The 72,089-nt window shown below is 37.0% G+C and overlaps 1 long non-coding RNA gene across 1 annotated transcript; it reads right to left on the reverse strand.

Moving 5' to 3' along the window:
* Positions 1 to 33,323: 33,323 nt before the first annotated feature.
* LOC129416897 (uncharacterized) lies at positions 33,324 to 36,504 on the reverse strand. Its single transcript, XR_012371199.1, has 4 exons — positions 36,433 to 36,504; positions 34,426 to 34,500; positions 34,012 to 34,161; positions 33,324 to 33,478 (listed from the first exon to the last, which is right to left on the reverse strand). It is a non-coding gene; the product is annotated as an uncharacterized lncRNA (long non-coding RNA).
* Between the last annotated feature and the right edge of the window lie 35,585 nt (positions 36,505 to 72,089).

Consider the following 72,089-nt stretch of genomic DNA (forward strand, 5'->3'; position numbering starts at 1 on the left):
TATTTTTAATTTATGATTTTTTGTAATTTAAAGTGATAAAATAAATGGCATTTTTGTGACAAACAGTGTCTTCATTTTACAGTACACAAAATAAATGCAGTAATCCCTATTACAGTAGTAGTTATGAAATACAGTACTGTGATTATTACTTTAAAAGAGTTTACAGTAATTTTAATTTTACTGCAATTACATTTACAGTAAGAATACTGTGAAATGAAATACAGCAACTTACTAGCTAATTGCTGCCAGCAAGTTACTGTATTTTTCACAGGATTCTTTTTACAGTGAAACTAAAAAGTGAAAGAAGACGCATCTTTGCTTTATATGGATTTGGGACGGTACACCTCACAGAAAACGTGCAGATAAAGAAAACTGCACGTGCAAAAAAACGTGCATTTTAGATGTTTAATTACCATTTAAAGCATTGGATTAGACGAGAGCTTAATGTTCTTATTTTTATGAAGCTCCGACTCATCTAGACAGCGCCAGTCACTTGCTGCGTCTCAATTCATCCAGCTGTGGGTCAAACAGAAATTGCCTGTTGCCTTAATCGCGCGTTAATAAAATTAGTGCCGTTAAAATGAATTTGCGTTAACGCGTTATTAACGCGTTTATTTTGACAGCCCTAGTTAAATTACAACCCAATGGTTTGGGTTTGTCCCTTTTTGACCCAATGCTGTGTTAAAATTGACCCATCATTTTATAAGGTTTAAAGGTGGAAAATGCAAAGTTTACCAGTCTTTATTGACCTCAAATACAAAAAAATGGATGGATAGATTGTCTATCCAAGTCCTTATCACAATAAACTGTACACCCAACAGGAAGACAAGACCCTGTCAGGGATCAATCTAAAAATGCTGGGTTATTTTTAATTTCATTTTTATCTTCAGCGTGGAGTCAAAAAAAAGGACGAACCCAGTCGTTGGGTTAAATTAAAGGTACAATTTGTAGAATCTACCGCTAGAGGGCGCACAATCAAAACAATAACAATCAACACATCTCAGAATTAAGTGTTCAGACAAACACAACAAAGTTACAATCTACAATGATTTTTCATTTAATTCAAATGCGTTATGTTACTTTGCAATACAATAATTACCTCTTGAACGTACACTCACCTAAAGGCTTATTAGGAACACCTGTTCAATTTCTCATGAATGCAATTATCTAATCAACCAATCACATGGCAGTTGCTTCAATGCATTTAGGGGTGTGGTCCTGGTCAAGACAATCTCCTGAACTCCAAACTGAATCTGAGAATGGGAAAGAAATGTGATTTAAAGGAGCGGTGAATCAAAAACTCAATTTTAACTTGATATTTTGTTATATAAGAGGTCATAATACTTAAATGAACATCCTGCAAGTTTCAGAACTGAAAACGTCCGTGCTACTGAAATATAACTGTCTTTGGCACCAAGCCAGCTAAACACTCCAGTCTAAAATTCGGAAATCTATGACGTCAAAGTAGAATTGAAACACCTCCCCATAACCAAAAGGACAAGTCTACTTTTGTAGCCCCGCCCACAGCTTCGCGTGACACGTGTGTCTCAGTAAGTAAACATGTCTTTAAAGATTGACAAATTTAACCAAACTGACTTTTTAAATACATTTTTTTCTGAGAGACTTTTATTTTGACGCGGTGATCTGTTATGATACCATGGAAATGCATTTTCGGTTGTGGAAGAACCGCGTGGGAACAACACAGAAGCTAAATACTTCAATTCGGAGGCTTGGAACTTAACATTAGCAATATGCGTAGATAAAGTTTGCTTGTGAAGAAGTTCCAGCTCGTGTGGGGAGCGTTTGTTAACGTTGTGTACACGGATTCATTTGTAAAGAAGTCGATGCTGGATTTGCAGAGAGACTCAGTCAGAAGCACCACTTATATTGGATCTGACAACAATGACACAGCAGTATAATTCACAGTAAGACATTTTACTTTATTTAAGTTACTGCGTTTCACTATTGCTTTGTTAAAAGAGATTGCTTGATGTGTCCTGTTGTAACATCCGTGTCTAAATACGTTTGTTGACTGTTTTAATTTACTAAAAACATTAAACGATTAATAAAGGTACAACACTTAACAATACGACTGTAATTTAAAGGTAGAAATATACAAAGTTAGTTATAAGGAAGGATTTATCAACCGCAGTTTAGATTCTGATGCCCGTTTACTGTGTTGTATACGGTAATTTAGGCAAGTTGTAATTTAGGCAACTCAACAAAGCTTATTTTTTATCATATAACCGTGGTATTTAACATTACGTGAATGTAAAAGCAACCTCACAAGCACAATAGAAATATACAAAGTTATTGATAAGGATTTATTAGCCGCAGTTTAGATTCGGATGCACGCTTACTGTGTTGTATACGGTAATTTAGTCACGTCGAGTTTTGTTTCTACTTTAATATACGTATTGTCATTTATGTGTATCATGTTTAGCACCCAGAATCTTTTGTGTCTCAAACATATTTGTGTTCGGCTGCTATTTTTATCACATTAATGTTTTTAAAACATTTCCCTACATGTAATGACGGGGAATGAAGCTGTCCAATCATAGCAGTGGGTGTTTACGTTCAGGTCTTCAATGCGGCCCGCCCCTTCAAACGAACCATTTCTCAAGACAGCCAATAATCCATGTTACAAAATAGCGTATTACTTATTGCTTTTGATGTTTTTGAATGTAAAAACAACGTGAAATGCATAAGTAGACATCAATCAACGTCATAAAGCAATAAAATCGACCAATTCACGGCCCCTTTAAGCAATTTTGAGACTGGAAAAATGTTGCCTGGTCTGATGAGTCTCGATTTCTGTTAAAACATTCAGATGGTAAAGTCAAAATTTGGCATAAACAGAATGAGAACATGGATCCATCAGGCTGGTGGTGGTGGTGGTGTAATGGTTTGGGGGATGTTTTCTTGGCACACTTTAGGCCCCTTAGTGCCAGTTGGGCATTGTTTAAATGCCACGTCCTACCTGAGCATTGTTTCTGACCATGTCCATCTCTTTATGACCACCATGTACTCATCCTCTGATGGCTACTTCCAGCAGGATAATGCACCATGTCACAAAGCTCGAATCATTTCAAATTGGTTTCTTGAATATGACAATGAGTTCACTGTACTAAAATGGCCCCCAGAGTCACCAGATCTCAACCCAATAGAGCATATTTGGGATGTGGTGGAACGGGAGCTTCGTCCCCTGGATGTGCATCCCACAAATCTCCATCAACTGCAGGATGCTATCCTATCAATATAGGCTAACATTTCTAAAGAATGCTTTCTGCACCTTGTTGAATCAATGCCACTTAGAATTAAGGCAGTTCTGAAGGTGAAAGGGGGTTCAAACACTGTATTAGTATTGTGTTCCTAATAATCCTTTAGGTAAGTGTAAATTGTCCACAGTAAGACGCACTGTTTTTATTGTCCATATAACGTTAGAGTCTAATACAAACTCATCTAGTGATCGATATAATAGCACAACATTTTACAAATCAAAACAACTCACCTGTCGAGTAAAACACAAGCAAGATCGGCATCTCTGTCTAGTTGAAGGTTGTTTGTGAAGCTATCTCCATCCAGATAATGCGACACCGTTATTGATCCTCTATCTTAACAAAGGATAACATGGATATTAACATCATTGATGTGCGACTCTGTCACTGTTTAAAATGGCAATTTTCTCACGACTTAGTAATCAGCTGAACAAAATATATAGCACTGGCCTAGTGGTTTTTGGATATTTTACTGCAAATATCTTACAAATTGTATACCTTTAACCCAGATAATGTTTATATTTGTCCCAACAATGGGTTAAAACAATCCGGAGTGTTTATTGTGTGGAAACGACTGGCTGACATTATCACTTACTTGTCATATATAACAGGACATCTTTTTTCCAGTTGCATCATAAACATATTAATGATGATGAAATAATTGTAGTTATCATGTACAGTAAGATGTTTTGCACTGATGTGTAGTAAATGTCGTATGGATCATTAACAGAAATTATCTTTTGTTCCTGAATAAGCACTAATTTCTGTGTTCATTTTTCCATGAAGTGGTACTTGAGGGGGGAAGTCTTTAATTCGAAGTTTTGTGAAACACCTGATAGACCGCTAACATTATGGGTGAATGTTATAGGAAAAGCTGAGGCTGGTGTAACCGTACAGCTGTAAGAGACCAGAAGTGTTCTTCGGGGAGCTCTTCGCTTTGATGATCATACATTTCATCAAGACTTTTGAAGTCGGGCCTCCATACAGTTTTGCTTGGCTTGCAGCAATTTCACTTTTTTGGCCTCGGAGCTTCTGCAATTATAGAGATCATTACACAACATCACCTCACTGCCAAACAGATGGGATGAACTCTATAGCAGTGCTTTAGTTACATGCTGAGCATGACATTAATATTCTCAACCCATATTTCACCGGCTTCTTCAGAACTTACATTGACTTGTTTCAGAAGCTGAACCATTAATGTTGCGTTGTTTGCCAACAGAAGTAGGTTAGCAGTTTATTTAGTGACTGCATTGAGTTCAGAGCAAATCATTTAAAGGTTAACAGCCTGCAAATGTTTATATAGTGTATATCTTCCTAGTTTTAAAGGGGACTTTTTTAAGATGTCGAGTAAATCTTTGGTGTCCCCAGAGTACAGGGAAGTTTTAGCTCAAAATACCCCACAAATAATTTATTATAACATTTTAAAATTGCCACTTTGTAGGTGTGAGCAAAAATGTGCCGTTTTTTAAAATGCAAATGAGTTGATTTCTGCACTAAATGGCAGTTAGGGTTGGATAGTGCAGATTAAGAGGCGGTATTATCCCCTTCTGACATCATAAAATTTCAATGACCTATTTTTTCACGTTGCAGAGAATGGTTTAGCCAAAAGTTACTGTGTTGAACTTTTTCACATTCTAGGTTGATAGAAGCACGGGGGACCCAATTTTTGCACTTAAACATGGAAAAAGTCTGTTTTTTATTATATGTCCCTTTTAAAGCATCGTAAGGCTAAGTAGATCGTAAAAACGATCGTACGAATCATCTTAGAATTACGGGCCATTTCCCAAAAGTTTCGTAACTTACGTAGCACTTAAAAATCATTGTAGATCTACGAGTGGTCTGGAGTGCATTGTAAGACAACAGAGTTTACAAGGTCACCACCAGGACAACCAGCAAATTGCACTCATGCAATGACAATAATACAATGTTTTAAATGTATTTATTGGGTACTTCTTTGTTTATGTGTTTAAATTACTTTAATATAAATTTAAATAAGAAATCAAATTGAAAGGACTGAACATAAATTAATAAAGAAGGAAAAGGTTTTTGGTACAATTTTGGTAAAAGTTGGTACTAGGAAATTGATAAATGGTTCCTTATTGCTGCTATAATTTAGTAAAAAATTGTTTTTGAAGGGAAATGGCATCTGATTAAAGAAATCAAATAAATATTTATGGTACAATGCAATAATTCCTAATAATAAATAAACATAGATAATAAAACAAATAATAATAATAATCTAAACTATAATATAAAATGCAGAAGGCATTTCAGAGTGGGGCAAGTCCTACCTAAATACGGAAAATAATATTTCATTTTGCACAAATTATTAAAACATTTAAAAAGTCATTAAACAATAATGTAAAATATTATAAAAAAATATTAGTGCACATCGGTTAAGATCATTAGCCTAAACAAGCTTCTGCTACAAATTGTAGTCATTGTATTGGTGACATTTCAGCACTTGACAAACGGATAGCGACACGTAAGTAGCACTTAAAACCCAGCTGCGAGCGATCGTTTTACGTGCATCTTTGGGAAACGCACGCAAATAAACAACGAATGTTCGTTAAGTAGCTCGTAGAAAGCGCTTTTAAGTGCTAAGTTCAATCGTTATCAGGAAACCCAGCCCTGGTCAGTATTAAAAAGTAAATTCTTCATTTTACGCAAAATCCAATATCCGCCATGTTATTCTTTCATCTTTTTCAAAATGCGCTAAACGCCAATCTTCCTTCTCTGCAAAATGCAATAAATTCGCTCAACAAATCAAAGCGCACCATCCCACGCATTGTAAACAAAAAAGTTGACATGGATGACAGCAGCGATGAAAGTGTTCTTAATATGACAAAGTACATTTTTATAATAAATCTTTGAAAATCAAATTGTGGATTTTAATATTTAATGTTATTATAACCTAAAGATGCTATGTGAAAGTTTGTAACAGAAAATAATGGTTTTCATCTTGTCACTTTCTTGGTATGGAAAACACATTTTTACCCAAATTAGTCAAAATGGATTTATTGCGTTTTGGAACCAAACTCTTAAAATTATTTTAATAAACCATTTTTGGTAGGTTTAGAAGGATTGTATCAGTGACATAAAATATGTATTAAATGCTATATTGTTACTATTACTACTAAAATGTTCCTACATTTTTTTGCTCATTACATTGCAGAATTACATATTAACAGTGAGACCAGGGGTGCGTTTTCCAAACAACTGAACGACCATATTACGATGCATCGTTGGAGAAACGACCTAGCTACTCACGACTGTTTCCCGAAAGCATAGTAACTTTGTCGCACATTCGTCGTTTGAACCATGTTGGTTTAACAACATAGTTGATGATGTCACTTGGGATCTGTGCAAATCGATTTAATGTCAGATTATTGCTGTAAATAACATATACTGAATCGAAAGAATGATTTTGTTATTGTGATTTAGTTATCTGTTTTTTATTTTAAAGATATTTAATTCACGCGCAAGTTCCCTCTTACGTCACTCCTCCCAGGGATTTCCCAGGGTCTTAAAGCTCGTAGGACTGCGCACATGCGCAGTTTCAAATGCAGCGCTTTAATTCTGTTTACAAACCTTAAGACGTAAAATAACATTTTAATATATTTAGAATGATGGATATACATTGTACTACATGTTTTTTGCCTATTTTGTTCAAAAGCATGATCAACGTAAGTCTATATGATAATAATAAGGAACGATGCTTCTAACGACAGGTCAAGAGCTGTAGTTCCAACGACACAAGTTAGCGTTGCCGTGACTGATGGTTTTGGGAAACACCATAGTAACGATGGAACTTACGGTGTTCGTTGGCTAACGATGCTTTTGGGAAACACACCCCAGGCTGCTTTATGATACATTTAAAACATAATATTTGTTTTATAGTATGTGAAAATCAATAAAATAATGCCATTAACTCAACCTGCTGTTGTTCTAGAATTGCATTACGGTCTTAAATTGAACAAAAGATTTTTTAATATAAAATAAAAAAACTAGCTTTTAAACTCTAAAATACTAAATAAAAAGGTACAAAAAAGTTATTACTGGGAACGTAGGATACCTTTTAAAAAAGTACTTATATGCTGATATTTACAGATTAAAGAACCCTTAAGGTAAAAATATATACATTTTTGAAAGGGTACTGTCCCAGTGTCCCTTCTGTTCCTTTATTTTTGTATCTTCTATTGGAGCAAAGTGTATCCCTTTATTTATCCTTATGGGAAATCATCATATTTACCCATTTGCTCTTAAAACTCATTCATGCATTTTTAACATGTCAAGATTTTAAATGTCATTGGCAAATCTGAATATGCACACATTTAAAATCAGAGCTTCCAAATAAAGTCCTGGTTTTCTACTTGAGAAATGTTCCCTTTGCTTGTCTGCAGGCTGTTTCTGTGCAAACCCTCAAGGATAAACATCTGCTTATTTTTCTTTTCCGGGTGGAAAAAAGATATTTTCACTTCTGCTGTTCCAACATTCCAGTTCATCTGGTTTGTGTCTTCATTTCCCAAGCGGTATTCGTGTCAGGCACAGTGTCATTTTGTTTTGGGGGCTTGTAACAATTGCAGCTTCAGCATGTCCGTAAGAACTGCTCACTGGCTCCAGATCAGCAAACCCCTAAAGGACAACACACAACTAACTTGCAGTCATCTGTGGCAAGGCACAAAATAAAAGCGTTTACCTGCGGTCATCTTTTGTCAATGAAGAGTGAAGGTTACATATATCGCCCACTGAATACTGCATTGAATTTAATGTAGTCCAGACATACCATGCAAACAGGTCCTATCATTATATCAATCTTTTATCTTGAAATAGGAAAGACTGATGAGGTAGGGAAACAGTAACATACAGAACTCAAACATTATGCATTGAATGAAATGTTTTGAGAACGTAAACTAGAACTATAAGCAGAACTCAGGGACGATAAAAAAAAATAATGCATGCCATGTATGTCAAAATAAAACTGTTGAGCTGAAGTTTATTACATTTCATCTCTCATTCCCATGTGAAATGCATTGCAAGACATTATTTGGTGAAATGTTGAATAATCCTTGCGAATGCCAGCATAGATCTGAATGGCTTTTCAATCTGTGCTGTCTTTTCTCATATAATTGCTTTTGTGACTGAATGTATCTGTGCAGTGGGTTTTATGAGTCATTGTAATTAACCGGATGTATTTGTAGTCTGAGATCAGAGGACTGTCTGATCTACACAAAGCCCGGCTGTCTTACACACTTCATTTGTCTGCATGGCTTCAATACACTGAACACTTGTCAATACAAAGTGACGGCATCTAAAGCAGACCAGACATACTGACATGCACATAACCATGATCCGGTGAAATTTCCAATGCATCAGATTAAACAGCTTTGAATCATATGAAAGAATGATTACTTGAGCAAGTGTGCTGCATGGCCCTTACAAAATTACTACAGTAAAAACGTTTTTTGAATTAGTGTAAGATGTGGAAAATGTTCTGGGAAATGGGTTTGAAAAGTAACTTGCTTCATACATTTAAGCTTAAAAATGAAAAGGCTGTCTTAATTTTCTCATCTTCATGTTGTTCTAAACCTGTACTATTTTTTTATCTGATGAACACACACATTTTTTTTATAAATGTTGGTAGGCACACAACTGCTGTAACCATTGACTTCCATAGTAGGAAAACAAATATTATGGTAGTATTATGATAAATGATAAAGAAGATATTTTGATAAATGATGGTAAGCACACAGTTGACGGTACCTATTGAATTCCATCATATTTGTTTTTCCTATTATGGAAGTCAGTGGCTGCATCCAAAACCACATACGTCCATACTATAAAGAAGGCAAAAAGCAGTAGGCTAATGAATAATAAGTCCAAATCCTCAGGATATTTTTGGATTTTGGACTATTTCTTGCGAGATTGGGAGGTACATATATTTAAGTAGCGTCCTAAACCGCCTACACATCTACTCTGGCCCTGTCCCAAATGGCACACTATGGACTTATAGACTTCCTCAGAGTCCACACTTTGATGACATAATGTAGTGCACACTACATTGGAACCCAATCGGGTTCGGGTCTAAAAGTTTCATCTGTGCCTCGGACACAGTTCAGGTATAATATTAGCAGCATCCGGTCTTGGGTAATTAAAAATTAATGTGTTTTTGCCGAACGGACCCGAAAACCCGAACTCTCTCGCGTGTGCATGTCAATGTCCTTTTCAAACCTCTCCTCTGTTTGCCAAGAGCGCTTGGGACATTGTGTGGCTGGCGGTAGGTTAATTTTCATTGAGACAGACATGTCAGTCAATTTTAAATGTACATTTTAGTGGTTACCTGGGTGTCATCTTCAGATAACAAAGTAAAGCAAATGGAGCAGCTCGCCAAATTAGTTGTAAGACCAGCGGGGTTTCTTTCTTTCTAGTCTCAGCCCCAGACGTCACGCCCACAGACTGTTGGCTGAACGTCTGATGTTTTTCGTACACTTTTCTAGAAACCCTGTGAGAATGTCTAAAGTCGTCTTTTGATTGGTTGAAATAAACCGGATTTCCAGGAGACGCGAGTGTCGCGATTAGTTTCGGTCCCTGGAAAACAAAGCTCTGACGTTCCATTGAGGAAAAGTTCACGTGGATAATAATGACCAGTTATCATGATCAGCTAAACATTGGATTCTCAAAAATATGCAAAGTTCGCAGCATAGACTATCTAAAAGACGTCCAAGAGTTTTGTTGAGGAAGTTAATAGAGTCAAAAAGTTTGGTTCTCCTGAATTGCTTGTATGTGTTAAAAAGTGTAGAGATATGCTTCAAACAGATGTTTAACGGGAGCGTCTCATTTGTGTGGCTGTTGATAAAGTGCACAACGTTGTTCTATGGTGAGTAATGTTGTTTATTTAGATGCTCTTTGGTTGCGGCTGGTTATTTCAATAACTGACTTGTTTCCAGCCGGCTCGTTATTGTGGGGAGTCCGAAACGTGGCGCTAGACGAAACAAACTGTGATTGGTTGTTTGACATGTCGGTCAAACAGCTCGTGGGCGGGCTTTGTCCAGAAAAAGCAGCGAAAAACACCAGACCTTCTGTATTGACTACTTTCTGTCTGACTGATGCGTGCGGGGCTGCAGACTGCACACAGCTCGTTGCCGTTTACATTCAGGTCAAAAAATGCCACTGGTTTGGGTCGGACTCGGGTCTAATTTTCTCGGCTTTGTCTAAGGTTGGGTCTTTCTTCTAAAACAATTATTTATGCACCTTGGGTTTGGGTATAAAGTGATTCAGGTAATTCCGGATCGGGTACATTTCTTTGGCCCCGAGAAGACCTCTAGTGCAGACCCTTAGGGACCCTTGACAAGAGTCTAAGAGGGCGCCCCGTAGTCGTATTTTGGGACAGAGCGTCACGCCGGAAACAAGAAGAGAAGTTGTCCATCAGTGTGAAATCCTCCTTACTGTCGTCTGATTGGTCTGATTGCTTTTTCGCAAAGATTTCAGGGTTGATAAAGTGCGCGGTGCCTGCTGCAGTGCGGGCTTCACTGAAGACCACAATAAGGATGCAAAGGTGGCACTGATGAGCACACTTTGATGAACACAACACACATGCGCATTTTAAGGCTACGAGGCCGAAAGTCCACATGAAGTGCACCATTTGGGACAGGGCCTTTATAGTAGGAGAAAACAGTATGTGAACAGAGTAGTGTGTCCAAATTAGTATTCATAATATGAGTAGGCCAGAAATCCCCGGATGCCTTGGGAAAGCAAAGCAATCGTCATATTGACCGGAGACACCAACTCAAGTGATTTCAAATGCAAGTAGCTATAACAAACAAATAATGTGGTTCCTACATTTGTTGAACCTACTGAACAGTAAACTGTATAAAGGCGGTATCGTATACAGTATTTGTGATTTTGCTGTAAAACACATATTTATAGCTAACAGGGGAGCTCCCTTAAGCTCACATACTGCATGTCTCTAAAGTGGATTTACACACAGATTCAAAACCATATGCATGATTTTTAAAAAAGACTTTGGAAAAGGGTGCCGGGCAGAGTACCAAAATGCACCTTCAGAGATCATGCACCACCTTTATCATCTGTATTCTACAAAAAAATGTATTTAAATGTAAAGTTCTGGTTTATTTTAACTGTTGTAATATCTACTACAGCACTTTTCTGATTATTGATTTCTTGTGCAGATGCTTAGTCATGGTCTTCCTCATCCTCTTGATCAACCATGTGCCCATTAAGAAGAGCAAGATTGTGGGGTGATGAGGCAGATGGGTGCACTTACACAAGGATAGCCACCATCCATGAGGATTCGCTTGCCTGCAGGTGGCTACCAGCATACACAGGAATGTTCCTCAGCACCCTGACTTCATGCACAGACCCTGGATATCCCACAAAGTGCTTATGTGCATCATTATGTGCTGCAGAATTGCCACAGCTTTGTTGAGATGGCAGTAAATATGTAACGGTTTGTTAGAAAAATAAAGTTTTGTTTCATATGGTATTCACTTCTATATGTTTTCATTTATTGTGATGGTTTTATTCATTAATTGAATTATCTTTATTCATGGTTTCCTGTTGTATTCAGTAAATAAAAGGACATTGCATTAACTCACGCATTAATCATTGCTTAACTGAAAATGAATGTATTCACATCACCTGCATGTCTTTCAAGCACAGCTGTCATCTGACAATATACATTAAATTACAGTTTGCTTGTTTAACTCATTTTTCTCCACTAAGAAAATCTGTAATATAATTAAGTATTGGTCAGCAGTTGTCATTTTTATTGTGCATCACTGTTGAGGTGTGCTATATCTAAGTGGTATCTTAGAGATATCTTAATTATTAAAGGGGCCATGGCACAAGACTTTTTTTAAGATGTCAAATAAATCTTTGGTGTCCCCAGAGCAGATATGTGAAGTTTTAGCTCAAAATGCCATATAAATAATTTATTATAACATGTTAAAATTGCCACTTTGTAGGTGTGTGCAAAAATGTGCAGGTTTGGGTGTGTCCTTTAACATGCAAATTAACTGATGAAATTCAAACACTGATTGCAATGATGGTGGTTTGTTGCAATTGAAACTCAATTGTGATGTCAATTATTTTCTCTCTCTCTCTCTTTTTCTGCACTAAATGGCAGTGCTGTGGTTGGATAGTGCAGATTAAGGGGTGGTATTATTATAATAAGAGCTTCTTATGACATCATAAGGAGAGCTAAATTTCAACGACCTATTTTTTTAATGTGCTTGTAGAGAACAGTTTACCAAAATTAAGTTACTGTGTTGATCTTTTTCACATTTTCTAGGTTGATAGAAGCACTGGAACCCAATTATAGCACTTAAACATGGAAAAAGTCTGATTTTCATGCCATGACCCCTTTAAGTATATTTCAGAGTATAAAACCAACCTTTGGATCTCTCCAAAGATGAGATCTTCGAGCAGCTGACCGAACTCTCCTTTGTCAAGAGATTGCAACACTGACAGAGACCGGACAAAGTAGGATTGTCAAAGTTACTGATGCAAACAGGTGTTAGCGCACCTGTCTCTCATACAAACGCATACGTGTATATACCAGGCTTGTTTAAGTTCATGCAGGGCCACAATAACCAGCAGGCGGGTGACATCAAAGTACCACGGGAGCGCTTCCAGAGATCATATGGAGAAGTCTGATTTCAAATCGCAGTAGCCTATTATGATTTCGCAGCGCCGCATAAACGCGAACAAGCCTAATATGTCATATGGCGGATGTCGTCCATACTTATGCACTGTAAAAAATACTTTGCTGCCTTAAAATGTTTGTTGAATCAACTCGGATTTACAAGTCATTTCAACTTACTATTATTTATCTTGACTAGAGATGAGTCGTTATAACTACAGGTGAGTTGTTATAACTTATAAAATTAAGTTGACTTTTCTGAACTATATTTTATAAGTTGTGACAACTCATCACTGTTGACATGACTTGTAAATCTGAGTTAATTTAACAAAAAATTTTAAGGCAGCAAAGTCTTTTTTACAATGTGCGATCATGTGATAATGTATGTATTCTTTTAGCGCTCGTTAAGTAGGTACTCATTCAAATTAAGTGTTTTATCAAAAAATAAATGTATAAAGCAAATGATCTGATGAAATGTTAACACTGAACGCAATGATGACTTTAAATGAAACAGCCAACAAACTCTACAAGTAAGATGTAAAATGCAATTTACTTTTCAGGTGTTAAATTCAACTCAGAAATGTTTAACATTTAACTTTCCAATTTTTTGCTGTGCATCCCTTTAACATAGAAAATAAAAAACGATGGGACTTTATGACTCTGGAACAGTAAACCATACTGTACTGTCCTCCTGAAATCATAACTGTGAAAGGCATTTTCATGTATAAAGTAAATCAAAAGCCATGAAATCCTTGTCAGAACAGAGGACTGCCACAATGACAGGTGGGCATAAAATTGGTCTAGACTCAAGGGGCGGAAGGGAAGGAAAAGTCAAATGTGAACATTCCCACAGGGATTTGGCCGTTTCACCACACTTTTTCCTCAAGTAGATGTTTTTAACAGATGTCACACTGAAGAGTTCCTGTTGAATGATTCAGACCTGCTGGCCGTCACTGAGAAAAGCTCCTGGAATAGCACAAGATAAAACTGGATGCAGTTCTTGAAGTGGATTTTACATCATTTTTATGCCTTGATGAAAAGTCAATGTTAATAATGTAAAATCACATACTTAGAGACCTTTTTTAAATAGAGTTTACAGTTTTTAAGGTGTTATTAGAATTCGTATTTTTAAAGAAATCTGTGAGTACTCTGTAAAAAATAGCTGTAATTATAGTCGCCAGTAACTTAAAGACTGAAAATGTTTCATGTTCATTTAACTTTGAACAAACTGTTGCCACACTGATAAAAAATATTCATTCAATTTACTAAATTTTTTAAAGTAAGTGGTTGCAATCAATTTATTTAAGTTACATTTAAACAAGTTTTTTTATTTTATTTTACTTTTTTTTAAATTTAGCTTAAATAAATTGATTACAACCACTTACCTTAAAAAATTTAGTAAATTGAATGAATTATTTTTTTTTCAGTGCAGTAAATAACAAATGTAAAATCTACAGTAAGACACTGGCAACCAGCTGTCAGTAATACTGTAATTTTTACAAAAAAAAAAAATGACAGTAGATGCATTTTTAGATTTTAAATTGTAAACTTATCCAACAGTTTTTCCTCAGTCGCTTTGGAGCATTTCTCAGATCAGAAATGATTCTTTCAAAACACTTTCTTCAACGTCCACATCAAGTCAGCTGTGCACAACATAAAAGCAAGTTCTCATTGTTTTGGACAAATTGCAAATGCTTTGGTACGATCCTTCAGTTGATTATGTACAATTGTCAGCTGTTTGCTACATTTTCAACTGCTTATGTCATTTTCTTCAAAATACATTATAGTGGTTTCTGTTGAATTACGTCCCAAAACATTCAGGGATAAAGTCTTGCAGAATTGTTGACTTTTCTCATAATCTGTTTATACTTTTTTGTAAATGTGAAGTGTGAAATTGATGTAGGGGATTAATGTGTTGGATGGCTGTATAAGACATACCAAGTGATTATTTGTTATGCTACGAGAACAGATATCTGTTGTGATTTGCATGAGAATCTGCCAGACTGCCTGGACATCAGGAAAAAAATTTTATTTAGAAAATTGACTTAAATTTTTTACACATACAGTGAACCTTTCTATTCACAATTGTATTTGTACTGTATAATATGATTTATCCAATATTACAATGTGGTGTAAATCTGTCCAATCTCTTGCAATCAATATTTGACATACACGAACGAGTAACTTCATTCTGTTGAAATTGAAATAGTGCAGCAATGTTTATTTACAATCATCAGAAAATACTGACACATAACTGTATACACTTGGTGTATCGACAAAATGGTTAAAAATTTTGACTGTCTTTACTTTGATATGAACTAAGGATAAGTTACAGGCTTTGCAGAAAATCCATGATGTTGTGCAGTTTGTACAAATTGTTTTGAGAAATGCTTAAGAATTATAAGAATGATTCGAGAAATGCTGCAAAGCAACTGAGAAAAATTGTAATAAATTACATTTTTTATTTATAATTTGTTATAATTGCATTATATGTTTATTTAATTATAAAGTACACTGAAAAAACTAACTTTTTGGTGTAGTAAAATATATTAGATTAACCCTCATAATTTATTGTAATATTAACATTTATTGAGAACTAGATTTTTCTAAGTAAGATGATGATAAATACACAATTCATTCATGTACAAAATGAAATGTGTGGGAATAGTAAGTAATATTATATTTTTTATTTTTTTAACTTTTATAGTCACTGCACATAGTCCTAAAATAATTAAATACATTTTATTTAACTTAAGCATATACAATCCATTAAACTAAAACATTCAAGAAAAATGAACTTAATACCCATAATCCTTTGCGCCTGATTATTTTTATTTTTCTAAAGCTTTTTCACAAAATAAGAACTGATAAAAACTTTAAATAAATATAAAATATTTGTTAATAAAATGTTATAAAGGTTTAAGCTCTTATATTATTGATTTAGTTTTGTTGTAAATTATAATTGTGACGTCAATATTCATGTAATCAGTTTTTCCTTACATGAACATTTTATTGTATTTCTCTCCACAGTGCTGACAATACATGTCAAAAACGCATTTTTGTGTGCGTCTCTGTGGAGAATCAAGTTTATTCAATGACTGACTTATAGTCAGTCATGAATTTTGTGGTATAATGCCATTTATAACATTAAGAGTAACTTAATCCATAGAACTATGTTAAGAAAATTACAAAGAGAAAATACAATCTACCATACAACAGTAAATATAATTTATTTCATATTTATAGGACAGCAAAGCTTCAATATTTAAAAAATGTATAAACTTTACCTAGACGATTAAAATAAATCCAACTTCTAAAATAAAAATAATTAAGAGACATCTACTTAATCATTTAGCAAATGTTTTTTATACATTAAGTAGATTTTAAATTATTATTATTTAAAATAATCATTATTTTATTCTATTATTATTTTATTCTATTCTATTATTATATTTTATTCTATTTATTTTATTTTATTTTATTATTATTATTTTATTATGATTATTTCATTTTTTATTATCATTTCATTTTATTGTATTTTATTTTTTATTATTATTTTATTTTATTGTTGTACTTCAAAAAGCAGTAAATTTTACTTTTAAAAAGTTAGTGCAAATTGTTACGAGGTATTTTTTTTAATTTTACAAGTTGTTTTCTTTCAGTGTAGTTTAAAATAATATTATAAATAAAATGAAACTGACAAAATATATGTGGATATTTAACACTATGTCACCTGCTTGAATAATAATATTCCCCTCCAGTGATCTGTGAAGCACAGTAACTGGATTATTGAGTAGGCGAGTTTAATCTAAGAACCAGATCAGTCTTTTTATATACCTGGTATCTACATTAAGTTACTACGTAGTATCACCCTATTATTTTTCAATTTCATATGCATTATATTACATACATTGTTGCATAAATGTGGATGTGTCAGGGGTCACCTCAGCTCACCAGGTGGATAATGTCCATAACCTCCTCAATATATTCCTCCAGAGGCCAACCATTTTGGTTGAAAGCAATCCTCTGGAGTATTCATTTTTGGGTCTGTCAGGGGTGAATGAGACACGAAGATAAGGAATTCCAAAAATGAATAAACTTTAATTATAATAAAACAAGAAACACACAGACTGGCTTTATAAACACACATAGCAAGAAAAGACAATGAAGGGAAGCACCGGCAAAGTATTTATAGACGGGCTGATGAGGGCAATGGCTGGCAGGTGAGAATGATTGAAGATAAGACACAGGTGAGGGATTGTGGGGGATCATGGGAAATGAAGTCCAGAAGGGGGTGAACAGGGAAAACAGGCAAGATGAATGACTGGGATCGTGACAGGATGTCAGAAAGACTAATGATGTTTTTTGTGCTCTGTGCACCATGTTCAACTGAGTATCAAAACATTCTTTTTGACTACTTTTAATCTTATTTTGGTGTCTTTATACTACACTAAAAATAGATTGCATGAAATCTAATAATGTCCAGACACTTGCACACAACACAAAGGTCTTATGGCGAAATGTCAGCTGAACTTTCTATTTGTGCCATTAGGGGGAAGTGTTAGTCTTTGGTGCTCTCGTCATATACATTTGCTTTGGTTGATCCTAGTTAAAATGAATAGTGATAAAAGCCTCCGTTGAGACTGTGATATGAAGCCATATTAAATTGCAAACACACTGGCTCGCTCATGCACACATGGACAGCATATACCATCAAAACCACACATACTGTACAGTATAAAGAAATCATGTTTATATATATATATTTATATATTTATAGTGCTGAAACCACAACTATATGTTTGGCAATACAATTATCCTTTCTTTAGGTCAAAGCATGATAACGTATTAACATCTTAAGAATAATGCAATGTCGCATTTCATGCATTTTACAAAACAACAGGACAGATGTTCAAAACAGCATTGCATGTTATGTGGTTCATTCGCAGATACTGTTTAAGTCTCAAAAGGCTTGTGTAAGCTGAAAATATTTTTGTGCATGAATTCATATCCAGATAACACATACGGGACACATTGCAAATGTTTTAAATATTCTGCAGCAGACACAAAATGGATCTTCACAATCTCATAGCTCATCAGTTCTGAATTACTGAGTCCTGCTCGGATACGATCACAAACAGCAGGGTAAAACAATAATAAATGCAAACAATAAACTACAACAAACTATATTTTGCAGTATATTTAGGATAGCAAAAAAGAATAAATAAATACATAATAAGGACAAGGTTATTGATAGACAGTGAAAAATTATGTCAAATCAACATATATTTTATGTTACTTTAACTTAAAGTTTTTACAAGTTATGTCAACTTATCACAAGCCAAAACTTAAAACAATTGGTTGAATTGACTCGCAAAACCAATTTAAAATGATTGAAAACTACAGACACTGAAAGGGATCCAGTAAAAAAAAGAATTATGATCTATAAATTTAAATATAAAAAGGGAATAAATGAAATATGTTATACAATATGTGGACCAAAAAAAAAAAATGCATTTCAATTGCATTTTGCATTTCAAAGTTAGTTTTCTTTGCTTCATCCCTCTGCCTTTGGACTATAATGCATGATAAGAAAATGTGTCATCGCTCATGCTTATAGGTACTTATAAATGTCCGTCTTAAAGTCTCCTCCCACGACTATTAATGGCTAATCTCCTGATCTGTATGCCAAGGCAAATTTGACAATGAACACTTATATATTACTAAATGATGGTTATACAATCTCTTATAATATAGTATGTTAGATGGCATATATTGCACAATGAGTGGTTATGATGTGAGAGGCGTATCTTAAACGTAGAAGTTTATGGGCTATTCAAGATCAGTGACATTTTTAACAGGAGGTATCGATTTTAATGCTTCACATGTATTATCCAATCTCTCTCACGATCCTAGGCACATGTAATTTGCTGTAAAAGGCCGCAGCTGTGAAGATCTTTCAGACCAGCATTATTCATGGGTTTATGTAATTTGCTGGCATCGTCTGAATGCAGCAATTATTCTGAAAGGCATTTACCAGAGAGACAAAACACACATCAGTCTGTTCTTCATTTCTGACTGATTTCTGACTGTTTATAACCCCAACATTTTGGCTATGATCAAGGTCCTGTGACTGGTTGCTTTAATAGCTGGTTTATTTGAATAGTTAATATAATTGCCTCCCCGCAGCATGGCCACAGTTAAACTAAACCTAATGCTGTTGTCATGATATTTAGCATACGTGGTTTCTGTTGGCTTCATTTATAAACAGGTACAATACAATACAAAGAAATTTCATTTTACTTGATGCTTTAAAATCAAAGCAGAAACGATCTTTCATTGTTGGAAAATACAATCTGGATGCATGCATATTTTTGGGCTTCAAAATGTCCAGCCATGTAGTAATTTTCATTATTTGGTGAACTATCCCTTTAAGGGCAGGTTATCTGATTTTAAATGCTAACTTTAGCCTACTAGCTGTGAAATCACATCCAAAGCGACGCCTCCTCCAAAACACATGAACACGCACAAACCAAAAGCCCATCCATGTCTTATTCAACAATGAGAAAAATTTACCAAAATAATCAACATAAACAACTTTTAAATCGGAAATAGATATAGCACGTTTTCGGTTGTGTAACGTTAGACGTAGAAGTATGCTTGTAATTTTGAAAAAAACATAAATATTGTTACACTAATTCGTAAGGTTACACAAACTACACAAGCAACACAATGTTTCATCAAAATACTATCTGAACCAATCTATACAAAATCATACAGCATACCTACCTTTCCAAAATAAAATGTTCAGACACTTTGCTTCCCACGGCTGTTGGCGAAGCAGTATAGCTACCGATGTTAAAGGTGCAGTGTGTAAATTTAGCGGCATCTAGTGTTGAGGTTACAAATTGCAACCAGCAGCTCAGTCCACTGTCCAACCCTCGCTTTTGAAATGCATAAAGAAGCTACGATAGCCACCACCGGACAAACATTTCATAGTCAGAGACAACTTAATAAAAAAGTTTGTCCATTAAGGGCTTCTGTAGAAACATGGTGGCACAAAATGATGACTTCCATGTAAGGGGCTCCTCGGTGTATGTAGATAAAAACGTCTCATTCTAAGGTTATAAAAACATAACGGTTCATTTTAAAAGGTCTTCATACACCATTGATAAAATAGTTTTGTATATTATTTTGCATTTCTTTCAAGAGATCCTTCTAAAAATTACACACTGCATCTTTAACATCATTCCAGCATTTATAGCTATATTCATGTGAGAACCGTTAAATGAATAAAAATGTACCTTTTCTGATGCTGGAGTGGTACCTTCAAAAGTTAATTTTTGTACCTTTTACACATTAAAATGTTGTACCTTTTGGGGTACAATATTATACCATAAGGACCTATTGTGCATCTTAAGGAACAATTTAGTTAAATTTAAGGGGTACAAAACTTTAACTATACCTTAAAAGGTACACAAAGATTCTTAAAGGTGCAGTGTGTACATTTTAGCGGCATGTAGTGGTGAGGTTGCGAATTGCAACCAACGGCTCAGTTTACTGCTCACCCCTAGCTTTTGAAACACATAGAGAAGCTACGGTAGCCACCACCGGACAATCATGTAATCGTCGGAGACAACTTAGTAAAAAAGTTTGCGGCTTCTGCAGAAACATGGCGGCACAAAATGGCGACTTCCATGTAAGGCAGGGGTGCCCGGCCCTGTTCCTGGAGGGCTGCCATCCTGCAGATTTTAGCTCCAACCCCAATCAAACACAGCTGAAGCAGCTTATCAAGGTGTTCAGGATTGCTTGATAATTACAGACAGGTGTTTTGGAGCTGGGTTGGAGCTGAGGTCAGCAGGATGGTGGCCCTCCGGGAGCAGGGTTGGGCACCCCTGGTGTAAGGGGACCCTCGGTGTATGTTGATAAAAACTTCTCATTCTAAGATAATTAACACATAAGGGTTCATTATGAAAGATCTTTATAATCACCTTGTAATATAGTTTTGTATATTATTTTGCATTTCTGTCAAGAGATCTTTCAAAAAATTACACACTGCACCTTTAAGAAACAAACAAACAAATAAACAATCGAGGTTGGAACAAACACCAGTTAAAGAATATTTTATTAAAATGCATTTTTAAACAAACTTTACATCACATTCATTAAAATGGCCAGAAGCTTTGAAGGACACTAAATGTGTGACTTGAATAACTTGATTTTATCTTTCTGAATGATGACACATTAAAAATGCAGATTTGATAAATATTTGAGAAGCATTGCTTTACAATAACAGGCCACTTATTTCTTTTCATTTGACATGCCATGATTATATAGCATACTAAAAATTGAATGTCAAGGTACTTTAAAGATTATCTTGAGCTAAATATTAATGGCTTCATGGTTACACGGCTGTATAGATAGTCTCTAGGTCTTTCTCATTCTCATCTATAAAACTATTAGAAAAAGTAATATAATGTCTTTTTATATTGTGATATAAAAAGACGTGGCGTAATGTTTCAATGGCATCAATCAAAGACATTTTTATACATACAACATGACCAGTAAGTCAATCTCAACACAGTGTGAAGATCTCTGGATTATAATGAGGATTCATTCATCTTCGTCTTTTGTCTTTTCTTGTTTTTTTTATAAAGCAGTTAAATGAATTGAGGCCCTTTTATGTAAAATAACAACTTTGTGAAACTGTACCTCCACTTGATCTACATGGTTTGGTGACCGAACACATGCAGTACGGCTAATATGATTCCTTCAGTTACAATGCAATGATATTACACAATACTTCATTGAAACAATTTTCCAATAGCTGTTTTTCTGGCCTCCGCATGACCTTTTAAAGAGAAAGAGAGAGAAACTACCAACATTCTGTCAAGACAGACAGTTTTATTTAGTTAATTTTATGACTATAATAAACAAACTTGTTCTCGTCCCATCGTCCCCTGGTTTTCAATTCCACTGTGCTTCCATAAAGAAAGCATTATAATCTACAACAAAAACATCTATGTGCTCTGTAATTTAATGTTCGAGAAACCTCGCCATACTAAAATTGACATACACCACAAATTCTCGTATAGCGATCCCTGACAGTGATTTCTGGCGATATTATGATGCCGAAATAAATAGTGGCAAGCGATATTAGTTTCTCGCCCTCGCACGTAGAAAATATTGCTTGTTTTAGACGTGAACGCCATTGGTGTGTGCACGACTCTAGGGAAAATATGATGTACTGATGAATAGCGCAATATCACATCTCCGGCTCGTATTGAGGCGATTGAGTTTAATTTGACAGATTACATATAAAGAGAATTGGATTTTGGGCCAATCGTCTGTATGTAAATGAATACAATGCCCTTTGTAGCCAGGAATATTCGATACATAACACAGTCGCGCGTGTTGGAGGATTCGTTTTGGCTAAGGCGGCCTTGATTGCTGAAGAAATAAAGCAACGAAAGTATGTAAATTTCATTCAATTAATTCATCAGCTGTGAGAAATGGACCTCATTACATATAAATGTATTTTTTTGTTTGTTTGTTTTGCTTTGTGGACACTATATGATACTTAAGAAATCAACATAGCAACCCAATCCGACATACGGCATGTATATGTTTGTGAATATAAAGGAAAGGTATTTTAATGATATATTTGCTCTACTAAAGCCCTTTAAAGTAAACCTATCTGCAGACATACTCAGAAATGTATTTACAGTACGCTATATGCTGCAATACGACTGTTCACTTGCTAGCTCTTTAATGTTTGAAAAATCTGGTTTCTTTGTATGTTTTGATTTAAATACGTTTATAACACTGATACAAACAATATTTAGCTCACGCATTCAAGCCCTGCCAGATCTAATGTACGAGTCTTTAATGCACATGGCCTAAATAAAGCCCCTTGTGTTTTCTAATCAAGCTGCAATCATCTGTTATGAGATCATTTTAAGCTCACTTGATAAACATTTTACCATGTTACTGAAAACACATCTGACCTGCTACCCTATGACTAAACGTACACAGCCATTAGTTCATTAAATCTGATGACTTGAATTTGTTTAATGAAGGATGTGATGATGTGTGTTTGTGTCTCAATCAGCTCCCACATAAATCAGTATATTGAGATGTTCGCAGGCAATGTTAGGACCCACCGTTTACTACATACTACATATGTTTACTAGACACTAATCTCTTGTTTTTAAGCGGTGACTACTTCTGTAAATGAAATGTTTAACCTCATCACTGATACAACAGACCAGTGGCGGTTCTTGACAAATTTCACTAGGGGGGCCAAGGAGGGGCCAGTGTTTTACCAGAGGGGCACATAAAAAAATGGCAAGAAATTATAACACGCACCGGCCCGGCGGCGGGCCCTAGGGGGCGTTTTTACGTGTTTTTGTACTTTGTTTAACATCAAATATTCAATCAACAATCATAAACTTTGCATTATTTGAAAGTTTAAACACTCCAAATTCATGTTCTGAGCTTATTTTTGCAATCAATACACTGGTGTGGAAAAGATTAAATGAAATGCAGACGGAATGCATATAAAAAATTTTGTGGGTACTCACATGGCTTGCCATATGGTTCTGACAATTTCTGACAATTCCCAAAAACTTAAAAGTACATTGCAAGGTAAGGGTCCACTCTTCAAAAAGCATCCCACGTTTTAATCCAAAACAATGAAAAATAGTGAGAAATCCAGCAATATCCTCCTTTGTTTACATCCGCGCGTCCGCAAAGTAAGATCGATCATGTTTATTTTCTATCAAATATCGATTTTTATCAGTGAAAATCCATCTCTTCCTGCTTCGTTTGACTGTTCAGATAAATATCCCGCCCTATTTTTCTGTTTTGTCCAATCAGAAAAGGTTTGACAACTCAAACTCTCATGCGATCAATGATTTGCCTAGATAGATGTCTTTCAGCTTGCCATAGGCTTTTGACTGGATTACACCAAAACAAAGCCAGCCAATGCATAGTGAGCAAAGCTTTGATTGACAGAGGAAGTAACCAATCATGAAACGATTACAAGGATTCAACTTACGTCAGTAAAGTGTACTTCTGCCCAAATCTACAGAAGCGCATGGAGAGAAATGCCCACGCCCCCTCCGTGCGCGTTTGTTTGTTTGGGTAGCATAGCAGCCGGCTAAGCTCTCCGGAGCCGCTGAGAAACCTCTTCAAATGTTAGATATAACATCTCCATTGTGGATCGTGGACTGCAGGTGACTTTTTTGTGTTGAAAGTGTTTTGGAGAAGTTGATAAAGAGCATGATCGCGGATCAACAATGCAAGACTGGATGTAAACAAAGCGCGTCGTCGAGGAGAGATGGACCGGATTATGAGCTCAGCTGCGCTCGCTTGGATAAAGTAAGTGGATTCTTTTGTTGATTTACGTTACATTTCTTGTTTCATGTTAGCTGTTTTGATTATAAAGTAACACTGGAGATGACTAATATACGAGTTTTACATGGTTTCGTTTTTGTATGACATGTTATATAAATGCATCATATTTATAGCTATATGAATCAAATGCACAGAATATACAAACTAAAAACTAGAAAATAAGATATGTGGTGGAAAATATGAGTATTACCAGCTGAGAAATATAGGTTATTTGGCAAACATAAGACATTTGTAATTATAAATAAATATATTCATGTAATGTGTGTGTGTTTGTGTATATGTATTATGTTCATGTATATTACATCATAGTTTCTCATACAAATAGTTGTATGTCTCTAACTTTTGACTCAAACTAAAATCCTCTCTTGCTTTGTGTGTGATGTGATGTGATGTAAAACAGGACTTCAGCTGACACAGAAGGACTGGAATCTGGAGTGCATTCATGAGCGACCACATTCAAAATAGCAAGTATTTTGTTATAATGTGCAAATTTTTTTTCTGAAATAGTTTTTTCTATGTGCTTTGGTGGGCAGAGAAGTTCTGAATTGATATACATAATGTAATATGTAGTGCTGACTCATTTTCTTTTTATAATCATGTCATATTGTTATCATGTGTATATTTGGAGTTTCCAAGTGCACCTTTTCTGAAAGGACGCCTGGACTTTTTTGAAATAAAAGCTCACAGAAACAACATTTTTTGGAGTATCATTCTCAAATTTGAATCACAGCATGGTCAGACATTCAGTTCACCTATATGGTGTCCCCAGGTGTCTCACATGACCATTTCATACCTTTTTTGCTAAGTGAATGTTATTTAAAGAAAAACGGAAGTCATTTAATGTATATTTTACCTTGTTTTACTCTGTTTCTTTACTACTCTGAGTTGTTATGACTATTAGGCAACAATATGTCAAGTGTCTAGTTTCAAACAAGACCAGAATTATGAATATAGACCATAGGGTTTAAGAGCTGCAGATGTTTTAGTTTGGAGTTGTCGTTTTTCAGAAAATGCTCAAAAATATAAGTGCTAGCTAACAGGTTAAAGTTTATAGGGGTGGTTACAGGAATTAATTTAAGACAGGACTAGGCCTTAGTTTAATTAGGAAATATAACTAGTTTTAACAAACATGCCTTACTAAATACATTACTTGTGTGCATTTTGAAGCAAAACAAAGGGCACTGGTGTATTTTTAAGATATGGCATTGCAAGTTGTTTTCAGTTTGGACAGCTCTTACATTTATTTTAGACTAGGACTAGTCTAATCCCTTTCCGGGAAACTGCACCGTAAACTTTATTTTACTTTACAATCATATAAATACAAAGGCTCAGTCCACTGCTCACCTCTTGCTTTTGAAACACATAGAGACGCTACGGTAGCCGCCACCGGACAAACATGTCATCGCAAGAGACAACTTAGTAAAAAAGTTTGTCCGTTAAGAGCTTCTGTAAAAGCATGGCGGCACAAAATGGCGACTTCCATGTAAGGGGACCCTCGTGTATGTAGATAAAAACGTCTCATTCTAAGGTAATACATAATGGTTCATTATGAAAGGTCATTATACACCCCTGATAATATAGTTTTGTATATTATTTTGCATTTCGATCAAGAGATCCTTCTAAAAATTACACACTGCACCTTTAATAAAAGAGCAGGTGCAAAAGGGGAGCTGGGCTCTTTTCTAAAGCCCCCCAACCGAAAATCATGCAAGCCTACTCAATAAACTTTATAAAATGCAAACTTTTATAAAGACAAACGTTTGTTTTAGTTTACATATAAATGCACATTGCTAGACAGTTAGGAACCACAATCTAATCAGTATTTAAAATAATATTTATTTTGAATTGTAAACATTTTTATATGTAACATTTAATTATATTCCTCCAATTTTATGCATGTATATGTAAGAGCATAATTACAGCGCTTTTTACAATGTGAAAACTTTAAAAAGTCAGCGAGATGTTGGTTTTGCCGGTTGTTGATGAGTAACAGCTGTGAATGATCACAACCCGCTTAAGCAGCCACGTCACAGGAGAACAAGTGAACAGTGTCCCAATGTCAAGTGAGCTAGAGTTCTTACCAGTGCCCAAACCTGCATTCACATTCTCAACATCGGGAGATTGGGAACGAATTGAAACACTCGCCAAGCACTACCCGCAGCCGGCTACAGTGATTGGGTGCGCCGCTCTAATTTGCCCGTGTAGAACGCGTCGCATTAGTTCTGCTTTTGGCGCTCGCGTGTAAAATCAAAATAAATTTATACTTTTTTATTTTGTCAGCATGGGGTGGCCACAGGGGTGGCCAGGGACATGTCTACAGAGGCACGGGCCACCCTTGGCCTCCGTGTAGAACCGCCACTGCAACAGACAGAACTGATATTTCTTGACTTTTTGGCTCTGCTGAAAAAAAAACAATAAAACCATTACAGACAATTCTAATGGTTTTATTGGTTTTATTGGGAATTTTATTGGTTCTAATGGAATACGGCTCAAAACACACTACATTGTATTGTTTTTTGTTGGTCTCTAATGGTATGTATTGGTTCTATTGGTTCTATGTAGTGGTTCTAATGGAATATGGCCCAAAACACACTACAGTGTAGTGGTTTTAATTAGCCTGGGTGCCAGCCGATCTTAGCCCCGCCCACCACATTTTGAAGAGGGGAAGATCGGTCTGGGGTTTTTCCGTTGAGGAGCTTCTATGCGAGTCCCAAAGCTGGTCGAACCAATCAAATTGTGAGGGCGGGCCTTATACGATGAAGGACAGATGTTAAACAGTAACGTAATCAACCGCGTCACCAAAGAGCGCGTGTTGAATCTGTTTACAGCGAAATGGCTGCCGCTGTAGAATTCAGATGTGTGGATTCTGACATTGAGTCTGTTCTAAAAGATATCGACAGAGCATTTATTTTAAAAGAGGAACAGAGAAACACGAGCAAGGCATTTGTTTATGTTTTTGCCGTCCTTCCTACGGGATTCGGCAAAAGTTGGTCGTACTTATGGAGGACAAAGTTAAAGAAGCAACTGAAATGGGTATCACTGCGATGCAACTCGGCGTGCACGACGAGATGGATATAATTAGCTGAATAAGTGGAGGGACATGCTAGGCTCCGATATTTTTCAAGCCAACGTAACGTTAATGGGTATCGTCGTGGATGAAGTTCACCTAACGTACAAATGGTAAGAGATAGTCTTACTGTATGACTTAGTAAATACTTAATGTTGTGAATGATATAAATGAAATGTTGTAAACATAGTAGGTGTTGATGTACGTTGCTAACTCAGACTTAGTATAATCACAATGTTAGTGTCATTGCGAAATAACTAGCAGCTCGGTCAGGCTACAAAAGACGACATTTCAACATACGTTACACACTCCGTTGCTCTGATTGGTCGTAGGTCTAAATCCAATTGAGTGCAGAGGCATTTTTCGGTTGAGACACGCCTCATAATTATAGCTCAATGGAGCGGTATCAGACTCAAATTCTGACTAGAATTGAGTATGACAACGTCAGGCTAGGTTTTAATGGTAAAAGCTAATTACAATTTTCTGTAATGGTTTTATTGTTTTTTTCAGCAGGGGGGTTACGTTGTAAAAATCTACTTATTCTGTAACATATCTGTGAACATTTTAGCTTGATGTTAATTATTTTATACTTAAAAAGATTTTGTTTTCTTGCCAGTCTGATGTTTGTTTATACATAAAATATAATAAATGTTTCTCTTTTTTTAAACTTCTTTAGTGTTTCGTTTATTGAGTGTGCTCGTAGGTTTTCGGGCTGTAGGAACAATCATCTCCTCTAAAAATGGTTGGGTTATTTTTGAACCTAATTGGTAAATATTGGACAGAAAGCACAGAACCCACGAGGGGCAAAATGACATGAAACAGGAAACAGGAATGACTTAACAGAGAACAGGTGGGCTAAACAGGGGCAAAACAATTAACTTGGCATGGTAGCAAGACATGGGTAAACTTCACAAAACAAACCGGCGCAAGACAGCAAACACAAGGGCAATACATAGGGCAGGAACTTAACATGGTAACGAGGGCAGGCAGGTGACAGGCATGAAACAATGATGAGATGATACATGAGGAGACGAGGTGGCGGGGTCAAGAGACGAGACAGGAGAGCACGTGGCAAATAATAACCACATGCTTCCACACATACAGTAGCACATGGGCCTGTCATGATCCTGTCACAGAAAACTAATGCTGGGTACACACCAACATTTTTTTTTACATCTTATAAGATTTTCAAAATGTGATAGATCACAAACATGAGGATAAAAAATCCTAGAAGTAAGCGTTTTGTTTCTATAGTGTGTGGTGTGCCATGATATGTCAAAGGCCTAGTCATTTTTATAACCAGTTTTTCCTCCTGTGGTTTAAAAAAAAACCCTCCACACATGCTCAGTTTAAAAGAAATCTCTGCCTACATGAACACGCAAAAACACGTGATCACGTGCTGTCAAGAGCATGCCACACCAGCAGGCGGTGATATAACTCAAATCGTAAAGCCATCTTGGCCAATCAGAAGCCTAACAAAAGTGACGTCACAAGGCAAAAACCCAGTTTTTACTGTCTACACAACAACACCGCAACCGGTGTTTTCAAAAATGTCCATTTTCCGTGACCTGATACTGCATTTTCGTGTGGACGAACGGCCGAACCGTGTAAAAAAAGTCACGGTTATAATAATACCCGTGTCAGTGTGGACAAGGCCAAAGACAGCTCACCACAAACAAACACATTTTCAACCAGAGTCTCAACACAGGAAATCACGCAAAATGTCGCGAGACTTCAGAATAAGCATGGCGGACGATATGCAGGAAGAAATTTCAATGATCGTGTTTGGAATGATTTTCACCGAAAATTCAAGGTAAAAAAAGAAAAGGGTTTGAGTAAAGTCATGTAGACAGCGGGAACATGATCTGTACAAGTTCACTTTGCATCAATTTAACTTTGTGCTGCGCCATGACTGCTTCCGTCTTCCATCATCTCTCTTTCCGATTGGATATTGTTTCGTTTCACGTGATAATCTCAAGAGCGTGGGTGCGTTTGTCCTCAGGGTCCCCCCACACATCAGGATTTCTGATCGTAAATATTAAACACGTTTAATATTTATGATTCTCGATAGAGGCGGCTCCGACGTTCTTCCGATCAGGTTCAGACATTTTTAACACACCTCACCATCAAGATAATCGAGACAAAGCTAGGATTGTCGGAAGAGGGGAAATTGGCCCAAAATCAGCCCGATTATCTTTTGGTGTGTACCCAGCATAAGAAAACCAGAAATCCAGAAAACATTCCTGACCAAGAGCATCATTGCTTTCTATGTTCCCCTACCAAAAATCACTTGATCGTTCCTAAAGCCCTCAGACCGAAAACATACGAGCACACTCAATAAACATCATGAAAACTAAGACAAGATGACAGGATCATGACACTCCCTTTTTTGTTTTGTTTTTGTTTTTTTTGCATTGCAGGATTTTTAAGGGAACAAAAATAAATAAATGAATAAATAAATATTATTGTTATTGTTACACAAGTATTGTCCACTATTTTAAGTCTGTTGTGCTGCACATTAAATCCCATACCAATTAATATGTGCATTAAATTAGTATATTTACAATTTTTGCTATCAATTAAACAAATTTGACAAACTTATTTAAATTTAATGGCTCAAAAAAAAAAGGAATAAAAATCAACATTTAATTTTTAACACCATCAGAGTCACTCGATGAAACCCTGTACAGTAGTATTCATGGAAATTTTTGTATGTATTTTTATTTTTATCAAGTGTAATCACATGAATATTTATTAAATAAATATTATTTTTTTATTAATATCCATTTACTGCTCATTTAGACTTGTTATTAATTTTTTTATGGTGTTGTCATTTGTGCGCTCTCATCCATGCTTATATTTTCATACGAAACTGACACAACCCATATTGAACACAATCATTATATGCAGTTATCAGGTCAGGCACAAATGACACAGTTTACACTCTTAAAAATAAAGGTACAATACCATAGAAGAACCATTTTTTGGTTCCTCAAAGAACCATTCAGTCAAAGGTTCTTTATACCACAAAGAAACTTTTTTGGAAGGGTCTTCTGTTGTTTAGGGTTCAACCATTCAGCCAAAAAAAATCTTGAATGGCATCATGAATCACCTTTATTTTTTATTTTTTAGTGTGTATAGATTCATAAGGAACCGTTTACATCTGAAAAACCTTTCAGTTTAAAAAAAAGGTTCTTCAGATTATAAAACTTCTTTTACGGCATTGCTGTGAAAAAAACTTTTAGGCACCTTTATTTTTAAGAGCGCATAAAGAAAATGATGCTTTCTATCAGCTTTATAAATGTGTTTCTGGCATTCTGTCATTGTGATTATGACCTGTCACAAACACTGCCAACAGGAGATGTTTTAATGGCGACATACCTGAGACACTTGGCATGAGTTTCCAGGTTTATAATTATGCGAACAGCTCCGGTGACGCGTCTCCTTTACATACATACATACAAACAAACAGCCATACTTACATTTCACAGCATCTATGACATGAATCTTACAATTATCTTTAGACTGACAAGTCTGTAGTAAACATTTCAAGAGAAAACATATTGTGGTCTTTCTCTGATGCTAGATGGAAAATGTGATGTTTTTTCTATGAGACCTACGGTCATTACTGTATAGAGTTTATTTTATGGACAACAATTCACTTCTGGTTCATTTACTGTACACATTTGAAATAAAGTGTATTCAAGAATAAATCTGAGGATATTTACAGTGTTTGGACCAACCAACAGCATCTCTCAGATGCACAAAAATGCACAATCATCTGCATTTCATATAACAGAAAGCCCCAAAATAAATGTAATCATTACTGACATGTCACTGGTCTTCAACCTATGTTATGTTTTCAAAGTGGAAACGAAGGAGGATAAGAATCTGTATACATAATCACTGAAAATCTTATGATAATCCTATAAGCAGGTTCTTCGTAAACAAGCACTGGTTCTGATCTGAAAAATGAATAATGAAATTTGAGAATGAAGTATACTTTCAGTAAATATTGACTTTTAAAATCTCGGTCTGTTTGTCACAAATAAAAATCATGTGCCCGAGCTTTGGTTTGTCTTTTTTTTCAGATTTCTACCAGTTATTTTGGGGTTAGGAAGAACCAAAAAATATAACAACCATTTTTTTGGCAGTGTATTTGTCCATGTTTATGTACAACAGGTTCCACTTACATACAATTAATTTTTATGGTGCAAAAAAAAAAATGGATGTCCACGAGATTAAAAGACTTGGAACAGACTGCAGGTCGTATGCACTGTTTATGATGCTTGCTTTCTTTTTTTGCTATTTTTCAAAGTTTGACAGACATGGTCACAATACTGTTAATGTCAAAAATAAAGCTACATGAAGATTATTAAAAAAATGACTGCTGTAAATAACTAATTTGGGACATGCCGCATTGTTAGATTGTGGATTTAAACCCCAAAAATTATGCACCTTGTAATGCACAGAAGTCACTTTGGATAAAAGTGTCTGCTAAAGGCAAAATCAATGCTAATATAAATTTATTTGTTAAATTTGTGATTTTTAGGTGAAACTATTCCTCCTCCTAAAGCACTGGGTATACTAGGGATGTCCACGTATGTGTGCCGTCCGCATGATATCATTTCCGTCATCAGGGGGGTCCACGGACGGTGCTGCCCAAAAATTGAGACCGCACGGACAGTGCACGTACAACAGTGCATGCGCGTGAAAATATTGAGACATGACACTACACTACAAACAATTATACAAAGGAAATATACAGCATTTGCACAAACACTATCGTTTTTTTCTTTTTAAATTTTTTCTTCTTCCAAAAACAGAAACTGTGGAGAATTTTCGTCACCATAATGTTTGATTCCTGTTTTTTGTTTTCTTGTTGTTTGTTCTAAAATGTGTGTGTGCAACTTTTCTTCACCTTTCCTAAATGTTTTAATGAACAAGAGATACAAATGAGATAATTGTTCAATACCGAAACATCTCACCGTTTCTTGCAGACATTGACATCTTGATAAATTTTAGCACTGTTTTAGACCTTGTTCACTTCTCATTTAAAGTGTGAGATTGCAGGGATTTCTCTCAGGAGAAACATCTGAGAAAAAGTCTCCATTTGTTCTGCACTTAATCACATAGCTGTCTAGGAGAAATAATTGAAATGTCTCATTTGTGATTTTTCTTTCCTAAAAGATTTGTGGACTGGATTTACCCAGCTATAAGTCATTTGATCTATCTCAACCAGAAAAGTCCCAGGAAAGACCAAGATATTTGTGGCCTGTGATCTTAACCCACGCTTGATGGAAGATCTACCAACACTTATATCATCACTGACCCTCAACCCTACCGCAAATCAATTACAGGTCTCTACTGTGCTAAACCAGGCTAGCTTTGTGTGCATTCAAGCTGTACGATTTGGCCATGACATACACTGTAAAAAGAATCCTGTGAAAAATACAGTAACTTGCTGGCAGCAATTAGCTAGTAAGTTGCTGTATTTCATTTCACAGTATTCTTACTGTAAATGTATCTGCAGTAAAATTAAAATTACTGTGAACTCTTTTACAGTAATAATCACAGTACTGTATTTCATAACTACTGTAATAGGGATTACTGCATTTATTTTGTGTACTGTAAAATAAAGACACTGTTTGTCACAAAAATGCCATTTATTTTATCACCTTAAATTACAAAAATTCATAAATTAAAAATAGCATAGCATACATTTTTTTGTGTTACATTTTTTCTGTGAACATCTCAAAACTTTTCTGAACATATAATTTTTTTTAAATATGTTAACATTTTTCTGTGAATGTTTCATTTAATTTCAACACTTTTCAGAACATACAAAAACACTTTTTTTCTGAACACACAAAACAATCAATATTTATTAAAAAGTTTCTGATAAATTACAAATGCATAAAAGTTAAATGATTTACATTTACAGCAGGATTTCAAACCTGAATATTGTTTTTCTCCCAGACCTTTTTTTGAGAAATATTATTCTTTTAAATCTGGACATGAACTAGTTGACTTCCTGGGCTGGACTCTACCCTGTAATGAAAGAAATTGACTATTAATGTAAAAGCAAGACAGATGGGATGATGACATATACATAAAAGTTTACTTCGCAGTGATTTACTTTTAAATAAACAATTTTAATTTTTTAATATGCTCTGTTGGTGGTTTGTGGAGTTTACAGTTTACAGTTAGTGATACAACAGTGAAATTTATGGTAAATATTTGTTAATTTGTGAATGGAAAAGTATTGTTTCACTCGACGCGCCAAACACATATTTTGAAATGACGACCACACACATGCTGGGATACATACATGTTGTGACAAACGCCCTCGAAAAAAGAAGTCACCGGCTGCCACTGTATTAGACTAGCTGTGCTGCTTTTCTACCTTTTGCATGGCGAGTTAAATTAAACGTTTGATATTTAACAATAGCACAACAGTTCATTTAAAAAAAAAACACTTTAAGAAGTATTTTACTAATCGGGTAGTCGGTTAAAGAATGAGTACTCAAATAATTGTTCCCATTCTTAGTCAAAACTATATAAAAAAACAAATAAGTGCTTACCTCTGGATAAATCCCAATGTAGTGGCTGCCTCATACATAGTATGACGCAAAAAGGCTAGAGCAGAAGTGAAATCACAACCGTCACTCAATTGGAGGAGAACTCAGCACTCGATGGAAAGCATCCATTTTTTGCCCTCAGATTGGACTCTCCTAAAAAATATTAAATAAAAGTTGACATTGCACAGTATTCAATCTGATATGGTTTAGTATTTTACATAAGCAAAATTAATCGAAAACACTAGCCCTATAACTACCTCTTTCTTTCCTATTAGATCAATAACCACTAGAGAATTTTGGAATATACGTGCAAGATGACATAAAACTTTGTTCACACAGTGACTTGATACAAATACGCTTTATAGATGAAGTAACCCCTAAAATTGGCATCTATTATGTTGAGTGCTGGGATCATACCGAGCATGATGAGCCTTGGAGTGCTTAGCATGGAAATCTGGGCCTCAGCATCTGCTTACTGTAGGTGGAAGTTTCCTGTAACACAAAATAAACAAACAAAAAAATAACTTTTAGAAATCACAAGTACAATATTCATAAGAGTAAAAGTGTGTCAATACTGTACAAAAATAACTTGCATCAACCAAGAGAAAAACAGCTTTTTCCTGTTGCATGGTTTCTGTGCACTTTAACATGTTTGATATATTAATTTATACAACAGTTCTTTCTGGTTCTCGAATCTGATTGGCTAAGAGCTATGCGATATTCTACTGATAACGGCACAGTAACGGCACACCTTTCGTATCATTCCGCCACCTAGTGAATGGAGGTCCTTTAAACAGGCTCATCTCTGAATGGAAAAACTGCACGCAAACACGGACAAACACAGACGCGCTGTCTCATTAGTTCACTAGCTCGTTAGGGTTGCTGCGGTGACAGAATTTTCCCACCGGTTAATCAGCACGTGACAAATCCGATGATACCAATATCTCCGTGTGGGAGGGGCTTATAAATGCTCATGCAGACGTGCGCATTTTACTTTCACTTTTGAATCACGCAACTGTTTAAATGCAGCGCTTGCATACGCCCGGCCCAATAAATATTATGACAAAAACGAGTAAGACCATTCAGTTGTAAGTGTTTGCTCTCTCTAACGAAACTAAATGATTTAATTACAAGAAAAATATCAAAACGTTGGTGAAAGACGGTGTCGCGGTGGGCAAGTGATCTAAACGGTGAGAGGCTGAAGCACCAGTAATCCCCGTTTCACAGACTATCGCGACAAGCCTATAGCTCGTAAATCAGTCTGTGAATCCCAATCGGAAGCGACTATTCCGTCAAAGATCAGCGACTTCCATGTAACGGGACCCTCAGTGTATGTAGATAAAAAGTCTTGTTCTAAGTTAATAAACACATAACGGTTCATTATGAAAGGTCTTTATACACCCCTGATCATATAGTTTTGTATATTATTTTGCATTTCTGTCAAGAGATCCTTCTAAAAATTACACACTGCACCTTTAATGGGAGTTATGTCTTGTCACATCGTGTGGACGATTAACACTTGGAAAGAGGAATGTAAACTATTTTTTTCTGAAGCAATATCTCTTATCAGAACGCCAAAACACCGTGGAACTGCAGGTAAGCACCACAGCTTTTAAATGTGGACATTGATCATTTATTTTATCGTGACGTGACTATTAAAACATGTTATGAGATATTGCCACTGATATATTTAAAAGCAGCATGCAAAAACATCTCTCTGACACTGATAAATAACCGTTTTATATAGTACTGACAAGAACAAAGTTTAATAATAATCGAGTGCTCGTATCGCGTTAAGAATAAATGGGAAAGCATAGTAACATTGTAAAATTATAGTTTTATTAACTTTCACCTCGCGCCAAAACAATAACAAACACAAAAGACACTAAATATGAATAAGAAAACGATTAATAGTTTCATTATGACACCAAATACTGCTGATTTGATCTCATTTTGACGATCATAAACAAACAAGGCCAACATGAGAGCCAGGGAATATCTGTCAGAAATGTAGCCCAGAGAGGGCGGTGGTCAGCGGGGCGAGTGAACACTGATGTCCGCTCATGCTTTGGTTCTCATTCGTACCGAATCTCACTAAGCAAACGTTCAAACAGGCGCTATCTTTACCAATCGACTGCAGATTTAAATATAATACATATACATTCTCGACTGAACTAGTCCTAAAACTACACTTTGTGACCAAGAAACGGTAAAAAAAATCGTGAAATTATGAAAAATGTGTGTTATGCTTTCTTTCGAATCGGCCCGCTCCGTTTCCTCAGGCAGCAACGTAAGCGAGCAAGAGAAAAAAACGTGAGATTTAAACGAATATCGCGCCAATAAATACAAAAATACACACTTTTAAATTAATTTTGGTTCACAATGCTAACGCTATAATTAAATTAAAGACTGGATAAGTCTTACCTCATATCTCCTCAGCTGCGTTTTCTTTCAGCTTGAGAGACTGGTTTCAGCCTGGCTGCGGAGGTCGCACTCGCATACGTCATCAACCCTGGTTTATTTAAGTTAACTGACCATTAGATTCGCAAGTCATAAGCATATTAAACAATTTACTATTAACTAAGAATAACAGTCAACTTTATAATTGTTAATATTCTGAAACAAGCATTGAGACACGACCAATTACTATTATTATTAAATTATTATCCTTCTCTAAACTAATGACGTTATAAAATGTTGCCAAACTAGAAAATATATCGAAATCATGCAGAATTATATATTTGTGGTAAAAAAATTACAAAATGCACACACAAGACGGTGAAGTGTGCTGCTCATTCTCTCTCAGTGCACTCTTAAAGTTGAACAAACAGACTTTACAAGAGTAAACTTTGGAATTAAATTAGCAAATTTACCTTTCTGAAGTAAAAATTCAGATGAAAGTGTGGAATCTCGTAGCTTTCCTTCGCTGAAGAAAAAAATCCTTTAGAAATTGCTGTATTGTGATTCACAGGAAAAATATTTTTACTGTAGAATTTACCCGACGTTGAAAAAAGACCATGATGCTTTGCAGATCTACAGCAACATGCTGTATACAAGTTCTACAGTAAGCATTTGCTCATTTTACAGTAATAATGCTGTGAAAACTACAGAAATTTGTTACAGTGTAGTCTCACAAAACCTATATGACTATTGATATAAAGTCTGGTTTACATGACACATGCTTCTTGGTGGAGAATCAAACATACCACAATAAGTGTTTAGAAAAACCAATCTCACGGTAATTTGTGTTATAGTCACAAAATATTTGATTTGTGTATTCGTGTTACTAGGGATATGAATTGGCAAGGCTCTCACAATATAATACATATCACGATACATGAGACATTACGATATTATACAATATGTTGCATGTTGCTTTACATTGCTTTTTCTTTTTATATCAAAAATGTTTTAAAAATAGAGCTGAATTGCTGCGACAACTACTGCAGCGGCGGAGGAGGGCGTCTGATGCACACAGAGGGATTGGATGCTTTTAAATACCGATACCAGAATCTAACCCTAACCCCAAGCGACAACGATTAAAAAATAGGAAATAACAATGAGAAAAAATATATGAAATTATACGATAAAGAAAGTCATGCCATAGACACAAAAACTATTTATAGAAATTTGTGCTGAGTAACATGAAAAAAGAGCGGAAAATCGTGTAAATAACTCAAAAATTAATCAAATATTTTGTGACTATAACCGTGAGATAGTGTAGGTTTAGATGCACAACAAACATTAAGACCTATCAAAAATCCAGCCCAGTCTCACGAAATTTCGTGATATAGTCACGTAACTTTTTGATTCTTTTTCGTGATATTGTCACAAATTTCTGAATTTTTTCGTGATCGTATCACAAATTTCTGCTTACGTGTAATTGTCACGTATTGGTTACTCAACTGTTTTGTCCAATTTTCTTACCATTGTCGCTTCGGTTTAGGGTTAGATTTACATAAAATGACAACAATGGTTTAAAAATCAGAAAATATGAAAAAAAATCAGAAAAAATTGCATAAACCAATGCTTAATTCTTTCCCCGCCAGCGTTTTTAAAAAAAGTTGCCAGCCAGCGCCAGCGTTTTTCATGATTTTCAAAAAAGTTTAATGCCTTCCAGAAAATGTTCTTCTTCAAATATATAAACATACAATATACCAAATGAAAATACAGACCCTACCTTCAGTAGCTCTTTTGTAATCAGCTTTTGAATATGGGTAGGTTTCTGCAAAAACACCACATTTTGAGCAAAAAGCAGAGATAATTCCATTTTTGTGACGGACTTTTCATAGAGATCCCATTCAGAGCGATCTTTAAAACAGACACGGACATGCAGCTGCTTCCCATAGGGCAATACTTCCGGGTTTAAAAAGTTGCGGTATTGCAGAAAGACGGAAATACTCGTCATTGGCGGGGAAGCGCTTTCCCTTGATTGACGAGATATCTCGTCAATGGAGGGGAAAGAGTTAAAGTGACATCCTAACGCAAACACAAAATCTAACCCTAAACCGAAGTGACAATGGTTTGAAAATAGGAAAAAGCAGTTGAGTAACCAATATGTAACGATTACACATAATCAGAAATTTGTGATACGATCACGAAAAAACGCATAAATTTGTGACAATATCACGAAAAAAGAATCAAAAAGTTATGTGACTATATCACAAAATTTCACAAGACTATAGCAAAAATCAGCTCTTTGTGAAACAAACCTTACTAATATGATATTTTTGGAAATTCATGGCTTTTCTTTATCTTCTTAATAGGATACTTCGGCAAAAAACGAAAATTACCACATGATTTACTTTATTAGCTACACGTGTTCAAGAAGCTTATATACAGTACTGCTCGAGGAGTTGCTTTTGTTTTTAGTAGCTTTTATTCCTCTTCTTACTAAACTCCAGTAGTGCACACATCTAAATATGTGAGCACAAGACTAAAACTAAAGGCAGCAGACCAATGCTTTCAATTAGCCCACAATTTCTCATGTATACAAATCAACATGGATGTGTAGGATAATTTATCAGTCAACATTTACTGTAGAGATAAAAACAGAACAAGTCGAACACTGAAAAATGCCTTTAAATTGATCATAGATCTCCAGCGACAAACAATTCGAAGGCAAGCAAAACTATTGCTCATGCTTGGGATATTGATTTGAACCCATAAAAAACTCATAACCATCAAACTTTGTTTGTGCTATGGACAATGACTGATATCTTCGACCGTGGTGCTATTACTCCTCAAAGCGATCTGACCTTCAATGATTTTCAATCTCATAGACCAACAATGATAGAGGGATCAAATCATGCAGACTTGGGAATCAATAATATTGCTTTTTGGGAAATCATTGACATTTTTCCTAACCAAAAAACAGCTAAATCAACAACCACTCCTCATATGGCAAGAAAATACATTTATCTGGCCAAAAATATCTTTTAAATATATGCTTAATACATTTTGTAGAAAGCTTAATTAAATATATTTTTGCAGTTGAAAATATATTTAATTTTAACATTTTCAAGCCTGTTATGTTTACAGGTTTACAGGACGTGTACGGAGCCCCTAAGAGGACAGGGGGGAAATAAAAAAAGTTTAGTTTCGCGTGCACACATGAAACTATAACATGCAAACGTGAAACTATCGCGTTTAGTTTAATGTGTGCACGTGAAACTATCGCCTGCGCACATGAAAGCGAAAGTTAAACTTTAAAAAACAATCTCCACATGAAGGTTTCGCGTGAGCACATGTAAGTTTCATGTGAGCGTGCAAAAGTTTCATGTGAGCACATGAAATTAAACTTTAGATTTTATTTACTCCAGTGTCACCTTAGGGGTTTGGTAGTGAATATAAATGCTTTAAAATATATTTATTTTTAAAATATATTTCAAAATAAACAAAAAATGACCAATAAATATATTGGTATTTTGTTTTATTTCATATTTAATTTAATTTTAGCATCACTGTAAAAAGCATTTTTGTCAAATAAACATATATTTTATGCTGTTTTAACTTAATAATTAAGTTAAACAATTTCAACTAATTTTTATGATGTCAACTAACTGTTTCAAAGTTATGTCAACTATTCATAGGTCAAAAATAGTAATTGACATGCAAAACCAAGTTGTTTTAAGTCCATGCTACATTTTTTACAGTGCATATTTTTTGGCCATTTTTTGTATATTTTGAATATTTTTTTAATTAAATTTTAAAAATATATATTTTTTGCTTTATGGGCGAAAACACCTTAGAAAATGATTTACAATACCCTGCTTGCTAAACTTGCTTTTAAATAAGCCATAGGGGTACAACGGATCACAAAACTCACGGTTCGGATCATATTACGGTTTTTGAAGCATGGATCGGATCAATTTTCGGATCAGCAATAAAAAAGTATGGGAAAAATCCAATAACAAATCAAGAAATTACAAACATTTATAAAAAAGAACAAAGTTGCACATTAAGTAGGGGAGAGCGGGGTAAGTTGTCACACGGGTAAGTTGTCACACTGTTAATAACTCCAACACTAGAGGCTCTATCTCAAAAATCAAATAGCCACTTTATGTGACTTCTTCTTCTATAGTCAACTTCCTGTTCACATGTGGTCAAGATCACTGTAATCTGAGGTTAGCACAATTTTCTTATTTTTCTGCTTAAAAAGTAAAAAAAAATCACTTTACATTTTATGCAATACAACTTTGTTAGGTGTGAATGTTTAAAATGATTATTTTGCACAAAATAGAGGAGACCGTAAAGTGTCTTTTGATACTTTAGCTAAAGTGATATGATGAGCTAAACTTGAGATTTAGACAACATTAGCACACAAGTAAGTATGGGGCAAGTTGTCTCAATGACTTTGGGGCAAGTCGTCACATCTGACAACTTGCCCCTGTACAAACAAACACATCGAACATGCTCAGAAAACATGATATAGAAAAGAATAAGCCTCAATCTAGCAAAAAGCTGTTTCAAAAGAAAGGGAAGCAGAAATCTGGACCTATGAAAAACAAGGCAGCTAAAAGAAGAAAAATCAGGCAAGAGTCATCATCAGATGATGAAGAGTGCTTCTGCCTCGTCTGTGTAGAGCCATTTTCAAAGAGTCGTCCAAAGGAGACCTGGGTAAAATGTGTAAAATGCAACAATTGGGCCCATGATGCTTGCACCTCAGGCCAGGCAATTTATGTGTGTCAGAATTGTGATTCTGGAGATGAGTCCTATTAGTCATACAGGGCATCTGTTTTGTTCAGAGGTTAAACATGTTAAGTTAAGCAAGTTATCTGCAGCGTCCCATTCAGTTATCTGGTTTTATGTGAAAGCCATAGAACATTTGAACCAAAGTTCAAAGTAAAGTGGTCTTGCCACTTAATTGAAATGTGCATTATTTGGATTGAAATAATTGTTTTTCCAGATTCTCCAGGCACGGATGTTTATATTTCCAGTTTGGTTTGAGTTTAAAAATTAAAATCAATATTCACAATTAAGTAGTTGTGTTCTTATTTTTAGATAATCTAGTGTGACAACTTACCCGCCCTAGTGTGACAACTTACCCTCCGATGGGGCAAATTGTCACAAGTGCACAGTCACTATTCAACAGTCTACAACTCTGTAATGAGATAAGATATAAAGATGTTATGAATACAACATATGTGCCCAAGACTTACTTCTTTCATTTGGTATGAGATTTATACCATTTTGATGTATGGTGCTCAGTAAATGTTAGACAGTGTGAAAAGTGTGACAACATACCCCGCTCTCCCCTAAGGTCTAAAATCATTAGGTAGAGAAAACAAATGAATAATAACACTGCATTTATTGTATTAATTAAATGTAATTCTTAAGCGTAAGAAGTGATTTTCTCTGTCTTAGGTTGTTTGATTAACATTAATGACACAGACTTAAGTAGGTCAATAGAGGTTACTGTCTCTTTAAGACTAAATATGCACAGACTGCATATCTCTCCGTGTGTGCACTACTCAGTACCCTTAAACGCACGCACAGACAGAGGGCGAATTACAAACAGCACAGCATAAAAAAACTTTACGTTGTTTTTCATTGCTCTTTTATCAAAATGTATTTCAATCCACTACAATATGAGAAAGAGTAGCACAACTCTCTATAGTTTACACATCAACAGTTCTGATCTTTGAAGGATGATTAACGTTACGTCTGACTCGAGCTGGACTGGACGCATTCAACCACACGTGCGTTTGTGCGTAAAGTAAACTGATCACTTTAGCACCTTTTTGCAGTTAAACTGTTTAAAATCACTTGAATGTTAACTTTTGCAAACCTTTGAAACACGTACAAATGATAAACTTTCCCTATTTAAATTTGCGTATTAATCCGCGAATCACATGCGAGCCAAACCGTGGGTCGTGGTCCGTACGGAATAAGCCATCTGTATTTATAAATATAAAGTGAAAAATAAACTTGATTTAGTAAGTTAAAGCAACACATCACTGGTTATATAAACTCATATACTCATCATGTGCTATATAAATAAAGTTGAACTTGAACTTGAACTTATTAAGATAGTTGAAATGACTTGCAAATCCTAATTGATTAAAGGAATAGTCTACTCATTTTCAATATTAAAATATGTTATTACCTTAACTAAGAATTGTTGATACATCCCTCTATCATCTGTGTGCGTGCATATAAGCGCTGGAGCGCGCTGCGACGCTTCGATAGCATTTAGCTTAGCCCCATTCATTCAATTGTACCATTTAGAGATAAAGTTAGAAGTGACCAAACACATCAACGTTTTTCCTATTTAAGACGAGTAGTTATACGAGCAAGTTTGGTGGTACAAAATAAAACGTAGCGCTTTTCTAAGCGGATTTAAAAGAGGAACTATATTTTATGGCGTAATAGCACTTTTGGGAGTACTTCGACTCGCCTGAAAAGTCCGCTCCCCTTCTCACTCTCATAATGGGAGAGGGAGGGTGTTACTGCGCCAAGTCGAAGTACTCCCAAAAGTGCTATTACGCCATAAAATATAATTCCTCTTTAAAATCCGCTTAGAAAAGTGCTACGTTTTATTTTGTACCACCAAACTTGCTCGTATAACTACTCGTCTTAAATAGGAAAAACGTTGATGTGTTTGGTCACTTCTAACTTTATCTCTGATTGGTACCATTGAATGAATGGGGCTAAGCTAAATGCTATCGAAGCGTCGCAGCGCGCTCCAGCGCTTACGTGCACGCACACAGATGATAGAGGGTGTATCAACAGTTCTTAGTTAAGGTAATAACATATTTTAATATTGAAAATGAGTAGACTATTCCTTTAAACTAAAAAATGTAAATGCAAACATGCAGCATAGCATAGGCGACATCCTTAAGTTGGTGAAAATGCACCTGAAGGCCACAAACTGTTTACCTCGAGGGCTTTCAAGTGTGATATCTCATTGACAGCTTAGTGTCAAAAGCAAGTGTAAACCAATTACCAAAGTGTTATGCACAGGCATCCACCACAGCTTTAAAATTAACCTTTCTTGTGAGAGCGAGCTAGGAAACTCTCACGTGATGTAATGTCCTGCACGCTTTGCTAAACGTCATCGGCTGTAAGACGTGAGAGAACTCATTAACAACACAGTAATTAAAGACCCGTGGATCTGTTCTGCATTGTCAATACTAGCCAATAGCTTAAGCGCTCACGTGTGATGTTAATATCAGGTCAATTTAATTAGCTGGTCAACATAGATCCTTGAGGTGATAAACTAATGTCATGATACAGTAAAGTATATACAACGCTACTAAATGTAAATGAGTAATCACATAACACATTTGGCAGCACTTTTATCCAAAGTGACTTACAGTGCATTCAAGCGAAACATTTTATCACTATCAGTATTTTTTTTTAGTAGGTGCTTTATTCATTGACAAGGCTGTTTTAACTTTCATTCCTTTTCAGTGCTTCGCCTCATGGACATTTATTGTAAACACATTACTGCAAAAAATATATTTTTATCCAATTATTTTTTGTAGTAGTCTAATTAACAGCATGCCACAGATGCCATTGACCGAGTTTTATTGAACAACCCGTGCACAGAGCTGAAGACATTAGTCATTTTTATTATTCTCCAAATAACCGCATAGCTACTCAAGAATAAAAATAAAGTTTATTCACAACTCAAGTATACTCTAGCACAGCTAACCTTTAAAAAGTGAGGTGACTGTAGGGCTAAATCCATTATAAAAAGGAGGAAAAGTTCAAGACTTGAATGTAATTAATGGTCGGGGATGAGGAATGGTAGTTTGCGTGTTTCTTTGATGTATTTTGATTAGGTAATATCACTTGTATTACAAATGACTGCTAGATCCCATGACCGCCGTGATTCTAGGAAACAGATCCTGCGGAGCCACGGTGAAATTGAACATGTTTGTCTTTAAGTGATGTCCACCATACGTGAGCGTATTATATCCAGTCACTGGGCTCTGACAAGATCATTTGGTGTGTGCAAAGATGAGAGGAACTTCTCCAAGAAGTCAAACGCATCCAACCAGAAACATCTGTGAGATCACACCTCCGGCTCTCCGGGGAACAGACGTAAAAACAGACGCCCCGTACGATGAAGAAAGAGATGGCGTCAGAAAAATGAACGAGGCAATGGTGAAGGCATATCCAAAATGAAATAAGGAATGATGTATCTGGCAGGGCCGCGATTACACGAATTAATGGAGAACAGCTGTGGTGAGCTAGCGCTCTGGAGATGTTAGATGTCAGCGAAATTAATTTAATGCAGGTGTTTCTTTTCTTTTTTATTCCCTTCCTACATATTTCAGTTCGAAGTACCTCGTTGTGTCATTGCGTCTTAATCCTTGCACAGGAGCTCATAATGTTTCTGTCAAAGTTTATTTTCCCATCAGAAGTATACCAGCGATTTTCATACCCGCCGCGGTGTTGTTATCTAATCCTGGAAAAATGTTTTTCTATCAATTTATAACCTGTCACTAACTTTTTACTTTTAATGAAAACACATTTTAAATATATGTTAGCCACTAAATTACAAAAGCTTAAAAAAAAGAAGTGCAGTTAAACATTTAAGTAATGAATCTAAGGAAATCAGACTTTTATGCCTAACTGTTGTTATACGTGCTGTATGTAACTTTAAGTCTTTTGATTTAAGCGTTGGTTTGTGCGAACGCAGTGCAGTTTCTCTGCTAATTTATAGCAAATTTTCTTGTAGGAAAACACAGAAAACAGCCTGATCAGAGTGCCATTATGACAATTAACCATTTTTTGGGGTAAACGTGTAGTAGCTATCTTTTTTATTATATATGTATGTATTGATAACTATTAGCAAAACCATGGTCCCCACCAGCCATTTTTTTTTTAAGTTTCCTGCCACCATTTTTATTATCACAAAAGTTTCACAAAATGCCTTCCAGGAAAAATTTATTCTAAAAATATATAAACATAAACAACAAACAAAATTGAAAAAAAAGTTTCATCCTATCTATAAAAATTTCATCCTATCTATAAAACATTTCATTCTATCTATATTTTTTTCTCTGCTTATAAACTCTTAAATATGGGTATTTTTCTTTAAAAATAATTTTTTTAGCAAAAAGCTGAAATAATTGCATTTTAGAGAAGAAATTTTCTTAGAGATCATATTAAAAACGATTATCAAAACATACACATAGTTTAAAATGAGTAAATAACATTTTGGCTTCAGTTTTTTCATAAATTGAGTAAGTGCCTAGTGGACAATCACGGTATTGCAGATTAACATAAAAATCATCAGGAACACGTTTTTTATGCAAATGTTTTCTGTTAATTGACGAGATAAATCGTCAATGGAAGAGAAAGAGGTAACTGTAGTGAAACCATGGTTAATTTTCGTAAAGGTGGAGTTAAGCATAAAATAAAATGGAGTAAATCAAACTTTAACTGTGAAAATGTTTACGGCTGTATGGTACATTGCAAATACGGGTTTACCGTAAAGTCTTTCCACCCACTTCTTTTAGGATTTTTTTCATAAACATACAATGAAAATGCATTGTTAGCCATTCATTTACTACCGTACTTTCCGGACTATAAGCCGCATCATTAAAACGAAATAACATATATAAGTCACAGTGGACTATACGTCGCGTTTATTTACGTCTGGTTTTTCTCCTTCTAGGAGTTTTCCCGAAGGGTTTTTCTCCTAGGGTTTTTTTTCATCCCATGGAGAGTCAGCCAACATTGGCTTAACTTAGCACTTTCCTGAATACGTTACATTATTACTACGCTCGCCAACATTGGTTTAACTTAGCACTTTCCTGTATACGTTACATTATTACTACGCTCGCTTGTACGGTTTATTCTTAGCCGCTGTATTCTGCTTCTTATTTATCTATCGATTTTCTGTGTTTTCCCCTACATCTATTCATGTAAAGCTGCTTTGAAACAATTAACACTTGTGAAAAGCGCTATATAAATAAAACTGAATTGAAAAATTGGAATTGAATATTTAGAAAATTGTTTCACAAAATCCAAGCTGAATAACAGACATTTAATCTGGAAAGGCAAGTTATTCAACTAAACAGTAGCAGACAGAACAGCAGGCTGAATAGATGTCTGTATGTTAAAGTAATATTATCAGTTATTTAATCTATAAACCAACTTACCTGGAAGGTTGAATAGGCTAAATTAACCAAACAAACCAACTAGTGTGAAGTTCGCATACTCGTCATTCCACATTACTGAATTACATAAATACAGAAGCAGTATATGGCGGACTCTCACGGCTGTAGACGGTAATGAGGTTTCTTGCCTCATAAATGTCAAAATTAATACTGACTTACAAGGCGCACCTGACTATAAGACGAAGCACAAGCCAAGTTATGAAAAAAACAGCAGCTTAAAGACCGAAAAATACGGTATGTAAATGGCTGTACACAAACATTACTAAATAAATGAAGAGTTTCGTTGCAAAACGAGATAAATCCATTTTTTAACATTTTTGTCAAAACATGTTTATTATTATGTTATCATGTTATTATTTTGTTTTATGGTGCTACTTAGCTGTATTTTTTAAGTTATGAAGGTTTAAATCAAGACACACCAACTGCAGTTGAATTGAAATTAATTGGAATGCACAACCAAAAAACGAGATTTCTGAACAATTAAAAAATCGGTGGTTATCTCGTTTTGCAACGAAACTCTTTAAATTATAATTTATGTTAAAGGCCCAGTGAAGTGCTTTGGAATGTGCAGCTTTTATTGACATGGGGACGTCAGTAATTAAAAAACATGGAACTATCCAGAAGACCCTCCCTCTTTTTAAAAATAACCAATAGCGTTTCACACTGTAACAAAACGTAGAGGGCGGGACACTTCAGCATCTAAAGAGCATTTTGATTGGACAGGAAATTTGATGAGAAGTTGAAGTGTAGGGTGATGTCATATTTTTTTTTTTTAATGCTGATATCTTCTATGTGAGAATTTTGTCAGTGTTTTGGACCATACCAGTTTATATTTATTCTTAAGACTAACATATTTATACTTAAAGGAAAAAAGTTGACATGGGGACTTTAATTTACATTTACGCATCTAACATTTTTTATTAGCATGTGCGGTCCCAGGGTTCAAACTTATGACCGTTGGAGCTATAACGCAGTTCTCCACCACCGAACTATACAGGAACACTCACTTTATTGGTGCTACTTCACATCATTTGCATATTCAGTGTCTATAACCGCCGTGTAACCACTAGTGTAGGACTTTTTTCGCGGTACCATGAAGAGACACGCCTGCATTTTTTTTTCTATTTCTTTCAAAGCAAACAGCAGCAAGGAGCAAGTGTAGGGCAAAGAGAAAAAAACGAGAAGAATAGCAAGGCTCCATCGTTGCCAGGTTTTTAGCAGAGACAAGCCAAAGGAAATAACGCAATAGCTTTCTGTAATTTGTCAGGGAAACTCTAAAAACCTCAGGTTATTAGAGAGGACCTGAATGCCAGCACCAATTTGATCTGACTGTGCACAAACCCTCATGTGTTCCCCAGCGCGTTCTGGATGTCATTTGGCTGGCCCATTTTTCAACGTAGCTGCTGTCAAACACATTTGTGCTGCGGTGCCACGGCACCAGTGAGGTAAATGGGGGAATGTGTAGGGGAGCAGAACGGTGGGAGAAAGAGGGAGTGTTTCACATTCTCATGGCTGTCTAGGGCCTAAACAAATCCAGATTTTTATGAGGTGGGAGGGAATGAGTCCCATGTTACTTAGCCGGCAGGGAAAGAATTGTCATTTTTCCAGCGGGCGGCACACCAGGCCCCTGGAATTCTTTGGCGGTGACCTCCATCTGGATTTCCTCACTGACGTCTAACCCCGACCATCTGATCTGCATACATCTGTTGAACGGTAAATGCAGAAGACAAGGCTTTGTAGACCTCACCCAGAGATACGATGAGTTTCTAGAGAAGAAAAACCTCTCTGCCTGAACGCATATTTTTTCTTCCCAGAGCAAAGGAAGTCATATTACACACAGATTATCTTGACGCATTAGCAGGCAGCACTAATGATTTTTGCATGAGCTCACGCAGCTCAAGGTGACCTGTACAGTTGTGAAACAATAACGCTGCTAAAAATAACACAATAAAGAGCTGTGACTCTGTTACAGCGTGCATCATGCAGCATGTACTCATATGCTTTTGTATGGTTTAGCAGTGCACACAACAGATGTATCTGCCAAAGCTGCTAATCACTGGGGTGGATGTACAGTATAGATAGGGAAAAACCTGGGCAGTGTTTGCATCCCTACTGGAAAAAACAGCATATGTTGTGTTTTGGTGCTGGTTTGCTGGTGACCACTAGCATAGACCAACATAATTCCAATGCTGGTTCATGCTGGTTTAGCTGGTGGTCATCAGCATACCTGCACCAGCATCACATGCTGGTCATACCAGCATATGTTGGGAATGTTGTTGTTTCAGCAGGAATGGCTCATATACAACTCAATGACTCATTCATGCATTTAAAACAACCAAGAGAGCAAAGTAAGAACTGACCTGAGCTGTACAACCCTTAACATTCATTCTTTTCCCCCATGTGTCTGTCTGTCTGTTTGTTTGTTTGTTTGTTTGTTTGTTTGTTTGTTTGTCTGTCTCTCTATGTCTGTCTGTCTGTCTTTCTGTCTTTGTGTCTGTCTGTCTGTCTGTCTGTCTGTCTGTCTGTCTGTTTGTTTGTCTGTCTCTCTCTGACTGTCTCTCTCTGCATGTGTTTGTCTGTCTGTTTGTCTCTGTCTGTCTGTCTGTCTGTCTGTCTGTCTGTTGGAATGCCTGTGCCTTTCTGCGTGTGTCTGTCTGTCTGTCTGTCTGTCTGTCTCTCTCTCTCTCTCTCTCTCTCTCTCTCTCTCTCTCTCTCTCTCTCTCTCTGTCCGTCTATTTCTCTGTTTGTCTGCATCTGTCTGTCTCTCTCTCTCTCTGCATATGTGTGTCTGCATCTGTGTGTCTGTCTGCATCTGTCCGTCTGTGTGTCAGTCTTTCTCTCTTTCTCTTTCTCTCTGTTTGTTTGTCTGCATCTGTCTGTCTGCATCTCTGTCTCGGCCTGTCTGTCTCTCTGTTTGTGTGTTTGTGTGTGTGTTTGTGTCCATTTGTTTCTCTGTCTGTCTGCATCGGTGTGTCTGTGTGTGTGTGTGTGTGTGTGTGTGTGTGTGTGTGTGTGTGTGTGTGTGTGTGTGTGTGTGTGTGTGTGTGTGTGTGTGTGTGTGTGTCTGTCTGCATCTGTCTGTCTGTGTGTCTGCATCTGTCTGTGCCTGTCTGTCTGACTGTCTGTCAGTATCTGTCTGTCTCTTTCTGTATCATTGTTGGCATGTCTGTCTGTATCTGTCTGCATCTGTCTGTCTGTTTTTCTGTCTCTCTGTCTGCACCTGTGTGTGTGCATCTGTCTGTCAGCATCTGTCTGTGTCTGTCTGTGTCTGTCTGTGTGTCTGCGTGTCTGCAATCTGTCTGTGTCTGTCTGTGTGTCTGTCTGTGTGTCTGTCTGTCTGTCTGTCTGTCTGTCTGTCTGACTGTCTGTCCGCATCTGTCTGTGTCTGTCTGTCTGTGCCTGTCTGTCTGTCTGTCTGTCAGCATCTGTCTGTGTCTATCTGTATCTCTGTTGGCATGTCTGCTAAGTATGTCTGTCCTTCTGTCTGTCTGCATCTGTCTCTGCCTGTTTGTTTGTTTGTTTGTCTGACTGTCTGTCTGTCTGTCTGTCTGTATCTTTCTGCATCTGTCTGTCTGTTTTTCTGTCTCTCTGTCTGCACCTGTGTGTGTGTGTGCGTCTGTCTGTCTGTCAGCATCTGTCTGTGTCTGTCTGTGTGTTTGCGTCTGTCTGTGCCTGTCTGTCTGACTGTCTGTCAGCATCTGTCTGTGTCTGTTTGTGTGTCTGCGTATTTCTGTGTGTCTGCATCTGTCTGTCTGACTGTCTGTCAGCATCTGTCTGTGTCTGTCTGTGTGTCTGCGTCTTTCTGTGTGTCTGCATCTGTCTGTTCCTGTCTGTTTGTCTGACTGTCTGTCAGCATCTGTCTGTGTCTGTTTGTATCTCTGTCGGCATGTCTGTGTCTGTCTGCATCTGCCTGTCTGTCTGTCCCTCTATCCATTTAGCTACCTAGTGAAAGATGATAAGACATGAATAGCATTTTTGGACGTACTCAAGGGTGACGTTCATTACGACCCAGTTATTCAGTAGGCAATTCTATTAGTGCAGTAGTCTAGCTGTGATGTCTTTAAGGCATGAATGAGAAGCTGAGTAAGCTAGTTGTCAATGAAGAGCTTTATTTTCCTTATCTTGTGAAGCAGAAACTGACAGACATCATAATGTGGTTCATAAATTTGTGACAGGAAAGTCATCCTTCACAAGTCTGCAGAGACGTGTGGATGAATAAGGATCATGCATTAACCCTGATGCTCTGTGCAGTATGGATAAGAAAAGTTATTCTAGGTAATTCTAGGTGACACTTGTATTTGCATGGTGCAACCTATATGCATAGGTTCACAAGATGCGCCAAACACATATTTTGACATGATGCGTGATGTACATTAGTTGACATGATGTGCCGAACCCATATTTTCACATGATGCGTGATGCACATAGGTTTACATGATGCGCCAAACACATATTTTCACATGATGCGTGATGCACATAGGTTTACATGATGCGCCAAACACATATTTTCACATGATGCGTGATGCACATAGGTTTACATGATGCGCCAAACACATATTTTGACATGAAGCATGATGCGCATAGGTTCACATAATTCGCCAAACACATATTTTGACATGATGCGTGACGCGCATAGGTTCACAAGATGCGCCAAACACATATTTTGACATGACGCGTGATGTGCAAAGGTTCACATGATGAGCAGAACACATATTTTGACATGATGCGTGACGCGCACAGGTTCACAAGATGCGCAGAACACGTATTTTGCCATGACGCGTGACGCGCACAGGTTAACATGATGCGCCAAACACATATTTTGACATGATGCGTGACGCGCACAGGTTCACAAGATGCGCCAAACACATATTTTGACATGATGCGTGATGTACATTAGTTGACATGATGTGCCGAACCCATATTTTCACATGATGCGTGATGCACATAGGTTTACATGATGCGCCAAACACATATTTTCACATGATGCGTGATGCACATAGGTTTACATGATGCGCCAAACACATATTTTCACATGATGCGTGATGCACATAGGTTTACATGATGCGCCAAACACATATTTTGACATGAAGCATGATGCGCATAGGTTCACATAATTCGCCAAACACATATTTTGACATGATGCGTGACGCGCATAGGTTCACAAGATGCGCCAAACACATATTTTGACATGACGCGTGATGTGCAAAGGTTCACATGATGAGCAGAACACATATTTTGACATGATGCGTGACGCGCACAGGTTCACAAGATGCGCAGAACACGTATTTTGCCATGACGCGTGACGCGCACAGGTTAACATGATGCGCCAAACACATATTTTGACATGATGCGTGACGCGCACAGGTTCACAAGATGCGCCAAACACATATTTTGACATGACGCGTGATGCACATAGGTTCACAAGATGCGCCAAACACATATTTTGACATGATGCGTGATGTGCATAGGTTCACAAGATGCGCCAAACACATATTTTGACATGACGCGTGATGGACATAGGTTTACATGATGCGCCAAACACATATTTTGACATGACGCGTGATGCGCATAGGTTCACATGATGAGCAGAACACATATTTTGTCATGACGCGTGATGCGCATAGGTTTACATGATGCGCCAAACACATATTTTGGCATGATGCGTGATGCAGATTGGTTCACATGATGCGCCAAACACATATTTTGACATGATGTGTGATGCGCATAGGTTCACAAGATGCCCCGAACACATATTTTGACATGATGCGTGACGCGCACAGGTTCACAAGATGCGCCAAACACATATTTTGACATGACGCGTGATGCACATAGGTTCACAAGATGCGCCAAACACATATTTTGACATGATGCGTGATGCGCATAGGTTCACAAGATGCGCCAAACACATATTTTGACATGACGCGTGATGGACATAGGTTTACATTATGCGCCAAACACATATTTTGACATGACGCGTGATGCGCATAGGTTCACATGATGAGCAGAACACATATTTTGTCATGACGCGTGATGCACATAGGTTTATATGATGCGCCAAACACATATTTTGGCATGATGCGGGATGCAGATTGGTTCACATGATGCGCCAAACACATATTTTGACATGATGTGTGATGCGCATAGGTTCACAAGATGCGCCGAACACATATTTTGACATGACGCGTGATGCACATAGGTACACAAGATGCGCCAAACACATATTTTGACATGACGCGTGATGCGCATAGGTTTACATGATGAGCAGAACACATATTGTCATGACGCGTGATGCACATAGGTTTACATGATGCGCCAAACACATATTTTGGCATGATGCGTGATGCAGATTGGTTCACATGATGCGGCAAACATATATTTTGACATGATGTGTGATGCGCATAGGTTCACAAGATGCGCCAAACACATATTTTGGCATGATGCGTGATGCAGATTGGTTCACATGATGCGGCAAACATATATTTTGACATGATGTGTGATGCGCATAGGTTCACAAGATGCGCCGAACACATATTTTGACATGACGCGTGATGCGCATAGGTTCACAAGATGCGCCGAACACATATTTTGACATGACGCGTGATGCAGATTGGTTCACATGATGGGGCAAACACATATTTTGTCATGACGCGTGATGCGCATAGGTTCACAAGATGCGCCGAACACATATTTTGACATGATGCGTGACGCGCACAGGTTCACAAGATGCGCCAAACACATATTTTGACATGATGCGTGACGCGCACAGGTTCACAAGATGCGCCAAACACATATTTTGACAAGATGCGTGACGCGCATAGGTTCACAAGATGCGCCAAACACATATTTTGCCATGACGCGTGATGCACAAAGGTTTACATGATGCGCCAAACACATATTTTGACATGATGCGTGACTCTGACAGGTTCACAAGATGCGCCAAACACATATTTTGACATGACGCGTGATGCACATAGGTTCACAAGATGCGCCAAACACATATTTTGACATGACGCGTGATGCACATAGGTTCACAAGATGCGCCAAACACATATTTTGACATGATGCGTGATGTGCATAGGTTCACAAGATGCGCCAAACACATATTTTGACATGACGCGTGATGGACATAGGTTTACATGATGCGCCAAACACATATTTTGACATGACGCGTGATGCGCATAGGTTCACATGATGAGCAGAACACATATTTTGTCATGACGCGTGATGCACAAAGGTTTACATGATGCGCCAAACACATATTTTGACATGATGCGTGACGCTGACAGGTTCACAAGATGCGCCAAACACATATTTTGACATGACGCGTGATGCACATAGGTTCACAAGATGCGCCAAACACATATGTTGACATGACGCGTGATGCACATAGGTTCACAAGATGCGCCAAACACATATTTTGACATGATGCGTGATGTGCATAGGTTCACAAGATGCGCCAAACACATATTTTGACATGACGCGTGATGCACATAGGTTCACAAGATGCGCCAAACACATATTTTGACATGACGCGTGATGCACATAGGTTCACAAGATGCGCCAAACACATATTTTGACATGACGCGTGATGCACATAGGTTCACAAGATGCGCCAAACACATATTTTGACATGACGCGTGATGGACATAGGTTTACATGATGCGCAAAACACATATTTTGACATGACGCGTGATGCGCATAGATTCACATGATGAGCAGAACACATATTTTGTCATGACGCGTGATGCACATAGGTTTACATGATGCGCCAAACACATATTTTGGCATGATGCGTGATGCAGATTGGTTCACATGATGTGACAAACACATATTTTGACATGATGCGTGACGCGCACAGGTTCACAAGATGCGCCGAACACATATTTTGACATGATGCGTGACGCGCACAGGTTCACAAGATGCGCCAAACACATATTTTGACATGATGCGTGACGCGCACAGGTTCACAAGATGCGCCAAACACATATTTTGACAAGATGCGTGACGCGCATAGGTTCACAAGATGCGCCAAACACATATTTTGCCATGACGCGTGATGCACAAAGGTTTACATGATGCGCCAAACACATATTTTGACATGATGCGTGACTCTGACAGGTTCACAAGATGCGCCAAACACATATTTTGACATGACGCGTGATGCACATAGGTTCACAAGATGCGCCAAACACATATTTTGACATGACGCGTGATGCACATAGGTTCACAAGATGCGCCAAACACATATTTTGACATGATGCGTGATGTGCATAGGTTCACAAGATGCGCCAAACACATATTTTGACATGACGCGTGATGGACATAGGTTTACATGATGCGCCAAACACATATTTTGACATGACGCGTGATGCGCATAGGTTCACATGATGAGCAGAACACATATTTTGTCATGACGCGTGATGCACAAAGGTTTACATGATGCGCCAAACACATATTTTGACATGATGCGTGACGCTGACAGGTTCACAAGATGCGCCAAACACATATTTTGACATGACGCGTGATGCACATAGGTTCACAAGATGCGCCAAACACATATTTTGCCATGACGCGTGATGCACAAAGGTTTACATGATGCGCCAAACACATATTTTGACATGATGCGTGACTCTGACAGGTTCACAAGATGCGCCAAACACATATTTTGACATGACGCGTGATGCACATAGGTTCACAAGATGCGCCAAACACATATTTTGACATGACGCGTGATGCACATAGGTTCACAAGATGCGCCAAACACATATTTTGACATGATGCGTGATGTGCATAGGTTCACAAGATGCGCCAAACACATATTTTGACATGACGCGTGATGGACATAGGTTTACATGATGCGCCAAACACATATTTTGACATGACGCGTGATGCGCATAGGTTCACATGATGAGCAGAACACATATTTTGTCATGACGCGTGATGCACAAAGGTTTACATGATGCGCCAAACACATATTTTGACATGATGCGTGACGCTGACAGGTTCACAAGATGCGCCAAACACATATTTTGACATGACGCGTGATGCACATAGGTTCACAAGATGCGCCAAACACATATTTTGACATGACGCGTGATGCACATAGGTTCACAAGATGCGCCAAACACATATTTTGACATGATGCGTGATGTGCATAGGTTCACAAGATGCGCCAAACACATATTTTGACATGACGCGTGATGTACATAGGTTCACAAGATGCGCCAAACACATATTTTGACATGACGCGTGATGCACATAGGTTCACAAGATGCGCCAAACACATATTTTGACATGACGCGTGATGCACATAGGTTCACAAGATGCGCCAAACACATATTTTGACATGACGCGTGATGGACATAGGTTTACATGATGCGCAAAACACATATTTTGACATGACGCGTGATGCGCATAGGTTCACATGATGAGCAGAACACATATTTTGTCATGACGCGTGATGCACATAGGTTTACATGATGCGCCAAACACATATTTTGGCATGATGCGTGATGCAGATTGGTTCACATGATGCGACAAACACATATTTTGACATGATGTGTGATGCGCATAGGTTCACAAGATGCGCCGAACACATATTTTGACATGATGCGTGACGCGCACAGGTTCACAAGATGCGCCAAACACATATTTTGACATGACGCGTGATGCACATAGGTTCACAAGATGCGCCAAACACATATTTTGACATGACGCGTGATGGACATAGGTTTACATGATGCGCCAAACATATTTTGGCATGATGCGTGATGCAGATTGGTTCACATGATGCGGCAAACACATATTTTGACATGATGTGTGATGCGCATAGGTTCACAAGATGCGCCAAACACATATTTTGACATGACGCGTGATGCGCATAGGTTCACAAGATGCGCCGAACACATATTTTGACATGACGCGTGATGCAGATTGGTTCACATGATGCGGCGAACACATATTTTGTCATGACGCGTGATGCGCATAGGTTCACAAGATGCGCCGAACACATATTTTGACATGATGCGTGATGCGCACAGGTTCACAAGATGCGCCAAACACATATTTTGACATGATGCGTGACGCGCACAGGTTCACAAGATGCGCCAAACACATATTGTGCCATGACGCGTGATGCACAAAGGTTTACATCATGCGCCAAACACATATTTTGACATGATGCGTGACGCTGACAGGTTCACAAGATGCGCCAAACACATATTTTGACATGACGCGTGATGCACATAGATTCACAAGATGCGCCAAACACATATTTTGACATGATGCGTGATGCGCATAGTTTCACAAGATGCGCCAAACACATATTTTGACATGACGCGTGATGGACATAGGTTTACATGATGCGCCAAACACATATTTTGACATGACGCGTGATGCGCATAGGTTCACATGATGAGCAGAACACATATTTTGTCATGACGCGTGATGCACAAAGGTTTACATGATGCGCCAAACACATATTTTGGCATGATGCGTGATGCAGATTGGTTCACATGATGCGCCAAACACATATTTTGACATGATGTGTGATGCGCATAGGTTCACAAGATGCGCCGAACACATATTTTGACATGACGCGTGATGCACATAGGTTCACAAGATGCGCCAAACACATATTTTGACATGACGCGTGATGCGCATAGGTTCAGAAGATGCGCCGAACACATATTTTGACATGACGCGTGATGCAGATTGGTTCACATGATGCGGCGAACACATATTTTGACATGACACGTGATGCACATAGGTTTACATGATGTGCCAAACACATATTTTGACATGACGCGTGATGCGCATTGGTTCACATGATGCAGCGAACACATATTTTGACATGATGTGTGATGCGCATAGGTTCACAAGATGCGCCGAACACATATTTTGACATGACGCGTGATGCGCATAGGTTCACAAGATGCGGCAAACACATATTTTGACATGATGCGTGATGCGCATAGGTTCACAAGATGCGCCGAACACATATTTTGACATGACGCGTGATGCACATAGGTTCACAAGATGCGCCAAACACATATTTTGACATGACGCGTGATGCGCATAGGTTCAGAAGATGCGCCGAACACATATTTTGACATGACGCGTGATGCAGATTGGTTCACATGATGCGGCGATCACATATTTTGACATGACACGTGATGCACATAGGTTTACATGATGCAGCGAACACATATTTTGACATGATGTGTGATGCGCATAGGTTCACAAGATGCGCCGAACACATATTTTGACATGACGCGTGATGCGCATAGGTTCACAAGATGCGGCAAACACATATTTTGACATGATGAGCCATACATGACAGGCTTAAAAACATGTTTTGATGAGCATCACATCGTGCACCCTCGGAAAAGAAGTCACTGGCTGCCACTGCTCCCACCGCCTATTGCCATCTTCCTGTGATGCTTGTGTTTGTAGTCACATGACCGTCCTGGTTTAAGTAAAAGCCTCAAAAACTGTGTAAAACTGAGAGCCAATAAGCCAAGATGAACCGCTTTATACGCACAACCGGCGCAACGTCATAGAATGTCTCTGAACAGGTTCACGCCCACTTTTGGGGGAAATCGCACTAGACGTTCCATTGGCTTCCATTCAAAACAGCGGAACAAAGCAACCTTCGTAAATAACTTATGAAATCACTCAGATTAAACATGTTGAGTAATTATCTGTCCACCCTGCCTGCCATAGAGCGCGAAAATTACATTAAACATATTTAATTTGGTCAATATAAAAACATGTCTCTTTCATTCTCCCAGCATCAAATTTGTGTAACAACACTCCCTATTGGCCAGAAATGTCTTACCCGGACATTTACTCGTACCTCATCGAGTCAACAGGGAAGCATGTGAAGGATTTTACTTCGGAGTTGAAAAGAATTACTTCGTATTTATTTATTATGTCTTTATATTTAGAGTAATGAGTGCACTTTTCCGTCCAGCCATACAACTAACTGGCTTAGCGATATTTCCAGCAATCACTGGATGGCGTTGTTACACAAAATTTGACGCTGTGAGAATGAAAGGGAAATGCTTCCATATTGACCAAACCAAACGTGTCAATGTACCCTTCGCGCTCCATGGCAGGCAGGATGGACCGACAAACACTCAACATGTTTAATCTGAGTGATTTCATAAGTTATTTACGCCTGCTGGCTGTGTAAAAACGTTGCTTTGTTCCGCTATTTTGAATGGAAGCCAATGGAAGCGCTGCTTTTTTATCCCCCGAAAAGGGGCGGTGACGAAATTTACAGTCAAGTTCCCTGATGTGCCGGTAGTCCGTATACGTTTATACTAGTGTCAAAATTACAACCTGCTGTATTTATTACTGTATTAATTTTTATGAGGATGTTTTTAAACCATTTTTATAGTGATTGTTAAGACTTTTTGAACACTCTAACAAACAGAGCAAGTATTTTAAATGCTACATTTAGAAACTCTTTAAAACACTTCTTGTCTCTTGTACAATGAGAACACGTTTTACTGTTTTTTCAAATGACACCGGCTTCACCTTTCTGTAACTCTTCAACTGCATTTCATCATTCAGAATGGCCGGTATGATATTTAATGTGTGTGAGTGAGTCCTGTAGCCGTGGACCTGATGAGTGTGTGGAGCGGCCCTGCATGAATGGCCGTGAGACCACAGAGAAGGGTGGGAAAAGTCCCGCTTCACTGATTCAATCTGACAGTGATGGACACATTCAGAGAGGAGAGCTGATGGATGATGCTCTTCAGCCATCCATCCAAACATCACATTCCAACAGTTCTCTTATTCCTCTCCAGCCGGACAATTCCTGAATGGAAGGAATGCCGGTAACGCATCTTGAAGATGGATCATCATTAGATTCTGTGTGTGGATGGCAAGGATCATTGAGAATGTCTTTATGATGGAATAATTCACGTCAATTTGCTATTTTATATTATGTTCGTTTTTGGACACGGTTTTGATGGTGCGAGGGTCAAATTGACCATTATGTAATGCACTTACCTAAACATCACATTATAAAAAACAAGGAGTCAGGAATGAACAGGACAATTTCAGTATCAGCATTTGTAACACATTAGAAATAGATAATCTTAGAAAGTATGATTTTTTTTAGAAATTACACATTTTTTAACATTTAAAAAAATTCCAGAGACATTGCAAGGTGTGATATATTGGCCTTCCACACTCCATATTCCATAAACTTTCGTTTGCCTCTCCATTTGATCTTTACACACCAGCTAAAATGAGCAATGTAAGCATACAAATCAGTTAGATCAATGGTTGCATTTTTCACCACACGGCTTGACTCCAGAATAGTCATGTCCAGGACAATCTCCTCAATTGGTTGTAAAAACAATTTAAAGCTGAGCGTATGTTGTGGACTCTGAGGTCGTGTTGGACCTGGAATGTTCCTGATAACCCTGGATGCTGGCAGTCTTCCTTGGATTTGTGGTGCTGCAGATGTCCAAGCAATTTTACGACTATTTTTTGACATCCACTTCTTCAAACCTGTTTCATCATTTTGCGGTGCTTCGGTTTTTTCTCTGAAATGAAGAGATAGATATATGGTAGTGTCTTCCTCGTCCTCTGAAGAATCCATAGACAATTCATCATCATCTGGATCTTTAACAACATTGTCCGGCGCTTTTGAAGAATTAACTCTAAAATATCTTTATCTGTGTCAGTACCATTAACCTCTTAAAATACTTTTAGTTTTTTGACTCAATCTTTTTAAGCTAATTTTTCTCGTTTTTAGTGTCTGTCAACAACACTAGATGCGTTTACATGGAGAATTGTATTCCAATTGTAATCCAAATGAAAATGCTCCATGTAAACACCTCAGTCAAATGTGATTTGAGACTTGTGTCATATAAACACGAACATCAATCTGATCACATTATTTAGTGTTCATGTAAATGCTATCATAGGATATAGGTAGCAAAATGTGTCTATGTAAACATATCTATGTGGAAAAACTCATTCCAGGGAATAATGAAAAATCAAAAAGAAAAATTTAAAAAGAACTAAAAAAATCTATTATGGGTAATCCACAGAAACAAACCAAGACAAAAAACAACACCTACATCCAATAATGACTGACAAAGGACAACTGAAACACTAGGGAAATATATACACATGGTAACATCACACACCTGGGAAACAATCAACACAAGAACCAATGAACAAAAGAACTACAAACATGGCAGACAGAGAAATAAACTTCAAAATAAAAGTACAACGCTGAAAAAATGATTCATTCAATTTACTATTTTTTTAAAGTAAGTGGTCGCAATAAATTTATTTAAGCTACATTTAAGCAAAAAAATGTGAAAAACAAAACAAAAAAATTTAGCTTAAATAAATTGATTACGACCACTTACCTTAACTCTTTCACCGCCAGCATTTTTTTTTAAAGTTGCCAGCCAGCGCCAGCGTTTTTCATGATTTCACCAAAGTTTAATGCCTTCCAGAAAATGTTCTTCTTCAAATATATAAGCATACAATATACCAAATGAAAGAACAGACCCTCTGCTTTCAAAAAAAAAAAAAAACATTTCATCCTACCTTGGGTAGTTCTTTTGTAATCAGCTTTTGAATATGGGTAGGTTTCTGAAAAAACACCACATTTTGAGCAAAAAGCAGAGATAATTCAATTTTTGTGACGGACTTTTCATAGACATCCCATTCAGAGCGATCTTTAAAACAGACACGGACATGCAGCAGCTTGCCATAGGGCAATACTTCTGGTTTTGAAAAGTTGAGGAAGGGCACCACCTAGTGGATAATAGCTGTATTGCGGAAAGACGGAAATACTCGTTAAATGGCGGGGAAGCGTTTTCTCTTGATTGACGAGATATCTCGTCAATGGCGGGGAAAGAGTTAAAAAATTTAGTAAATTGAATGAATCATTTTTCAGAGAAGACAGGTGAACACAAGGATGTCGCGGGTCACGCTCCTCCTATTTCCACCCCGAGGAGGTCCCAAAATGACCAGGCAGACAAAGGAATAAAAATTAACAAGGTTTATTAAATATTTAAAAAAAACATGTAGGGGGGATTAAATACAAAAAAAAGGTCTCAGTCCTTTGGGTTCTGATAGCAAGGGGGGCATTAGGTACTCTGGCTCTTGGCTCCGGGCATACGGTGAGTATACAGAAGGGCACTGGGTCTTTACTTGGGCATACAGGTGAGTATACAGGACAATTCGCTGGCTCTAACTTTGGGCGTACAGTGAGTAGACAGAAGGGCACTGGGTCTTTACTTGGGCATACAGGTGAATATACAGGACAATTCGGTGGCTTTAGCTTTGGGCGTATGGTGAGTATACAGAAGGGCACTGGATCTTTCTGGTTGTCGTTGCCTCGCCACCACCAGGGGTCAGGAGTTACGAGCGGCATACATAAAAAAGAATGGTCACCGCCAGCACAGCGCACGTTCCTTCTCGGCCCAGCCGGGTTTCCTTCTCGGCCTAGAGAGTGAGTACAGACAACAGGGACACGGCACAACACTGCAACCTTCAGGTATACACACGTCAAAGACAGACTCACCCACTGCACTCCACACACTTCAGTGACATAAGGTCAGCACTCTACACTCTGGCCGGGGATTCGTCCTGGGGGGATCAGGGTCGCTGGCACAGCGAGTGGTCCAGAATAGATGTCATAGCCACGACAATATAACGTCCTCCCGCTTCAACTGGTTCCGGCTCGCCCACTATTCCTTTCCACAGTGGGGCCGCTTACACGGATTTCGTTGATGCTTTTCTACTCTCTTTCCTACGGCTACTCACATGTACACGACTAGAGAGATGATATCCTCTTCCCTGCCTCGTTACCGTATTCCCAACGGTTTCTTGTTGTAGATGATCTCTTCACAAGAGGCAACACAGGTAAATTCGCCTCTTCCTCCAAAATACACTTTACTTGCAAACCTGTATGTATAATCGTGCCCAATCCTCCAGTTCGCTTTGCGAATCACCAATGTTCACAACACATCCGTCTCTCTCTCTCTTCAAATGCCCCAGTCGATCTGTCTCACCCGCAGTATCTGCTGGAAAACAACTTCCCTCTTTCTGTCTCCTTCAGCCCTGTTTTCTTTCTGCTCGCGTCCCTACGATTGCCGGATCAACGGGGCCTTCCGACTCCTTAGAAGGCAAGGATTCCCTCCGCCCTTGTGCCTCCTCTTCATTAGATCGCCCAATCATAAATCGCCACGCTCATCTCCACACCTGCTGTCAATAACGCGCAGATTTCGGTTGCCCGGAGTTCCCGGAAAGTGACTGGTGTTCGGGGATTGTTGTCCGGGCGGAACTAATCTCCATCACTTTAGGTTCCGCCCTTGAAAAGTCACTCCATGACAATTACATGCAACTTGAAAGAAAATAGAAATGGGACCTTATTTTTACAATTTTTGTTTGACAAAGTTATCTCAGAAACACTGAAAATAAATTGTAATAAAATGAATTGTGTACACTTCAAAAGACATCCTTATTTTGCATGCATGTTCATGGCCCTAAATGAGAAAAGTCAGAAAATGTCAAGAATAAAATCACAGGTTAACTGCTTTTTTCCCGACAGCTTTAAATAAAATTTATCTAGTTAGTCCATACGCCAAAAAATACATACTTTCAAATATAATTATATTATTTATATCAATTAAAATAATATAATATTTGAAATACATTTCAAAATATGGCCCAAATTATATGTAGGCCTACTGAAATATATTTTTAAATATGTTTACAGAAATGTATTTTTCACCTATATATTTTTTTGGCTATTTTCAGATTTAATATATATATATATATATATATATATATATATATATATATATATATATATATATATATATATATATATATATATATATATATATATATATATATATATATATATATATATATAATATAATATAATATAATATATGTTCAGGCATTTATATTCATGTCACATTGGAAGAAAAACTCTGTATGTTACAAACCTGTAAAAATAACAGGTCTGAAAAGATATACTTATAATTTTATACACATTTTATAATTTATACGTTTTATACAAAGTTTTATACTTTGGCCAGGAAAAATATCCTTATCGTTATAAATATCATTATCCTCCATATGGGTTGTAAAATTAGAAATGTCTTGTCCCTGAAATATATTCTGAAATAAATGTTAATATCTGAACGTTAAAAAACATATTTAATCAAGCTTTACTTTCTGCAAAAAATATTTAACATATATTTTGGCAGATACATTTTTTTGTCATAGAACATGCAGGGTTAAAATGAAAATAACAAAACTGTTATATCAGAACCTTTTCAGCATATAAAACAAAACAATATTACACACCCGCATTATCCAAATATTAGACTCTTTTTTGCCTGATAACAGTTCTCAACTTAACAAGGTGCATCATGGGATACTTTTGAAACAGTACTGCACAAAACCTCCATGTATGCAGGACATGCTAAAGATGAGTGCTTTTATTCATTATAAAGTAATAAAGTTTCATTTCCAGTCTTGATTGTTGTAGTGTTTCATTGAAATATAAATAAATAAACAGTTTTGCCAATACATTCAGAAGGACACAATTATACTAATTTACAAAAAGTGTGAACATGTTTTTAATGATGATGAGAAGAGGTATTTGTTAATATATTTCACTTTTCATTTTTATTCATACTCAAAACACCTATGGGATGTAAATGTGTATGTGGTCGTCATTTTTATGCTAAGTAATTTTTTACTGTTTTCTACATAAAATCATCCTACATAAATCATTCTACGGAAGATTTATATTTCATAAAATCATGTTAGAGATTGAAATCAAACTTCTCATCATTAGATTATGAGACTTTAGCCAGGACTTCACAGACAGAGTCACATTTAGTAGATGCTGTGGAGTTGTTTACTGCAAAATCCTTTAGGGACAACCTGCTGTTTCTTTGTGAATTCAGGAGAACAAGGCAAACATGAATAGTCCATTATGGAGTTTAAATCTAAGAATTTTGAGCAAACAGCTATGATCTCTTACCAGTCTGCTACCACAAACAAATTTTTTTTTTTCAAAATACCAAGACTCGGTGTACAAAGCAGTGTAAATACAACATAAACCTAATAGTGTATTAAATGTAAAAAGACAGTGAATAAACATTTGCCCTGCACAAAAGGTCAGATATCTTTGCTTTAACTGAAGCACCCAAGATGCCTTTTAAACAACAACAGGGATTGTTAGAATATATATACAAATGTGCTATCTTAAAAGCATAAAGGGAACACACCAAACACTAAGAAATGCTTTAATTCATTTAAAATTTCACTGAAATTGTCAATTTTACTGTTAAGAAAAATATATAGAAGGTATTTCAATAGTTAAAGCATTTCTGTCCCGTATACAACATCTTCTTCTTTTAGTTCCTATCTAAGTCAGTGGTCAGTTTTATTTCCCCGTTCACTTTAGCACACTAATTTAGTGAAGATCAGATGTCCCCTGTGGTAGCAATTAATGACAAATTTATTAGACACTAAAGTCCTGGGAGGCACACAGCCAATGTGAAAATACTCACTCTCATTTGTTTCACTTGTTCAGCTGCCAGGTTTGATCATTTAAGGAGACAGATACAGATAAGACAGAAAGTGTGCTTGTTTGTTTGAATATTTACTTGGTTATTCTGCGATTTAAGTTTGACATACATACAGAAGTGGTTTCCCAGAAAGGGTTTATCCTAGTCCCAAACAAAAATACTAGTTTGAGCTGCCTTAATTTAAAAACACCTTTCACTGACATATCTTTACATATATCTTTGTTTCAATATGCATATCAGTAATATTTTGGTAAGGGTTTGTCAAAATGTATAATATAAAATGTAAATATAACTAAGGCCTAGTCCTATCACATTAATCGAAACCCTGTCACCTGGGAAACTGCCCCACTGTGTCCCCAAAAAGTAAATGGACATCTAAGGATCACTTAAAATGTCTGAATATCAGCCCAGTCTCCTGAAAATGCGTATAAATAGCACGAAGTGTAAAACTCGTGCAATACATGCGCCAAATTCCACTTTGGCGTGCATGTGATGCGCAGGTCCTTCCCATTCACTTGAGCGGGGCATCTTTTTTTGTCGTTTTATTTATCGGTTTCTCAATTTTTTTTGCTATTTTTTACCATTTTCGCTTGGGTTTAGGGTTAGAACAACTTTTTGTTATATAAAAATGACATCCTAAGTACCCAAACCCCAACTCTAACCCCAACTCCAAGCGACCATGGCTTAAATATGGACAAAAACATCGAGAAACCTGTATATTAAATAACCCCATTAAGCAAATCTAAAATCTTACCCTAAACCCAAGCGAAAATGGTTTAAAAAACAGAAAAAAATTCCGTTTAAGTGAATGGGAAGGACTTGCGTATCATATGCACGCCAAAGTGGAATTTGGCGTATGTATTGCACGAGTTTTACACTTCATGCTATTTATACGCAACCTCAGGAGACTGGGTTGCGGAATATCATTGCATTTGGAAACGAGTGGCTTGGTCTCTTGGTCTTAACATTATGTAAAGTTTAAGTGAAATAATCATGGTACATCAGAAATGTATTGCATGTCTGAAAAATCACCCAAAACATTTATTATAAAACGGGCAGTTCTGGTTCTTCATTCTGATTGGTTGAAACGCGTTCTAAGCCGTGATAAAATACACCAGTAACCTCACGGTTCAGACCACATTACATAAGTATCACTACGCCACTGTTGCTGCGTACTGATTTATGAGAATAAACACAACAGTCTTTAATCATATTTTTAATTTGTCTACAATTGCACAATTAATGGCGATATCCAAATAAATGTCAATAAATACTGTTGAGTCATCTCGTCGATAAAGAGAAAACGTTGTCTGAGGAGTTTATAACTGAAGTTCATACGCCCGCTATTATCCACTGGGTGGCGATCTTTCCCAACTTAAACACTGACGCATTCACTGAAAACACCGTGTAGCAGGGCCGTGCACAGACATTTTGAGGGGCAGTGGCCCAAACCAAAAAGGGGGCAAGGGGGGCACAATTTATATGGTTTTAACAATATGATGTGTTATAGATTAGTATCAAATAATATAAGTGATTATAATGGAAAATAGACTTTATAACCAGATTTAGAAGTGTGACAAAACTTCTTAATATTCTATATGATTTACATGCTGAAGCTTTGAATCCATGTTTGCAATTTTGAACAGCTTTTGCAGCCTCCCTTCCAACTCTCTTTTTTTTAAAAACTTTGTTTTTTATTTTTTGTTGACAAAGTGTGCCAACAACAGCAAATTTGGTGTTTTTTATATTATATCTCATCGGGTACTCATTAGACAATCACTGTAATTCTAAAAATGTTTGCTAAGTTGGTAGCACTTTAAGAAGACAGAGAGCAAATCATCCACAGAAATACAAAAACATAGGAAAGCCGAGAGAGGTCATCCATTTTTTTTTTTTTTGCTGCTTGTTTTCTCGTGATTTCGAGATAACAAAAGTTGTTTTCTCGCTATCCAGACATAATAATCCAAATGCCATAATGTAATTTCCTGTCCATAATATTTCATTTATTTTGAAGTGGTCTGCTGATGCATATGGAGTCTTCGCCGTTACCACGCGTAGCTAAATGTCGATAGACTTAATAAATAAATAAAGTTTGATGTTCGTGAATTTTGGGACAATCTCTAAAGTGCAATGTACACGTTTCTATCTTCAAGAGTATTTAACAGTTTATTTGAATAAATATAAAACATCTAAAAATGTGTGCATTATAGTTGACAACCACAAACACTTTACAGTTGGTTTTGTGACTGTTTGTTGACTTTAAGTTATTCCATTTTAATGAAGTTTAAAGTAGAAATGTATATGGAGCACTTTAAAGACGGTCCCTAAATTCACCGCGCTATCAAATGGTCAATTATTGGCAAATCTGTTTCATCTTGAGCGAATCCCTGAAGTAAAATCTCATTTGTTCATCCATGCTAACTTGCTAAATATGCTTTTGCTGTCTAAAAATTATGTTCTATTGAGTACACGTAAGCTTTAATCACATCACAAGAATACAACTTTTGTTACGTCGAGATCACGAGAAAACAGCAGCTTGTTTCGTGATCTCGACATAACAAAAGTTGTATTCTTGTGATGTGATTAAAGCTAAAAGATAACGAATTAAGTAGTGATCACGAGAACACAAGCAAGCAAAAATAAATATAGAACACGACCTCTCTCGGCTTCAAACTACCAAATTACTAATTGAGCAGCTCAACAACTGAGGTAATGTAATGAATCTACCTGTTAATACAACAAACTGTCGTCTTCGCCCTTCAAAGAGTGGACACAGAATGCGAGAGATGCTGCGGAGCGGGCGGGAAATTACGAAGTGGATTACCAGAAACAGTGGATCTTTAGACAAGCGGTAACAGAACACTTTGACTGGGGTTGGCGAGAGGGGCACCTCAGCTGATTAGGGCAGAAGGGCAGTTGCTCACGCCACCGGGCCACCCCCCTGTGCACGGCCCTGCCGTGTAGTACTGTTCATGTCTGATTTCTTACTACAGTTCTTCACAAAAATGGAATTATCTCCGCTTTTAGCTGAAAATTTGAGAGGTGATAACTGATAAGAGAACAAATTAAGGTAGGATGAAACTTTTTGTTGTTGTTGTTGTTTGAAAGTGGATGGTCTGTTCTTTCATTTTATATTTATGTTTATTTAAAGAAGATAATTTTTCTGAAAGGCATTAAACTAAAACCGGGTGGCAACTTAAAAAAAAAACGCTGACGGGAAAGAGTTCAGCATGCTTACAAGCATATTTGATCATCACTTCAGCAGCACAATATAAATGTTAATGTATAAATTAGATGAATGGTGATTTATAAAATAAACACCACCGTCTTTAATCATATTTTCATTGTATCTTTGCTGCGTCTGTGTTGTTTGTGAACTGCGCTCTGTTTCAGTCACACTTGATTCTGAGGAACTACTTTGTTTGGCGGAAGAGTAATATTTATACTAATATAATTACAACTTATTTGTGTTTTATTTTATAAAATCCCGCTAACTTTATGCATATGAAGTAACCGTTTTATAAACGCAATAAACCCCTCGAAGCGTTGGGTTACCAGTGCATTTTATAACAGCTAAGGGGGTTCCGCTTCGCGTCGTGCCTAACAACGCCCCTTAGCTGTTATAAAATGCACTGATAACCCACTGCTTCTTGGGGTTTATTGCTTTAGTTTATGTTTTTAAGTTATTGTCAGTAAATTGGCCAGTGCCAGCTGTACTTGTCAAAATTAAGTTTTTAATTTGCACCATGACAGTCAAGCTTGGAAATGTTACAAATTTGTTATACAAATTTCATTTGAGAACGCCACAAAGTGTCATTTCATGATGCAGCGTCTCATTCCCTATCTAGGTTACAGTCATAAACGAGATGTTCCCTTTGAGGAACTCGATGCTGCATCATGAAATGATGGTTACTGAGGTTACAGTAGTAACCGTGACGTTTTATACTCCGTCTTTGTAAATATCTAAGTATTACAGTATATGATATAAAATGTATTGATGCGGTCTCTCACTTTTTATGCATAAAAAAGCCTAGAGGGCTTGGGTATGCATTAGATGCACCAATGTCTTGTCAATTTAATTATTTCTATTTTGCTATAGAAACAAGTCAACACTATACTATACGCTTACCTTTGATTAGACGTAAGATTTTGTCTCGGATGTACGCTATGCCTAGATAATGCAACAAGTGCAAATTCTACAAAGGACGTAAAGCGCATTTTATTGTCCAGACTATTCTAACGACCGGGTGTACATCCAGCTGTTGCAACCGACCCCTAATACAACATTCATGGCATCTAACAGAGACATCTGACCGCTGTGCTTTATAGTCCCATGCTGAAAAACTCAAATTTAATGCACAGCAAACCATCTAATATACTGTAAAATGAATGTAAGCTGACATTATCCCACTGAGTTATATAATTTGGCAAATCTGTTTTTAACTAAATCTATTTCAATTCTTTTTAAGTTCAGTGTAATGTGATTTTACTGTAGTAAGACAAGAAGTAGTTGTGTGCTCACAGTATTCTCAGAAACGGCAGTAGACATTGTAATATTGCTCCCATGTTGGTCTGCTGTGCCAGTTATGGCTTGTTGTCCAATGATATAACAATTACTTCTCCCGCCTTTGGCCAGACTGATCCCAGCCTCATCCATAAAAAATAAAATGTGGGTCATTTCATGTCCTTTTAGCTCCATTTATCTCTATATAAAAGAGATACAAAACACAGTTTAACATTCTAGACTCAAACAGTTTAATAAAGAAGTAATGGTGCTGAATAGCACTAAAAGTGGTTTACTGGCTCGAAATCACAGGGAAACCACTTTTAAAGGATTACTCCACTTTTATATAAAACAGTTTCCGATAATTTAGTCACCCCCGTGTCGTCCAAAATGTTTATTTCTTTCTTTCTTAAATGGAAAATAAATTAAGATTTTTGAGGAAAACATTCCAGGATTTTGTTCCATATAGTAGACCGGTTGGAGGTCCAAATTACAGTTTAAATGCAGCTTCAAAGGGCTCTAAATGATCCCAATCGAGACATAAGGGTCTTATCTAGCAAAAGGATCGTCATTTTTGCAAAAAAAAAAAAACAGAAATCCTCATTGACCTTTATCTGTTTTTTCCGTCAGAATTCGGTTATTAAATTTGTAGAAGTATTGTTTATTGTTAGTTTGTGTTAGCTAATGCATTAAATGTGTTCTAGAATGTTGAACTTTATGTATATAGGCATGAATAATAGCTCTGTACATGGTAATGACATATCGTGAGCCTTAATCTCATTTGTTTCCTTCACCTAAAGGATTATTAGGAACACCTGTGCAATTTCTCATTAATGCAATTATCTAATCAACCAATCACATGGCAGTGAATTCCAAACTGAATGTCAGAATGGGAAAGAAAGGTGATTTAAGCAATTTTGAGCGTGGCATGGTTGTTGGTGCCAGACGGGCCGGTCTGAGTATTTCACAATCTGCTCAGTCACTGGGATTTTCACGCACAACCATTTCTAGGGTTTACGAAGAATGGTGTGAAAGGGAAAAACATCCAATTTGCAGCCATCCTGTGTGCGAAAATGCCTTGTTGATGCTAGAGGTCAGAGGAGAATGGGCCGACTGATTCAAGCTGATAGAAGAGCTACTTTGACTGAAATAATCACGCGTTACAACCGAGGTATGCAGCAAAGCATTTGTGAAGCCACAACATGCACAACCTTGAGGCGGATGGGCTACAGCAGCAGAAGACCTCACTGGGTACCACTTATCTCCACTACAAATATGAAAAGAGGCTACAATTTGCACAAGCTCACCAAAATTGGACAGTTGAAGACTGGAAAAATTTTAACCGGTCTGATGAGTCTCGATTTCTGTTGAGACATTCAGATGGTAGAGTCAGAATTTGGCGTAAACAGAATAAGAACATGGATCCATCATGCCTTGTTACCACTGTGCAGGCTGGTGGTGTAATGGTGTAGGGGATGTTTTCTTGGCACACTCTAGGCCCCTTAATGCCAATTGGGCATAGTTTAAATGCCACAGCCTACCTGAGCATTGTTTCTGACCATGTCCATGGTCCTTTATGACTACCATGTACACATTCTCTGATGGATACTTCCAGCAAGATAATGCACCATGTCACAAAGCTCGAATCATTTCAAATTGGTTTCTTGAACATGACAATGAGTTCACTGTACTAAAATGGCCCCCACAGTCACCAGATCTCAACCCAATAGAGCATCTTTGGGATGTGGTGGAACAGGAGCTTCATGCCCTGGATGTGCATCCCACAAATCTCCATCAAGTGCAAGATGCTTTCCTATCAATATGTGCCAACATTTCTAAAGAATGCTTTCAGCACTTTGTTAAATCAATGCCATGTTGAATTAAGGCAGTTTTGAAGTTAAAAGGCGGTCAAACACAGTATTAATATGGTGTTCCTAATAATCCTTTAGGTGAGTGTAAATCTTGTGCATGCAAAAGGCAACTGGAAAACAGGCCAGTCTCAACATAACACAGATGTATGCCCCCAACATTAAATTACACATTACATTAAGTACAATGTTGTTACAATGTAAAAAAAAGTTGTGACTGCTGAGTTAGCGCTATATGCTAGTTAATGCTATATGCTAAAGTTTAGGCTAAAGTTCTACTATTGACATTACAGTTACGTTTTGCAGGTCCATGCTGAAAAAAAACACAAACTTACCACTCAGAAAGTAGTAATAAGATCTGTTTACACACACAGAGCTACTGAGGGAGTTGCTCTAAAAACAGCCAATCAGAGCAGAGCTCAACATTATTATTCATGACCCTTTCAAATAAGGTAATAATAGACCATTTAATTAT

The sequence above is a fragment of the Misgurnus anguillicaudatus genome, chromosome 2 (genome assembly GCF_027580225.2).
Source record: "Misgurnus anguillicaudatus chromosome 2, ASM2758022v2, whole genome shotgun sequence".
NCBI classification, from domain to species: Eukaryota; Metazoa; Chordata; class Actinopteri; order Cypriniformes; family Cobitidae; genus Misgurnus; species Misgurnus anguillicaudatus.